We start from the raw sequence: 70385 nt of genomic DNA, 5'->3' as shown, positions 1-70385 counted from the left end.
TTTTTCTAAGAAGGACACCTTAACTGGAAAGGTGGTTCATGCCTCATAAGCCTCTCTGTGCCTATAATTGAATTAATAGCTCAGGAAACGTTACAGAGTGATTAGCATGCAAACTCAGGACACTTCAGAGATCCCATAACCACATGAGTCTGTCTTTCCTTTTGACCCCGAGTTCCCCAAGCCCCAAGGCAGGAGCAGGCAGGGCAGTCGTGCGCTTGGGTGGCACCAGGGAGGAGAGAACAGGAACAGCGCTTGGCACCCAGGGCTGGCAACAGCAATTTGTGCTCTGAGCTGGGGCTTAGTCCATGTGCAAGCCCAGCACTGATCCAGATACCAAACTGAGGGTGTCAGTTCATCCCCGCTGCCACACACATGGCACCTTCTCCCATCTTCTCCTCCCGATGAGCTGTTTCCAGCCCCTTCCACCTCAGCCCAGCTCGGACACCTGCACTCTGGCCCAGGGCTGACTGGGGCTGGTGACCCTCGGGGCAGCAGCAGGAACCGCTCTGACCCTGGTTGTGGGGCTGTCCCTGGGCTGAGCCCTCGGGCCCAGGGCTGCTGAACTGGGCCATGGTGGGGCCCAGGGGTGCCGAGGTCGACAGGTCCCCCCAGCCTGTCTGTGCTGGAGACACCTGCTCCTGCAGCAGCCCTGGACCTGAACCTGCTCCATCCTCATCCAGAAGGACACATTTGTCTGGCATTTTCTTAAAACTGAAGATCATTCAGGTAGAGGCAGAGCATGTTCAGAAGTTTGAGTAGTTTGGGGGCAGAGGCCAGTTGGGGGCCAGGGCCCTAAGGGGTGGGGGCTGTTTCTGCCCCGTGCCCTTGGCCTGGCGCTCACAGCTGGGAAGGGACTTTCCAAAATCCTGCTGGGAGGAGCCAGATGTGCCCACCCCCGGCACAGCCTCAGGGTCTGCTGCCAGCCTGCCTTCAGATCATCTCTCCATAGAATCATAGGATCGCTTTGGTTGGAAGAGACCATCAGGTTCATGGAGTCCAAACATAACCCAACTCTAGCACTAACCCATGTCCCTAATGACCTCCAGTCTAAACCTCCCCTGGCACAACTTGAGGCCATTTCCTCTTGTCCTCTCACTTGCTCCTTGGGAGAAGAGACCAACACCCTCCATGCTCCAACCTCCTTTCAGGCAGTTGTAGACAGCGATCAGGTCTCCCCTCAGCCTCCTGTTCTCCAGGCTGAACCCACCACTTCCCTCAGCCGCTCCTCATCACACTTGTGCTCCGGCCCATCAGCAGCTTTGTCGCCTCCTCTGCACTCTCTCTAGTGCCTCAATGTCCTTCTTCTGATGAGGGGCCAAAACTGAACACAGGATTCAAGCTGCGGCCTCACCAGCGCCGAGCACAGTGGCAACAATAAAGTGTGGCTGATGTTCTCTCTTGACCACACTCCCTTCCCCACTAAGGAAAGGGAAAAGGAGGAAAAGAGAGAGAGACTTACAAGTTGGATAGATTTAAAAAACAATATGAGACAAAAATTAAAACTTTCCTCATAATACTAATAATGAGACAAATAAGGCACAATATACAAAACCAATATTGTATTGCCCAGAGTAGCCAAAATGCTGCCACAGGGGCTGGTGTCACAGCAGAGGCTGCAGGGAAGACATCAGGAAGTCCTGGACTGGACTCGGCAGTGCACAGGAACTGCATTCAGGGATGCAAGGACTGGAACCAGGATCAGGGTTGCAGGCAGGAGAACGGGCAGGCTCCTCTTGAGATGCCGGCCATGGACCAAGAGCCTGAGACCCTTGTGATCTCCCAGCATTAAACTGTGCATGACGTGGATGGCATGGAACAACTCGGTTTTCAATTGGCGTCACTCGTTCTGTCCAACCCGCCTTACAAGTACAACCCCCTCGCTTATGGGACATAAGAGATTCACCAGCGATGTTGGCTGCTATAGCAATAAGATCTAGTCCTAGGCCTTTTCTGCATAGCAGCCCTACTGTTAGCTCAGTAAAACTGTCAATATTGGCCGTTGTCGGCTCTGGAGCAGACCGTGTTTGAAAAACATGCAGCCAACTGCAGAAATATGCAGTTACTTAGAAGAGCTTAAGCTGAAAGGAAAATTCACTAAAAGAGAATTAGTCTTGTTTTAACGAAAAGCAGGACAGCCCTCATCACAGTCTGCACCTTCCTCAGAGAGGCAGCAGAGGTGAGGGGCCGATGTCCTGTCTCGGGTGACCAGTGAGAACAGGACAGGTGGAAATGGAATGAGGCTGCATCAGGGGATGTTTAGACTGGACATTAGGAGAAAGTTCTTCACTGGAGGGTGGTCGGTCACTGGAACAGGCTCCCCAGGGAAGTGGTCACGGTTCCCAGCTTGTCAGAGGTCAAGGAGTGTCTGGACGATGCTCTTTGTCTTGTGGTTTAGTGTTATGTGATCATGCGAGCAGCAGGGAGCTGGACTCGTTGATCCTTATGGGGATCTTCTAACTTGAGATATTCTTTGATTCTGTGATGTTCAAGCTCAAGAATAGTCCATCCCAGACCCATTTATGTGTGTGTGTTTGTCTCTTTCTGAGCTAACTGGGGAGATGAGGAGATGTCTGGGAGGGATCTAAACCTTATGTGTGTCATACGGATGAATATTTTCCTCTAACACAGTCAAGAGTACAGAGAGACATGGCGGGGTTGGGGAGGTGAGGAGCAGGTTCTCCATACAGTGATGGACCTCAGGCAGACTGCTGCTCCTTCCTGTCCACACCTCATCAAGGGACACTGCATCAGTATCAATGGGAGAATTCTCCTGTCACTTCTTCTAAGTGCTCTTTCTGTACCTTCCTCCTTCACTCCACCCTTGAAACTTATCTAATTAAGCGTACAAGTGTTGAAGACCATTTGTACATGATGGAAGCAACAGGGCTCTATCAGTCTTGTGTGATAACTGCCAGTCCCAGGCAGATACCTCAGGTACCCTGGGGCCTCTGGAGGTTTGCACTGGGGGCTTATGGTCAGACCATGGAGCCCTGCCTGAAAACATGAGAACTACTCTCAGTTCTTTTTAAAAAACAAACAAACAATACAAACCCACAATTCACTCATCAGCTGAAATGATTCAATGTTTTAAATAAAATGTCCATGAATTTCTGTCCTGCCAAAATATGGATTTTTACAATATGTATGAATTGCAGGAGAAGAAATATTGTAGTTACCCTGTGCTTGTATTTCCAGAACTCTGCCTATGAGAGTGTGTATTTAATCCCCCTGAACATCCAGGTGTTTCTAGCTGTCCTTATTCAACCCACCATGTCTGCAGTCATCTCTTCAGAAGCCTGTCTGGACATTTGCACTTTCCATTGCTCCCCAGAGGTTCTTCCTCCTCTCACTCTTTGCTCATTCAGAGCCTGTCACCTTTCTCTGCTTTGAGCTTCAGGCAGGTAAAGCTGAATTGTCTTTCAGCTGTCACTGTCATACTCCCTGTAGGCAACTCTTCAATTGTGGTGATGGACCTCACTGGAAGTGGCTTAAACTAATGACAGAGTATATTTTATTGTTCATTATGTTCTGTTGTGTTTTCTTTCTCATTATCTTTTTTGCTTTTGCCAATTAAAAAAGCCTCTTTGTGCCTATTTAAATCCAGGTCTCTAAGGAAAGCATGAAGTAATTCGTGCAGAGAAGCTGTAACAATGAGGTGCAAACTTGAGTGGAGAATCTGATGTAAAGAAAAGTGATGTAACTGCCAGGGGGCCAATGAGCAAAACAGGGAGGCTGGAGAAGTGAGGAGTAAGGGTGTCGATCCCGTGTCTGGCCTCAAGGGACTGCTTTTCCCACCTGTCCAACTTCCTCAGGAGACACTCTGCACCAGTATCCATGGGAGAATTCTTCTCTCACTTCTCCCTAGTGCTCATTCAAAATGTCCTCTTTACCTACCTCCCTGAAACCTCTCTAATGAGCTCTATAATTCTTCAATACTTGAAGAAAATGATGGAAGAGACACAGCTTGTGAGGGCTTGAAGAATTTTAGTGAGCCCATGGAGTATATGAGGCTGAGTCCATGAAGCTCAGTTACTAAGAAGAGACTCAACAAAGCTCTCAAGGAGCCAAAGGCAAAAGCAAACCCCAACGTTCCTTGAAGCATTAATGGGCCCCACTGGAGGCTGTAAGGACAGGTAGGCCAAGGCCCTGTGCAGGTGGCTCTGATGCTGAGAAACCCCTTGGTTTGCTTTCTGAAGCAGAAAGGAGAAGCCATGACCTCCAGGCAATGGGGAGGGGGATCCTGTCCCTCACACACGGCTCAGGGCTCTTCCTGGGACCGTGGGATGTGGGTGTGCAAGGCCGAGGGAAGGACAACACTGGTACAACAACCTCCAGCTTCCCCATGGGGCTGCAAGGAGGCAACGAGGCCCCAGTGCCATGGGGATAACATGTCTTCTCCTAGGCCTCAGTGGCAGAGACAATTGCCATGGCCAAAGGGACAGACACCTGAGTTCTCTTGGTGCCTTCCAGCCTTGCCAGCGCCCTTTGCCATCTCCACCACAGTCTGTTTTGCACAGTCCTACCCCTGCCCCACTTTCCCTGCAGGCTGCAGACACCCATCTCCCTTCCCCACCTGCTCTCACCCCACCATTTCTGTCCCTTCACTGATGTGTCTGCACCCTCACTGGCTGTTCTTTGGAACACAAACCATGGGCTGATCCAGCTCCCTCTGGGTGACCTCTTGCACCACGGCACTGCCCTTCCAGTGACATTTCTTCCTCCTGCTATCCAGTCTCTACCTTCCAAGTTGCACTTTGTGACTTTTTTCTCTCTCCTGCTCCTTCCCATTACCAAGGAAAGCTCAATCATTCCAGAACTTACCCTTCAAGCAGGGAGTCCTGCCTGTTAGGCTTCTTGTGGTCTTTCAGCTGCCCAGAGAGAAGGAACCTCACCATGAGCTCCTAAATCCAAGACTGATGCTGGCGTTTCAGCTTCTCTGATAGACACAACCATGTTCCTGCTGCTGTCCCATCATGTACTCAGGTGGGATGGACATGACAACCTTTCTCCAAGGCCTCTTCCTGGGTAGAGCCTGTGGGCACTTTGGAAGAGGTACCTTCCCAGGTGACACTAGTAAATGGCTGCACAGAGGACTTTGACTCACTGATGATATTTGGGTTTGATGGTTTAGCCAACTACCCACCCAGCATCCACTTCTTCAGCCCAGTCAGCACCACTCTGGCCAGAAGGAGACCATGTCTGACGTCTTGCAAACTCCCTGTACACAACATGCCTTTCTTTCCCCTGTGCATCTGGGTTCAGCAATCCCTTCCTTGTCCTTCACATTCCTAGAAATGGCTGCAGGAGGACGTGCCCCATCCCTTTCCCAGGGATGGAGGTAGGCTGGCCAGCCTGTAATTCTCCCAGTTCTTGTTACTGCCCTTCACGAAGATGGGTTTGAGGTTTGCCTCTTCCAAGGATCCCAGAACTTCTGATTTTACTGTTCTCATGAGAGCACAATCCCGCATCATGGTCAAGGGTGACGTAGCAGACAGCAGCACTTGCAATTTGCCTGTCCAAGGCAGCTGAGATGAGTCACACTGGGCCAGTGGGGTTTGTTCCTGGAGTCACACGCACAAATGTCAGGGTTCTGTCAGGTGTCCACATCTGAGCTGGCCTCATGGACTCCTTATGCACCCAGGGATGCTCATAGACAGAGTCTGTCCCTTTCACACACGGAGGCAGGAGTCACAGTGTCTCTCTGGCCTCCTGTTGCCACTCCCAAGGGACAGAAGACACCTCAGCCCTGTGGTGTGTCCCCTGCTCTGCACTCATCTGAGATGTCCCACATCATGAGGAATGGACATGGGGACCTCAGTTCAAGGAAGCACATCCCGGTGCTGCATTCAGGTGGTTTCCCATGGGCTGTTATTCCCAACATGAGGTGACCTTGAGACACTGTCTGTCTCACAAGCCTTCAAGGAATGCCATGGAATAGCTGATGGCATTTCTGCTCACGTACATGATGTGCATGCTCTCATCTCCTCTGTACAATGCAAACATGGACTGCTTACCTGCTCATTCAGGAACAAATTCTCCAAGCTAATGTGACAGTCCGGGGCTGGAAATGATGGTTGTGAGGGGCCAGCCCATGACGATGCCCTGGGGCAGCTACCGTGGGGTGTCCCATGCACAGGGGCAGAGCCCAGACCCTGCTCTGCTGGTCCTGCAGGTCTCTGGCAGGAGGCCTGGCTGTAGAGGACTCTGCTGAATGCCCCAAACCTGCAGGCCTACAGTTTTTAGCTTTTTCAATCTGTCAGTCACTGTAATGGGAATGTTCTTGAGAAAAAATTTGGAAGAAGACATAAACCTTCAGGCCCTGCCCTGAGAAGATCAACTTGTCATCTGGAAAGGCTGCTCTGAGGCCAGCTCTGTCACACAAGTGCCCATTGCCTGTCCCTGCCTGCGCTCACAGGACTCACACACAGCAGGACGGTGACCAGGCTGCCAGAGCACTCAGGCCTCCCACCAACACAAGGGATGAGAAGGAGAGTGTGGGAGTGGAACGAGAACAGCTCTGGAAGGCCAAGCGCTGGTGCTCCCTGGCAGTGCTGCCAGGCTGGACTCTTTTCCCCTCCACCCATGCACAGGAACTGTCCCTGCAGCTCAAAAAAGGTCTTGGAGGAAGAATCTCAGTGAAATAAATACATGCAGAGCCCTTCATTTCGTTTAAATACACTGAGAGCATGGCTGCATATCTACACAGCCAGTGGGTTGAAAAGGAAAAGCAGAGAATAAATTAGAAAGGGGATGACAAAAATACCATGACTGATTAAGAAATAAACACCACCAACACACAGACACACAAGTCTGAGCCTGTAATGAGTTACATTAAAATTGTTATCTGTTAAAGAGAAGATGACGGGTAGTTTATTATTTTGAAAAGCATCCCACCATTAGTTTCCACAGGGAATCCTTGAGCTCCTGGTTCCTCATGCTGTAGATGAGGGGGTTCACTGCTGGAGGCACCAAAGAGTACAGAACAGACACCACCAGATCCAGGGATGGGGAGGAGATGGAGGGGGGCTTCAGGTGGGCAAATATGGCAGTGCTGACAAACAGGGAGACCACAGCCAGGTGAGGGAGGCACGTGGAAAAGGCTTTGTGCCGTCCCTGCTGAGAGGGGATCCTCAGCACGGCCCTGAAGATCTGCACATAGGACAGCACAATGAAAATGAAACACACAGAAATCAAACAGGCACTAAAGATAATAAGCCCAAGTTCCCAGAGGTAGGTGTCTGAGCAGGAGAGCTTGAGGATCTGGGGGATTTCACAGAAGAACTGGTCGAGGGCATTGCCCTTGCAGAGGGGTACTGAAAATGTATTGGCCGTGTTCAGCAAAGAATAGAGAAACCCACTGGCCCAGGCAGCTGCTGCCATGTGGACACAAGCTCTGCTGCCCAGGAGGGTCCCGTAGTGCAGGGGTTTGCAGATGGCAACGTAGCGGTCATAGGACATGACCATGAGAATAAAATATTCTGCTGTAGCACAGAAAAGAAAAAAAAAAGAGCTGGGCAGCACATGCTGTATATGAAATGGCCCTGTTGTCCCAGAGGGAATTGGCCATGGATTTGGGGACAGTGGTGGAGATAGAGCCGAGGTCAAGGAGGGAGAGGTTGAGCAGGAAGAAGTACATGGGGGTGTGCAGGTGCTGGTCACAGGCTATGGTGGTGATGATGAGGCTGTTGCCCAGGAGGGCAGCCAGGTAGATGCCCAGGAAGAGCCAGAAGTGCAAGAGCTGCAGCTCCCATCTGTCTGTGAATTCCAGGAGGAGGAACTGGGTGATGGAGCTGCTGTTGGACATTTGCTGGCTCTGGGCATGGACACTGTCAGAGGAGGTAATGAAAGCAACACGTTAGGGGAGACTTCTCTGAGCAAAATCAAAGCCATTTCTCACACACCCTCCCCTGCTCCACACCCCTTGTCCTTTTCCAGACCTTCCTTCAGCTCCGTGGCTGAGCCCTGGGTGGTGCTGGCTGGAGGTGCCGTGAGGAGCAGGGCCTGTGCCCGCTGGCTGCCCAGGAGTCAGCCCTGCTCTGCAGCAGGGGTCATGGCAACGGGGGCAGGGGCCAGTCCTGGGGTTCAAAGTTGTCATCTGAAACTGCTGCTGGTGAAGAAGTGCCTGTCAGTATCTGCACTATCACCGAGAATGAAACAGGACAGTAAAATGAATTTTGAAATGTTTGGGTTTTTACAGCTTCACTGAGTCACAGAGTGTTAGAGATTGGAACAGACGTCGAAAGATCATCTAGTCCAATCCTGAAATTCCCCTGGAGAGTGTTCTTGGGTGTCAGAAACCTTCAGAATTTCTGCTGCACTCAGGGAGAACAGAGCGAGTCCTGCAAGGCAGGAGAATGCCTGTGGGTCAGTGCAGAGTGAGGGCAGCTGCTCTGTCCCTCTGTCTTGCTCCCAACTGCCCTGGGCTGGCACCTTTCTGAGATGGAGGCTGATCACACTGCCATGTTACCCTGAAAAGCCACCAGGCACTGCTGAGAGCAGAAGGATGCACCTCAGGCCACAACATGACTAACCCTTTCCCAAGGTCTCAGTACCCCACATTTACTCCAGAACACACATGGCTCATTCCCCAGCCCCACAGACTGCATTGCCCACACCCCACAGGGCAGAGGAAAGCTGGGACACGTGTTCCCATGGACACAGCTGCAGGAAAGGACCCACAAGATCAGGCTGTGACTGCAGCTGAAACTCCCATCCCCAGAGAGCCTGACAGCAAGAACCGGATCACAACAGCAGCGACCCAGAGCAGTGGAGCAAGAAGGAAAATGCAGTGAGGGTGGGTGTGAGAGAGGCCAGGGCAGGGGCAGCCGGGCACTCAGACAGCGTCACCCTTCCCCAGCTGTGCAGCCACCTCCCACACACCAGCATTGCCGGGCAGCTGCTCTCAGCCCCTGTGCTCTGCAGAGGGAACTGGAGCTCTGGCTGCACAGGAGCTGGTTCATGCCTTGGAGCCCCCGGCCCTGAGGGCAGAGGCTTTGCTGGGTGGGAGAGGAGGTGAGGGGGCTGCTCAGAGGAGGGATCGGCACTGCGGGGGATCACAGGGAGTTTTCTGTGTTTTGCCTCCTATAACAATTCCGGGTTTAGTTTCCTCTCATTTCTGATCATTTCCCTGCTGCCTGGAGATTCTCCCCCTGGGAGGTGTTGCCATGTGTCATGTCTTTTCCCTGTCAGTGCTCACATACTCCATCCCACCCTCTGTGCCCTCACCCTGGCTCTACAGATCCCCTGCCTGTTGCAGGGCACTGCCTGGGGGCATCTTCCTGTTTGCAGCCTGGAAAACAAGACAAATCAGACTAAAGCTGAGGGGTCCAGCAAAGGTGATGCAGGTGCTGCCCACAGCCAGAGGAGTGGTGAAGGGATGTTGTGAGCCTCCTGGGAGATGTACTCATCACTCAAAGTTGCAGTTCAGGAGTCTCAGTGACTTTTTTAAGCATGAGGGCTCATTTTCATTTTATCCTTTTCTGCACCTCCGAACCCTTGGGATAGGAAACTGAAAAGACAGGCCCAGAAAAGCTTCTTATCTTTCTGGTAATCCTTGCATTGATCTTCTCCTTGAGGCATCTACTTGGAAAAAGTCCTGGGGGTGATCTAGAGCTGTGAGCAGCCCTGAATCACACAACTCCCTCTCCACAGCACAAGCTCCCTTCCTGCCCTCATAGGGGTCACTCCTTCCTCCCACAGCACCGTGGGGATCTCCCTGGGCAGGCTGAGCACTGACCCTGGCAGGTGGCAGAGTCCCTGCCCCAGCACAGCCCTGGGGTGCAGGGACCTTGCTCTGCAGGACAGCCCTGGGCAGCCCTGGGTGCTCACCCAGCTTCACAGCTGTTCAACATTGCTTGAACAAGAGGCCTCTCCTTACAGATCCCACAAATTGTGCCTGTGCTAACTTTAGGAGATGCTTCCAGGACATACAGCTGCATTGCCCTGCACCCAGAGACTTACCATGGCAAGGGCTGCAAAGATTTCTCCTCCAGTGAGCTCTCAGTCATCCTCCCAGTCCTGACCACATTTAATCTCTCTCTGCCTTGCCCGTCTCCCTGAGATCCCCAGGCAGAGCCCTCAGCCCTGCTGCGCTTTGCAGAGGAGCTGCTCCTGGGCAGAGCTGTCTCTCTGCAGCGCTGCCGCTTGCCATGAGCTCCCTCTGTCCCAGGAGCCCGGCCCAGCTCAGCAGCACAGGAGCAGCCCAAGGCACTTTAATGACCCCTCTGGTGGGTTTGGCGCTGAGTCCATGAACCTCAGACCTGAGAGGAAATTTAAGAAACCTCTCAAGAAGTCCAAGTCAGATTCAAACTCCAAAGTTTCCTGTAATGTCGATGCGTCCCACTGAGGAACACTACTGAGGAATGATCCGCAGGGTCTGGTTAGAGAAGGAAACTGGAGGCAGAGATGACAGGTCAGGAAAAGCAAGGTGAAGGTCTCTCTGATGATCAGGAAACCTGGATGTGTTTCATTATCAAAGCGCCAAGCCCTGCCCCCCACCCCCTGGGAAGGCAAATCCTGTCCCTCCCACATTGCCCAGGGCCCTTCCTGGGACAGTGTGATGTGGGGCTGTGCAAGGCCAAGGGCAGGACTATGGTCCAACACCTCCCAGGTTCCTGGCTGGGGACAAGGAGGCCATGAGGCCCCTGTGCTGTAAGGACAAGGTGTCTCCTCACAGGCATCAGAGGTGGAGAAAACAGCCATAGCTAAGGGGAGAAGGAGCTCATGTCTGTTGGGGGTTTCAGCCTCTTTACATCCCTTGATCGTCTCCACGACAGCCTGTGCTATGCTGTGGCATCACCTGCACCTCTTTTCCTGCAGGCTGGAGACATCCCCCCTGCTGCCCCACCTTGCTCTTGTCTGAGCATCTTCCTTCCTTTGCTGATCTCTCTCTGTCCTCCCCAGCTGTTCCTTGAAGCACAAAGCCTTGGGCTGATGCAGACTCCCTCTGGGTGACCTGCTCCACCACAGCACTGCCCTTCCAGTCACATTCTTTTCTCTGCATGTCCAGCCGGAACCTCCCCAGTTGCACTTTGTGCCATTATTTCTTTCTCAAGCTCTTTCCCACTATGAAGAAAACCTCCACCATGTCTGAAACCACCCTTCAAGCATTCTCAGGCTCCTCCTACACTGCTGCAGCCTCCCCAGCACTGCTGGGCCAAAGCAGCCCAGGTCCCTCAGCATCCCACACCATGTGCACAAGGTCCTGAACCCTGCCTTGGCAGAGCCCTACACTCTCCAGTTCCTCCCTAGCTCTCCAAACTGGGAAGCTGCACACTGGCACACACCCGTGTGTGGGGTCACACCAGTGCTGAACCGAATGGGATGAGAACTCCAGGTGTCTGGGTCCCCACGCTCCTCCTCATGCAGCCCCGGGTGCAGCTGCCTTGTTCATGGTGAGCGTGCAGCACGGGCTTGTGTGGCGGCCCTTGTAGTGCCCAGGCCCTTCTCCTCAGGGTCACTGCTCAGCGTGTCAGGTCCTGCTCTGTCCTGATGGATGGGGTTATTCTCCTGCCCCCATAAGACTCCTGCAGAGCTTTCTGATGGTGGAATCACAAGGTTTCTCAAGGTCTGGACCCTCCTTGGACTGAAGCTCCATTTGTGGTCAGCTCTTGATGTTTACCTGCAGATGGCTTATCCTGGTGAGGGTGTCTCTCCAAAGATAACAGCATGAGGAGTTTCAGGGCACTACAAACAGCCCCTCCTGGAGAAGCTGTGGGATCTTGGGGGTCTGGTGCTCATAATGCCAGAGGTCTGGAGTCCGAGGGGAAGTTGCCCTTTATGTGAGGGAGCAGCAGGAATGTGTGGAGTTCTGCCTGGGGACAGAGAATATCAGCTGAACAGCTGAGGAGTCAGCATGAGAGGGCAGAGCAACATGGGCAATGTTTTGGTGGGTGGACATCAGCTACAGACTCACTGATGAGGAAGAGGAATTAGATGAGGCCTCCTTCAGACAGATGAAAGTAGCCTCATGTTTGCAGGGCCATTTCCTCACAGCAGACCTAAGATATCCCAATATTTGCAAGGTACCAGCCATCCAGGATGGGTTTGGATTTCATAGACAACAGAGGATTCAGTGAGGTGAGGTGCCTTGTGGGACTTCCCACCTACAAACCAGAAAGAGTTGGTCAGGGATGTAGCAGTCAGGGATGAGAAAGTAGAGCTGAGGCTCCTGGAAGATGGTAACAAGGCAAAGAGCAGGATTTCAGGAGAGCAGGCTTTGGCCTGCTGAGGGACCTACTTGGGTCCTATGGGATATGACCTTGGTGTCTGTAGCGTTTTTTCTCTCACATTTCCTCCCTCCTCTCTCCCACCTGCTGTTGTACTGTGTTTTATACCATTTCTCAAATACAATATCACAGAGGTGCTGCCAACATCACCGAGTGGCTCAGATTGGGCAAGTGTGGGTCCATCTTGGTGCCAGCCGAAATCAGCTCTGTCTGACGTCGGTCAAACTCTTGTTGTCTTCTCAGAGAGGTGACAACTGTAGCACAGCCACACTCAGCCCGGTTCCAAGACTTGGCCATGCAAATCCAATACAGGGTGACAACATGTTGGATTTTACAAACTCCTTGACCATGAAGAAGAAATGGGAAAGATCTTCTATCAGCAACCAGAGGAAGTCTCCAGTCAATGAGCAGGTTCCTATGGGGAACTGTAATTGCCCTGGCATTCACTGGCCAGGCAAAGCGGCAGGTGCCAACAGTCCAGAGGATCTTGGGCCAAGTTCTTAACACGGCTGCCTGGTGGGTCAACAAGGGTGATGCTCACCTGGATCTGGAACTGGCAAACAAGGCAGAGCTGGTCGAGGATGTGAACATCAGTGTCCACCTTGGCTGGTGTGAGCAGGAAACAGTGGGGTCCCAGGCACCAGAGGGGAGGGAGGAAGGCCAGCAGCAGAGCACAGGCTGGTGGGCTCCAGAGGAGAAGACTTTGACATGACTGGGGGGGCTGATAGAGGTGGTGCCAGGGAAGCAGCTCTGAAGGCTGAAGGAGCTCAGGAAATCTGACAGGCCTTACAGGACAGCCTGCTCTAAGAACGCGAATGATCTCTCTGAGTACCCATGAGAAGTAGCATTTATCTTGTGAGGCTGCTCATCTGAACTGACGGAGCTCCAGGGGAAAAAGGCAACACACAGGAGGTGGGAGCGTGTCGAGCTGTAAAGGAGGAATTTAGAAACGTTTTCCATTGATGTGGCGATGATGCCACAGCTGCCCTGGACTTGAAACCTGCAGGGGAGGCTGAGGGCAGCCAGATGAGCTGACACTGCTTCCCTACAGTAAAATAACCGACCAGGGTAACATGGACCTGCTGCTGGACTTTGTAAGAGTAGAAGCAGACAGGACTGAGGTACTTCACGGCTTCTTTGCCTCCATCTTCACCAGCAAGGTCTCCTGGGGCTTTGTTCCTGAAGGCAGGAGTCTGGAGAACACCCAGGAGTGGATGGGGCTCAAGTCAGGGGTTACTTGAGCAAACTCAGACACCATGACAGAAAAGGAAATGGGTCATTTCACGAGCTCCCAGAACACAAGTATCGCTGTGCTGTGGCACCTGACATTCCCAAAAACACCCACCTCTTGGTCCAGAGGAGTGTGACTCCTCTTGAGCTGTCCTGGCCTGTCTCCTCATTCATGTGGTGATTTAAGCACCCACTATTCTGACATCTTCAATCTTCATCAGGAGACGCTCCAGATCAATGTGAACAGGAGACTGCTGAGAGCACCTGTTCTGGAAAGGGAGGGAAGGGTGAGCAGGGAAGGAAACAGAAGAAATACTGGTTTATGGCTATTTATTATGGAAATGCTCTCTGTTTGGCTGTTCCTGAAATCTCTCTAATCACCCGCACCAGACTTGAAGCCTTTTGGAAAATGATGCCCAGAGGCTGCCATGAAAGGGCATTTTAGATATTAGTGAGCCCTCTGGTGCTGTGATCCTGAACTGCAGCTACTGAAAGAATGAACAAAGCTCTAATGAAGTGAAAGGCAGAAGCAAACCCCAAGTTTCTGAGGGTGTTTGGGACCCCACGAAGGGCCATCACTGACACAGCTGTGAAGGAAACAACCACTCGAGGTCCCTGTCCCTGGAGGCTGGTGAAGCAAAGACTTGGAGACACTGGTTACAGGTGGTGAGGGCAATGTGGAGGTGGCTCTGGTGCCATGTCAGCCCTTGATGCTTGTTTATACCCAGAATGGCTGAGCCCTGACCCCTGGGACCTTGCAAATTTTTCTCAAATGTTTTTCAAGGCTTTGCCTGTAGACAGTGTTTTGTGTTGTGTGTTTTGGGGGTGGGTTTTATGTGAAGTGCTGTTGCTTTAACTGCAAGGCTCTGGTTTTCTGTGGAGTTGGAAATGCCTGTGACTTCCTCACAACTCATCCAGCTTCTTTCATAGACCTGGCAATGGTCACCAGTCACCTCAATGTCCCAGTCCCAAACTTGCTTGAACCCTCTATTTGTATCTGTACCCCATCACTCCAGGATGTTCAAACATCCACCAGGTTCATGGATGGTTCCTGAGGACCATCCAAGTGTGGGCAGTGTAAGAGAGGAGCAGAGCAAGGTCAGCTCATGGGCCATGGCTGAGGACAGCCACCCCCAGCAGCAGCCATTCCCCATCTCCCAGGCACAGCCATGGCCACAAGATGGAAATGTCACTACCATACACGATTAGCCCAAGAGAGGCCTTTCTTCCTTCCATATTCCCAGGAAAATCTTCCTCCTATTCCTCCTCCACCTGAAGACATCAAGTATTTTGCATTTCTGGGCTCAGACCTGGCTGTAAGGGTTCACTAAAGCCATCAGCCATCTCATTGTTTCTCCCTGACATGCCCTGACCCTCTCCCACACCTACACATGGCCAGTCACAGCTGCTCAGGGTCTCCTGCTCCTCAGAAGAGGCCTTGAGCTTCTTGGTTCTTCCTGGTGCTTATTATAAACTTCCTCGCTCTCTCCAGAGCCCATGCTGAGCTTTCTTGTCCATGACAACCCCTTTATGACCATGTGTTAGTAAGTGGTTGTCTTTTTATGATCATTTGTGCAGAAAGGGTAATCCCAGGAAATCACCAACTACATAAAAACTGATGATGAGTGAAATGCCATGAAGACCTGATGAGTTACCCCCGTGTCTGCTTCTCCTGGAAGGAGTCTGTCCCGAGAAGGGGATCCAGCTTCTGCCAGTCTCTGGACAGGCACATGAGCAGTGTCCATGCACCTGGGGAGGAACAGGGTGACTTTTGCCAGACCACCCGTCATCTGATCCACCTAGATACGTACTTGTGGATGGGGTATCAAGCCTTATAGTGTAAATACCTATTTGATGGGCACTGCCAGTGGGGCTACCACACATGCAGACTGAAATGTTGCAGATATTTATATTTGGGCAGGTTAATCTTTTCCTATTTTTTTTTTTACTGACACTTTTAGAGAAATTACATGATCACTTGAAGGATTATTGATGCGTTTTAACATGATTATCCACAGAAGGCCCACCAGCTTTGCATCTCAAGAAATGGGATGCCAGAGGTCAAGGGAAGGATGGTTTGGGCTCTGTCCTGGGATGTGGGAAACTGGAACGTGCTCACATCTCCCCAACACCCTGCCCTCCTCAATGAGGGGTATGAGAAATTCTGCTGAGGTCTGAACTCACAGTTATGACAAGTATCTTATGTCTAACTGCAGCCAATGGTGTCCTGCCAGCTCAGCAGTTGGGCTTCCAACCCTGGAGGAATTTCAAAGACATATAGATGTGGTGCTAAGGGATATGGTTTAGTGTTGGACTTGGCAATGTTAGAAGATGCAGTTGGACTCGATGATCTTATGTGTCTTTTCCAAACTAAATGATTTTATGATTCTGTAATTCTCTGATTCTATGATTGCAGCTGAAACCACTTCAATTCCCATCACTTCCAGCTTCCCTCAAGGGCGGCTGTTGTGTGGCACAACTGTCCTGGCTCTCCAGGCAGGTTGGGCACTGGTTTGGTGCCTGCATTGGGAGTTTTCCCCTTCCTGGAGTACAAGAGCTTCAATGAGAGAAGGTTATAGAGATTTGGGTGGCAGAGGTCTGAAGTCGTCCTTTCAAAATCTGAGCAGGCTGAGCTTTGGAGCCAACAGAGAACAGAGAAGCTCTCAAGGATGTTTTTGAATAATGGCACTATCACTAATAACAGTCACAGATAACTCCTTATTCTCAGTGATGTTCATGAGCTGAAGCTCTTTAATTTCATTCCCATTCTTGCTTCTCAAAACAGCTCGTACACCTCAGTAGTTCACATTTTGCATGAAGTTCTTAGTAATTTTCTCTCACTCCTGCCTTTCCTAATTTTTCTCCTTTTTTTCTGTTGTGAGGTGGAGGTGGCATAGGGGAGTTGTTTCTTTTTTTGGCAAAGAAAGCCAAAGAACAGATCCCAGATCAGTGCAAAGGCACAAAGGAAGCCAGAATGTTTATGTGGTGTCCACTGACACTCACCATCACCTGCATTTCCAGTCTCTGAAGTCCCAAAAGTGCAACAGAAACTGGAGTTCTGAGCTGCCTTTATCTGCCCTGCATGACACATGTCAAATGAAACTACCCCAGTCAAATGGCTGGTTTTGATTCTCTTTACAGCCCGAAGCACCACAGGGGTCAGGAGACAAGCCAGGATACCCAATGAGGACTCACATGCTCTGCACTTAAAGTTCAGGTGTTCCCAGGAATCTCAGCAGACAAGAGGTGCCGATTCCTGGGTGCAAGGAGCTGGTCAAGAGCGTCGTCTCCATTTCTGTAACGATGGCTTTGCTGCCTCGTTGATGTGCAGACTCTGTACATGGATGATGACACCTGTTGAGCAACCTGCTCTGAAAGGATCAACAAGGTGGGCATGAGGACATAGCAAAAAAGAAGATGCTGGGTTGGGGCAAATGAAAAGGGATGCACAAGATGTGGTCAGGACTGTTTGGGGGCACTTGTAAAGCAGCCCTGGACCTCATGTGAATTATTCCTGTAGTCAGAGAGATCCTGAGAGCTCTACCTCAACTGAATACATGAAGGGGACGAAAGGACAGCCTCATTCAGGCTGGATGAGACCTCGAGAGGTTTCTTGACCAACCTCCTGCGCAAAGCAGGGTCAGACCAGATTACTCAGGGCTTTATCCAAACACATCTTGGACACTTGCTGGGGTAAAGTGGATGTGCACTCCTGGGAAACAGCTTCCAGTGCTTGACTGTCCTCAGGATTGGGAAGTTTCTCCCTTTCTATAGCACCTTTCCAAGCCCAACCATCCAGATTGTTTTTTACCCATCTACTTGCACACTGACACAGACCATAATATCCTTCCTTGGACACAATAATATTGTGGGGGATGATGCTGAATGCCTTGCTGACTGCCAGGTAACAGACCACCACTGCTCTCCCCACGTCCTGCAACCCTGTCCTTTACTCAAAGAAAACAAAGAGGATGGACAGACAAAACCCGCCCTGGGTAAACCCCGTCACCTTCTCTTCCAGACACCCAGAAATGGGGTCCCAGTGGACATGTTCAGGGGCACAGCCCTTAGTTCCCCTGCTCACCCATTGGCCATTTTTGAAAAGTGCACACAATGTGTGAGAGCTGCCTGTGGTCAGGGAGTCCCCCCCGTCTCCATGAGCTTTCCAAGAGGGTGGAGAGTGACCTCACTGTGACATGGTCCTGCTGTCTCAGCTCCTGGGATGCTGCCCCTCCTGTCCCATAGACTGGAAAGGATTGTGTTAGTTCCAGTGACCCCTGACTTGATCCCCATCCACTGCTGGTTGTTCTGCGTCCAGTCACAGAGCCCTGGGAGACCTTGCTGGTGAAGACGGAGGACAAGGGACACAGAGACTGCCAATTCTTTCCCTGGTTAAATTAATCAATGGCCACACATTATCTTTGTTTCTCCTTTAACTGTTCCTGAAGTAGTAAGAGCTCATCATGAGGCCCTTGAATTGCCTTACAGGTCTAGCCTCCAGGCTGTTCTTGGAGGCTGCTGTCCTTCAAGACCAGATTAACTAACTTCTGCCACCCTGCCTTGGCAGTTTATTCCATCTGTGTCACAGCTCTGTCTGCAACACTGACAGCTCCAGCTCAGCCAGTCAGGTCCCTGGCTGAGGACATTGCCTCCCATCTGGGCTGAACCACCCCAGCTGTGGCACCAGCCCAGCTCTGACCTGCCCCAAGGAAACCTGGTACCAAGTGTCCAAGAGCCCATGTGTATGGGAATGTAGCGGAAGATTTGGCGAGGAGGTTAGTTAAATGTAAATACCCTCAAGTGACTTGCGCCTGTCTGTAGAAAAAGCACATACATCACGCTAATTGGTTTACTGACCTTGTGTGCTTGATGAGTAGAACGTCTGTGTTAGATAACATAGGCCTGTGAGAAACTCTAGGCACCTTATCACTATGTCTGAGATTTCTGCTTTGTTGTGAGAAAGAGCAGGAGGCAGCACCTGCCTGAAGCCTTGAAATACAGGGAAGCTCAGCAGGCCCAGTGATCTTCCAGCAGGGCTGAACTTAACAGGGCCTGCGTCCCCGCTTGCGTCAGCTCTGCCTGGGACAAGAAAACATGATTCTCATATCAATTTATTTTTTAATACAAAGAACACAATGCTGGAAAGAAGAGTCTCTGCATAGGAGAGAGAATCAACATCACTGATTAGTTCAGGTTGTTTCAAAGGATGTGCCCCTGGAGCCCCAGGGACTACTGGAGGGAGCCCAGAGGGGCCAGAGAAAGGGACATCATGGCTGCTCCTGTGCTGCTGAGCTGGGCTGGGCTCCTGGGACAGAGGGAGCTCATGGCAAGCGGCAGCGCTGCAGAGAGACAGCTCTGCCCAGGAGCAGCTCCTCTGCAAAGCGCAGCAGGGCTGAGGGCTCTGCCTGCAGCACCGAGGGGACAAGAGCCAGGCACAGAGAGGGGAAACACAGACTGGAGTGGGAGGACAGATGAGAACTCACTTGGAGAAAAATCTTCTCAGATATTAAGCCTGTGGCTGCAGGGCATGCATCTGCAAATCTTGGTAGGATCTCAGAAAGCTGTCACATTGCCGAGCCTGCAAGAGATGTAAGTACAACTCTCAGATATTCTCTGATCAGAGGAGGAAGATGTGCTGCAGAGCAGGGATTGCCTTCTGCACTGTCAGAATGAGAAGACATGAATGCTGTGTTCTCCCAAGGCTGGCTGTGGGGTGTAAATGCAAATGTGCAGGCAGGGGTGGCCAGGGCTGTCCTGCAGAGCAGGGTCCCTGCACCCCAGGGCTGTGCCGGGACAGGGACTCTGCCGCCTGCCAGGGTCAGCGCTCAGCCTGCCCGGGGAGATCCCAACAACGCTGAGGGGAGAAGCCGTGGGTGGAAGGAGTGACCCCTGGCACGGCAGGGTCCTTCTGCTGCTGGGTTCTCTGTGGGTCAGGTCTACTCACAGCTCCAGCTCACTGCAGACTGCTTCCAATTGGAGGTTTCAAGGAGAAGATCTATACAGGTATTCCTATAAAGAGAAGGAGCTTTCCTGAGTCTCTGCTTTTCATTTCCTCTTCCAAGACTAGGGGGAGGGAGAGGGGTGTAGGAAAGGATAAATGCAAAAGGAGCTCTCCAGTTTTAACAAGTCACTGAGACTCCTGAACTGCAACTCTGAGTGATCAGTACGTCTACCAGAAGCCTCGGAACATCCCTTCAGCCACTCCTCTGCCCATGGACAGCAGCAGCACCACATCTGTTGAACGCATCAGCCTTAGGCTGACCTGTCCTTTTTTCCAACCTGCAAACCTCTGCTCTCAGCAGTGCCTGGGGGCTTTTCAGGGTAACATGGCAGTGTGATCAGCCTCCATCTCAGAAAGGTGCCAGCCCAGGGCAGCTGGGAGCAAGACAGAGGGACAGAGCAGCTGCCCTCACTCTGCACTGACCCACAGGCATTCTCCTGCCTTGCAGGACTCGCTCTGTTCTCTCTGAGTGCAGCAGAAATGCTGAGGGTTTCTGACACCCAAGAACACTCTCCAGGGGAATTGCAGGCGTGAACTACATGATCTTTCGACGTCCCTTCCAGTCCTCTAATATTCTGTGATTCTGTGAAGCTATAAAACACCCAAACATTTAAAATTTCATTTTACCATCCTGTTTCATTCTCGGTGATAGAGCACATGCTGAAAGGCCCTTCTTCACCAGCAGCAGTTTCAGATGACAACTTTGAACCCCAGGTCTGTCCCCTGCCCCCCGTTCCATGACCCCTGCTGCAGAGCAGGGCTGACTCCTGGGCAGCCAGCGGGCACAGGCCCTGCTCCTCACGGCACCTCCAGCCAGCACCACCCAGGGCTCAGCCACGGAGCTGAAGGAAGGTCTGGAAAAGGACAAGGGGGTGTGGAGCAGGGGAGGGTGTGTGAGAAATGGCTTTGATTTTGCTCAGAGAAGTCTCCCCTAACGTGTCACTGTCATTCCGTCCTCTGACAGTGTCCATGCCCAGAGCCAGCAAATGTCCAACAGCAGCTCCATCACCCAGTTCCTCCTCCTGGCGTTCCCAGACACACGGGAGCTGCAGCTCTTGCACTTCTGGCTCTTCCTGGGCATCTACCTGGCTGCCCTCCTGGGCAACGGCCTCATCATCACCACCATAGCCTGTGACCAGCACCTGCACACCCCCATGTACTTCTTCCTGCTCAACCTCGCCCTCCTCGACCTGGGCTCCATCTCCACCACTGTCCCCAAGTTCTTGGCCAATTCCCTCTGGGACACCAGCTCCATTTCATATACAGGATGTGCTGCCCAGCTCTTTTTTTTTCTTTTCTGTGCTACAGCAGAATATTGTCTTCTCACGGTCATGTCCTACGACCGCTACGTTGCCATTTGCAAACCCCTGCACTACGGGACCCTCCTGGGCAGCAGAGCTTGTGTCCACATGGCAGCAGCTGCCTGGGCCACTGGGTTTCTCAATTCTTTGCTGCACACGGTCAGTACATTTTCACTGCCACTCTGCAAGGGCAATGCCCTGGACCAGTTCTTCTGTGAAATCCCCCAGATCCTCAAGCTCTCCTGCTCTCACTCCAACCTCAGGGAAGTTGGGCTTCTTGTCTTTAGTGCCTGTTTAATTTCTGTGTGTTTCATTTTCATCGTGCTGTCCTATGTGCAGATCTTCAGGGCCGTGCTGAGGATCCTGTCTGAGCAGGGACGGCACAAAGCCTTTTCTACCTGCCTCCCTCACCTGGCCGTGGTCTCCCTGTTTGTCAGCACTGGTGCATTTGCCCACCTGAAGCCCCCCTCCATCTCCTCCCTTTCACTGGATCTGGTGGTGTCTGTTCTGTACTCTTTGGTGCCTCCAGCAGTGAACCCCCTCATCTACAGCATGAGGAACCAGGAGCTCAAGGATGCCCTGAGGAAACAGATGACTGGATTTCTTCTGAAGCTGTAAAGTGTCTCTGTCTTCTTCTACATAAGAGTTATAGTCTAACTCATTGCAGGTTCATCCTGTCCGCAGTACTTTTTTTCTCTAGTTGTATTTATTGTGATAATGTTGTAATTCCCTTTGCAATTCACTGCCTGCTTTTCCTTTCTCACTGAGTGGCTGTGTCAATGCGGAATGGTGCTCTCTGTGTATAAGCAAAATAAAGAGCCCTTCAGCAAATACTTTTCTGCTGTCATCCTAACTCCAAGGCCTTTTTGGAGCTACGGGGATAGTTCCTTTGTGCATGGCTGGACGGGAAAAGAGTCCAGCCTGGCAGCACTGCCAGGGAGCACCAGCGCTTGGCCTTCCAGAGCTGTTCTCGTTCCACTCCCACACTCTCCTTCTCATCCCTTGTGTTGGTGCAAGGCCTGAGTGCTCTGGCAGCCTGGTCACCGTCCTGCTGTGTGTGAGTCCTGTGAGCGCAGGCAGGGACAGGCAATGGGCACTTGTGGGACAGAGCTGGCCTCAGAACAGCCTTTCCAGATGGCAAGGTGATCTCCTCAGGGCAGGGCCTGAAGGTTTATGTCTTCTTATAAAGTTTCTCTCAAGGACATTTCCATTACAGTGACTGACAGATTGAAAAAGCTAAAAACTGTAGGCCTGCAGGCTTGGGGCATTCAGCAGTGTCCTCTCACAGCCAGGCCTCCTGCCAGAGACTGTTGCTCCTCACCTCTCCAAATTTCTGTTTCGATCATTGGCCCCCTGGCAGTTGCATCACTTTTCTTTACATCAGATTCTCCACTCAAGTTTGCACCTCATTGTTACAGCTTCTCTGCACGAATTACTTCATGCTTTCCTTAGAGATCTGGATGTAAATAGGCACAAAGAGGCTTTTTAATTGGCAGAAAGCGAAAAAGATAATGAGAAAGAAAACACAACGGAACATAATGAACAATAAACTATACTCTATCGTTAGTTTAAGCCACTTCCAGTGAGGTCCATCACCACAACTGAAGAGTTGCCTACAGGGAGTATGAGAGCGACGGCTGAAAGACAATTCAGCTTTACCTGCCTGAAGCTCAAAGCAGGGAGAGAGGTGAGAGGGATATGAATGAGCAAAGAGTGAGAGGAGGAAGAACCTCTGGAGAACAGTGGAAAGTGCAAATGTCCAGACAGGCTTCTGAAGAGATGACTGCAGACATGGTGGGTTGAATAAGGACAGGTAGAAACACCTGGATGTTCAGGGGGATTAAATACACACTCTCATAGGCAGAGTTCTGGAAATACAAGCACAGGGTAACTACAATATGTCTTCTCCTGCAATTCATACATATTGTAAAAATCCATATTTTGGCAGGACAGAAATTCATGGACATTTTATTTAAAACATTGAATCATTTCAGCTGATGAGTGAGTTGTGGTTTTGTATTGTTTGTTTGTTTGTTTTTTGAAGAACTGAGAGCAGTTCTCATGTTTTCAGGCAGAGCTCCATGGTCTGACCATAAGCCCCCAGTGCAAACCTCCAGAGGCCCCAGGGTACCTGAGGTATCTGCCTGGGACTGGCAGTTATCACACAAGACTGATAGAGCCCTGTCGCTTCCATCATGTACAAATGGTCTTCAAGACTTTTATGCTTAATCAGATAAGTTTCAAGGGTGTAGTGAAGGAGGAAGGTACAGAAAGAGCACTTAGAAGAAGTGACAGGAGAATTCTCCCATTGATACTGATGCAGAGTGTCCCCTGAGGAGGTGTGGACAGGAAGGAGCAGCAGTCTGCCTGAGGTCCATCACTGTATGGAGAACCTGCTCCTCACCTCCCCAACCCCGCCATGTCTCTCTGTACACTTGACTGTGTTAGTGGAAAATATTCATCCATGTGACACATGTAAGGTTTAGATCCCTCCCAGACATCTCCTCATCTCCCCAGTTAGCCCAGAAAGAGACAAACACACACACAAACGGGTCTGGGATGAAATATTCCTGAGCTTGAAGACCACAGAATCATAGAATATCTCGAGTTAGAAGATCCCCATAAGGATCAATGAGTCCAGCTCCCCGCTGCTCGCACAACAATGTGACACTAAACCACAAGACAAAGAGCATCGTCCAGACACTCCTTGACCTCTGACAGGCTGGGAGCCGTGACCATTTCCCTGGGGAGCCTGTTCCAGTGACCGACCACCCTCCAGTGAAGAACTTTCTCCTAATGTCCAGTCTGAACTTCCCCTGACGCAGCCTCATTCCATTTCCACCTGTCCTGTTCTCACTGGTCACCCGAGACAGGACATTGGCCCCTCACCTCTGCTGCCTCTCTGAGGAAGGTGCAGACTGTGATGAGGGCTGTCCTGCTTTTGGTTAAAACAAGACTAATTGTCTTTTAGTGAATTTTCCTTTCAGCTTAAGCTCTTCTAAGTAACTGCATATTTCTGCAGTTGGCTGCATGTTTTTCAAACACTGTCTGCTCCAGAGCTGACAACGGCCAATATTGACAGTTTTACTGAGCTAACAGTAGGGCTGGTATGCAGAAAAGGCCTAGGACTATATTTTATTGCTATAGCAGCCAACATCGCTGGTGAATCTCTTATGTCCCATAAGTGAGGGGGTTGTACTTGCAGGGAGGGGTGGACAGAACAAGTGACGCCAATTGAAAACCGAGTTGTTCCATGCCATCCACGTCATGCACAGTTTAATGCTGGGAGATCACAAGGGTCTCAGGCTCTTGGTGCATGGCCGGCATCTCAAGAGGAGCCTGCCCGTTGTCCTGCCTGCAACCCTGATCCTGGTTCCAGTCCTTGCATCCCTGAATCCAGTTCCTGTCTACTGCGGAGTCCAGTCCAGGACTTCCTGATGCCTTCCCTGCAGCCTCTGCTGTGACACCAGCCCCTGTGGCAGCATTTTGGCTACTTTGGGCAATACAATATTGGTTTTGTATATTTTGCCTTATTTGTCTCATTATTAGTATTACGAGGAAAGTTTTAATTTTTGTCTTGTTTTGTTTTATAAATCTATCCAAATTGTAAGTCTTTCTCCCTTTTCCTCCTTTTCCCTTTCCTTAGTGGGGAAGGGAGTGTGGTCAAGAGAGAACATCAGCCACACTTTATTGTTGCCACTGTGCTCGGTGCTGGTGAGGCCGCAGCTTGAATCCTGTGTTCGGTTTTGGGCCCCTCATCAGAAGAAGGACATTGAGGCACTAGAGAGAGTGCAGAGGAGGCGACAAAGCTGCTGAGGGGCCAGAGCACAAGTGTGATGAGGAGCGGCTGAGGGAAGTGGTGGGTTCAGCCTGGAGAACAGGAGGCTGAGGGGAGACCTGATCGCTGTCCACAACTGCCTGAAAGGAGGTTGGAGCATGGAGGGTGTTGGTCTCTTCCTCCAAGGAGCAAGTGATAGGACAAGAGGAAATGGCCTCAAGTTGTGCCAGGGGAGGTTTAGACTGGAGGTCATTAGGGACATGGGTTAGTGCTAGAGTTGGGTTATGTTTGGACTCCATGAACCTGAGGCTCTCTTCCAACCAAAGCGATCCTATGATTCTATGGAGAGATGATCTGAAGGCAGGTTGGCAGCAGACCCTGAGGCTGTGCCGGGGGTGGGCACATCTGGCTCCTCCCAGCAGGATTTTGGAAAGTCCCTTCCCAGCTGTGAGCGCCAGGCCAAGGGCACGAGGCAGAAACAGCCCCCACCCCTGAGGGCCCTGGCCCCCAACTGGCCTCTGTCCCCAAACTACTCAAACTTCTGAACAGGCTCTGCCTCTACCTGAATGATCTTCAGTTTTAAGAAAATGCCAAACAAACGTGTACTTCTGGATGAGGATGGAGCAGGTTCAGGTCCAGGACCAGGGCTGCTGCAGGAGCAGGTGTCTCCAGCACAGACAGGCTGCGGGGGGACCTGTTGGCCTCAGCACCCCTGGGCCCCACCATGGCCCAGTTCAGCAGCCCTGGGCCCGAGGGCTCAGCCCAGGGACAGCCCCACAACCAGGGTCAGAGCGGTTCCTGCTGCTGCCCCGAGGGTCACCAGCCCCAGTCAGCCCTGGGCCAGAGTGCAGGTGTCTGAGCTGGGCTGAGGTGGAAGGGGCTGGAAAACAGCTCATCGGGAGGAGAAGATGGGAGAAGGTGCCGTGTGTGTGGCAGCGGGGATGAACTGACACCCTCAGTTTGGTATCTGGATCAGTGCTGGGCTTGCACATGGACTAAGCCCCAGCTCAGAGCACAAATTGCTGTTGCCAGCCCTGGGTGCCAAGCACTGTTCCTGCTCTCTCCTCCCTGGTGTGACTCGAGGAAACGACTGCCCTGCCTGCTCCTGCCTTGGGGTTGGGGAACTCGGGGTCAAAAGGAAAGACAGACTCGTGTGGTTATGGGATCTCTGAAGTGTCCTGAGTTTGCTTTGCTAATCACTCTGTAACGTTTCCTGAGCTATTAATTCGATTATAGGCACAGGGAGGCAAATGAGCCATGAACCAACTTTCCAGTTAAGGTTTCCTTCAATAAAAAACCACTTCCATTTTCACATTGGCAACACACTGAAAGATGGACGCTGAAGCAGCATCTGCCTCTTGTGAAAACAGGTAACAACAGATGGTTCCACTCAGGCGATCCTTAGTTGCTTCCTGCACAGGAAAACTGTCCATTAATTTAATCTTTGGTGTACAGGCAGGGCCTTGCTGATGTTCCTGTGGAGGCAGCAAGCATGTGGATGTCAGGCTTTCTGCAGATTTGTGACTGAGTTTTCCTGTTTTCCCTAATAAGGAAAATCTTGCTGTGGACTCCTGAAGTCTCCCATAAGCTGATGGGTTCAGAGAAGGATGGGGAGCTGCAGTTAGCTCAGGGAGGACCAGTCAGCATCACAGGCAAAGCAGACTGGAACTCGACTTGGTGAACATTAATGGAATTTATTGATAGATGAAACTGGCCCCTCGCCCCCGTCTTTGGGCAGATCACCGTGCACCCTGAACCGATACAGGCAGGTGTGGTCCGGGTGGCCCCAGTTGCTCAGCACTTGCAGCTGGATGTAATTCACGACCCCAGGGAGCTCGTTCTGAAACGACAAGAAGAGAGGAGTTGCCTTTTCCTCTCTGGTACGTGACCACTGACAGAAGTGCCGCAGCGACGGCCTCGTTCAACAGCTTCCTTCCAGCTGGCCCGTGAGGGCTTTGGACCTGTCGTGGTCAAGATGTTCTTATCCTGCTCTACCTCATTGGGCCATGAGAACTAGTAAAGGAAGAAGCAGCACCCAGATGCCTCAGCAAATACTCGCCTGCTTTGGGGCACAGGCTTCCACAGTCAGAAGAGCCAGTGGTGGTGTCAGGAAAATAGCTCATTGCCTTCTCTAGAAAGCCAAGGAAACAGAATGGCCTCCCTGTCACTGCTCACTGCCAGCACCAACAGAATCCTCAGGAAGCCCAGTATTTCTGGTCTTTAACTGGCAGAGCAGCAGTCGTGCATCCTACGGGATGTGGCCTCTTGTGTGCACTTGGGGTCCAGACAGTCAAGCTGATTCTAGTTTCAACTGTGGCACTTCTAAGTGCTGAAGTTTAAACCCAAAATGAAAGAGAAGAAGAGCGGCAGTCCAGCCATGTGCCACCAGGAAGTTAAATCAGAAGAAAGGCCAGCGTGGCACACGTTCAAGGACAGGGCTGCCTGTAGCCCTTTGGCAGGGAAGCCTCTCCCCATCCAGCCGCATTTCTCCTCCTCTCCTACAGTTCTCCTCCCTCTTTGTCCCCATACCTTCAGCTGGAAGGTCTGACTGGGATTCAGCGCTGCCAGGAAGGTGAACTGTCCCAGGAATGTTCCCTGCTCCTCGTGTTCTTCCTTGAAGCCCTACAGAAGGACAGGGGTGGAGAAAACAAGAGCGTCTGGTGCACCATGGCAAGACTGAGCTTCAGTCGATGAAGCACAGGCTTATTTCAGCTACGTAGTCCAAGGACCATGAGCACAACGAAAAGATGAGAAGCTGCAGGTGGGCAGCACGCCACACTTGCCTACTCATGAGTCCAAGCTGCCAGTCAGAAAAGGAGCAGACGCTCCCAGTGAGAGGGAGGTAGCCTGAGGATCACAAATGCCACTGGCATTGGAAGCCAAGAAGGTCTAGGACCATGCACTGTTCAGCTCCTTTTCCCTGTGGCTCCTGGAGTAGCATCTTGCCCCAGAAGCTTCCTTTCGAGTGGTCCATTGAATAAAAGAGCACAACGATGGGAAGGGAGCGACTCCAATGAGCCTGTTTCTTCTGAGAGCCAGGAGGAACCTTCAGGCCACTCCACTCTCAGAACCATCTTCAGCCCCTGCTTAGAAATGCTGTGCAAGCCCCTGCCCCCCACTCCAGAGAAATCACTTACGTAGACAGCAAAGTCCTTTGGAGCTCCGGAGATACTTTCTCCATGGAACGCTGTCCCCGACACATGGTCCATGCTGACTGCTCTGGGAATCACTGGCTCAGACAGCTTGATGAAGACCTGTCCTTGACTTCCTGGGAAGGGCCAGCAGCTTCCAGGATGATTTTCTGGCTGAACAAAGAAGAAGAAACTACATTGACATGGAGAAGGTTGCCCTGGCCCTCTCCCAGAGCTCTGCAGGCACCTCTGCCATTCTCCTTCTGTGCCGTGCTGACAGTTTGCACAGCGACTGGGCAGACACAGACTGCAGGAGCAGCCTGGCCTGGTAGAAGCTCCCACCGAGAACCTGGGGCTCTCTGGGACAGGAAATACTCAGCAAGGAGACACAGGAGGAGAGCAGGTCCATGCGAGAAGGAGGCAGGAGAAGAAGCTTCGAGGAGCAAAGACGGGGGGAAAGGCAACTCTAGAGCAGCGTGTGTGGTTCATTCTCTGACCTCTGTTTTACTGCTTCTTGGTGCTCCTACCTCAAGAACAAGCTCAGGGGACCTCATGTAATCCATCACCGGCATGGAGTACAGGAAGACTTTGGCTTTGTTATTCCGGAGAGATGGAGAAGTCCTCGAATGAATGACAGCAGCCCCTGGAAATTAAAACATGAGCAGAATCATCAGGCAGTGTTGGGAGCAATATTGCACTGTTGACTTGAAAAAGCTTCTCAGTTGTCATCCATGTCCTACAGTGGGTTCCTCTCTTTCTAACTGGAATGACCCCTCTAGAACACACAGCAGGGAGTCATGGGCCGTGGAAAAAGACAAGAACGTGAATCAGGCTTTCTGTGCTTCCCATGGGGTCTGGCCCATTACAGGCTCTGTCAGTGGGGGCACTTGTAGGGCACAAGGTGACCCTTGACTTCTTGCCCCTTCTCTCCTACCCCTGGGCACGTTCCAATGGCCATCCTGTCAATCTGGACAGGAAGCGCTTTGGAACTGGTTTGTTTGTACAGTGTCACGGTACCTGCTGATTTTAGGGCGTAATCAGGCATCGGGACCTGCATTTCCTCCAGCTTCTCCAGGGCTTCACTGATGATCTCCTGAACCGCCTGGGAAGGAACACAAAGGAGAGCGCCTGTTGGAAGGAAAAGGAACAGGGCAAGCAGCTCCCCTGCAAGGCCAGTCAAGGTGCATGGGGACAAGGCCCATATCAGATGGAAGGAACAGCCAAATTGCCTGGAAGCCTCCCAGGTTTGCTCTGCTGTGCTTGACGGGATCAGAAAGGGGGGGCTGCTCACTCCAGTGCTCTGAATGCTGGAGCTGCGGGAAGGGGCTTTTCCCATGGAGAGGCCCCAGGCCAGGCAGCATGGACAGACAAGGAAGCGTGGCCATGACAGCACTTGTTCCAGCAGCACCAGCCTGTTGGCTGTGACAGGGAATGGAGTAGGATACGTGCCGGAGGGAGGATAAAACCCCTGAGGAGATCCTTCTGCCTTGTGCCCTTACCCGTCCGGTAAAGCCTGGGAGCCTTCCCTGCTTCATGCCTTCATGGAGAGCCCGCTCAGCCACATCCTTTGCGCTCCAGCGCAGACTATAAAGCTGTTCCTGGAGCTTTCCGAGCTGGTCTGGCAGGGATTGGGTTTCACTCAGGTGTCCTAATTCCGCTGCAGTGCTCCAGAATAATAAGGTGCCAAGTCGTCCCACATGGAAAACACCTGTCAGACGCACACCAGAGCTTAGAACTTGGTCTAAGGCTGGGTTGTGCCTCAGGCTGCCCTCTCCCCTTTCTGTGTCTATCCCCAGTGCCATTGTTGTCTCTCCTCTTATTGTCTTTGACAGTGGCCATCATGGCATATGGGCTCCACAAGAGATGGACGTTCCCTGCCCTGGACTGTGCTCCTTGTCCTGCAGAAGATTTTCATCCCCCTGGGGCAGGAGAGCTCAGCCACGGCCTCTCCCTCGGCTGAAGAGAACTGGCTTAGCCCTCCTGGGGATGGCAAGTCACCCCTTCCTCACCGCCACACCCGTCCCACTGGAGCAGGGACTGGCACAGCTCTGTCGGGGACTTTCTGCTCTCAGCTGAGCTCCTCTGGTCACAGCGGGGAAAGCGGACCAGGGCAGGATGTAGCCCCAAGTACATCCTAAAGCACCATCCTCAGGTTGGAGCTCTGCAGAGACTCACCGAGAGAGAACAGGCCGAGAAGCAGCACCAGGAGTGTTGCCTTCAGTGCCTTCATCTTCCTGCAGAGCAACAAGGAGGAAAAGGCTGGTGAAGCTGGCGGTTCCCGTGCAGATCATCAGCAGACTGGAGAGCAGCAGCAGGGACTGCAGCCCTTGAGCCTGGCGTTCCTGGCGTGTGCGTTGGCTTGGTCCTGCAGCAGCTCGAGTCACTGCTGGGGTTGTCACCAGCTGAACCAGTGAGGGATTTGTCACGGCAGCAATTGTTTCGTTAGGGACAAAGGGCTCAAGATTGACTCTGGACTAAGAGCAGGAGTTGCAACAAGAGCTGTGGCCACACTTCCCGTCTGTGGGCTGGACAGGTATTCTTTGGAAATGGAAGGCACATGACGAACGCTGTTTCTCCTGCCCACCACCTGATGGGCACTTGTGCTGATCCTGTTCTCCACCCTCTCAAGAGAAGGTTCAGCCTGTGCCCCTACGGCAGGCTGTATCGGGGCCACTGCTTGGGACTCCCTCCATGCAATCCAAAATAGACCTGTCCCTCATTCTGCAGAGATCAAAGGCTTTCTGGTCCTTGCCCCTGTGGTCATGAAGAGGCTGAAAGGCGGCTGCTGCCTTCCACCAGCTCCAGAGCGAGCTCTCAGGCTGCCCTCGTATTCCTCTCCTGTCCACCCTCCACCCACACCAGCTGGTGAGGTTGAAAACACACCTGGGAAAGGGGAGGAGGATTTTTCAAACATACCCGTTCAGACTTTGAACCTTTTCCGTCTGTCTCGTGGTACCTGCTGAGGTGCAGGTAACAAGCATCTTACTCACTCACGAGTGAGCCAAAAACTCTGCGATCTCTGTTCCTTCAAGATCGAGAGTGACAAAGGCGCAGGGAGACCCCTGCTTTTATACCCTGCTGTGCTGACCTCAGCGCTGATGCTGCTTTGTGACATCAGCGGCAGTGGGTGATGTCACAGTGGAAGAGGCTGCACCACGTTGGGAGGCAAAGTCCAACCTGACAGGAGCGGGTTTTGCAGTCCTCTCTGCAAGGGCAGAAATCCTGCACCATAGAAAGATTGGAAAGGTACATGAACATGTTACTCTCAGAAAACAGACTCTGTCAACCACTCTTCCTCTTGCTTACTGAAGTTCAGATGGTGTGAGAAAAAAAAACCAAAACACAAAAAAACAAGATTCTTGTTCTTATTTTATGGAGCCCATTATATCAGCCACTCAACATTAAGTCCAACTCCAGTCTGAACCTCAGAATAAGAAATGTCATCTTAAAATTTCCAGGAAATGGAAGGGCTTTGAAGTGGCGTGACCAGAAAACATTCATGAAAGCAGCGCCATGCAAGTCCACAGCCCTGATCACAGACCACCTGCCCTGTTACCTAAGGCAATGATGTTCTCAGCTGATTTGCAGCCACTGACATCTGGAAAACAGCACAAGGTCTCTTGTTCTTTTGCGCTGAGCACGTAGGTTGACACTGGAGCTGGTAAGAAAAATATCCACAGTCATTCTGGTTTCATTGGAGGACACCAGGACAAGTTCAGTTCACATTCACAAGGAATCACAGCAGGTCCCACCCGTCCCTGCAGACCCCGACACGGCTCCTGTGCAGGGTCCCGAGGAGCAGTGAGCGCAGAACAAGAAACCTTCCTTCAAAAGAAGGTCCCCAGCCGGCTCTTTCCCCAAGCTGCACAGAGCAGCAGCTGAGAACAACCTCTGCCACAACTACACCCGGCTCTGCCGTCTGCAGGAGGAGACCAGCTCCTAAATGATCCCCAGCCCTACAGACACAGATCTTCCCCAGGGCAGTGCTCAGTAAATACCAGAGCACAGCGACACCTGGTCATTCAGTTGAAGCTGCTGGGGAGAAGGACAGAGGACTAGAAAGAGACAAATCAGACAAGAGAGAAGATAGAGGAGCCCAGAGAGAAAGAAACACACAGGGAAAAGGCTGGAGAGATGGAGAGATCAAGAGAAATAGGGACGAGGAGCCACAATGAGACAGGGAGGAAGAAAGAGGAGGGTGGAGGAGCAGGACAGAGGGACAAGGGGATGGGAAGGAGAAGAAGGAAAGTTGGGTAGAGAAAGACAGGGACAGGGAGGGGGATGTACAGCTGGAGAAAAGGAAGGAGAGAGAGCAGAACAAAGCGACTGAGAAAGAAAGCAAAGGTCAGATGGGGACGAAGTGACTGACAAAGGGAGAAAACCCACAGTGAGCTGGAGGAAGAGGAAAGGAGGGCTGAGAAGCAGCAAAGAGGAAGAGACAAAAAATAAAAGGCAGAGCCAGCTGGACAGGGGTCGATTGCCAGAAGCAATGGGACAGGCAGCGGGGCAAGAATAAAGAGAGAAAAGATGGGGACAGGCAGCAGGACAGAGGGACAGTGAGAGGATAAAAGGGGCAGGGAACAGGATATACATGGAGAAACAATCAGCAGGAACAGGGAGAAAGACAGAAGAGAAAAAAAGAGATGAAGAGGGACATGGGACAGGGAGACAAACAGAGAAGGAAAGGGAGCAGGACAAGGATGTTCAGAGAAACAGAAAGACAGGGAGCAGGACAGGGCAACACAGACAGAGAAAAAAGGGTCAGGGAGGCAGCACAAAGGGAAAGACAAAAAGAAGAGACAGGCAGCAGGGCACGGATAGAGGTAAAAAGGCCTGGGCTGGGCAGCAGGGCAGAGATGGAGACCAAAAAGCAGCTTTGGGCTGCAGGACAGAGATGGAGTGAGAAATGAAAGTGACAGGGAGCAGGAGAGAGTGACAGAGAGAGTGGAAAAACTACAGAGGGAGCAGGACAGCAAAACAGAGTGGGGGACAGACAGGGAGAAGGGCAGAGAAACAGAGAGGGAATGAGAGGGGCAGGGAGCAGGACAGAGAGCTGGAGCAGGAAGGGAAAATGAGATGGGCAGCAGAACAAAGGGAAGGAGAGACAAAGACAGGGGCAGGGAGCAGGACAAAGGGGTGGAAGAAGAAAAAAGTAGTAATGGTTCAGGACTGAGATGAAAAAACAAATGAAAAATATACCGGGACTGGGATGGAGTGACAGAGAAAGGGCAAAGGAACAGGGGGCGGGACAGCACTGAAGGAATAAACAACTGTGGTGGGCAGTGGGACAGAGAGATGGAGAGAGGAAAAACAGAGCAAGAAAGAGAGGAAAGAAGGGGCAGCAGCTGGACAGGGGGATATGGTGAGAAAAGATGGGACCGGGAACAGAACAGAAAGGAAAGAAAAAAAAGGACAAAAAGACAGCAAGAGGGGAAAATGCACAATCAAGCAATCAGGTCAAGAAGCCGACACCGGGGGGGCAGCAGCTGGGGAGAAACCGGGGACACCAGAGACCCTGATGAAGACTCTCGAGTACCAAGGATGGACTTCAGCAAAGTTATGGCGGGGTTATGGAAATAATTTATGTTTGATGCATTAACTAAGCAGGAGAAACACATGAATATGCAATAGGTGTATGTAAGAAACACCAAGAAGTGCGAATCACACACACGCTCAATCAGAGCAGCAATCTTCCGAGTGTCCGGCGCTGTAACAAAAGTGCTGCTTTTACCACTTTCCAAACCGTGTTAAAGAACCTTTTTGCCGACTTTTCGGTACCATTTCCCCCCGCCCAGGAGAACAAGGCCAGAGCAGCCCACGCACACCTGAGCCAGATGCAGCAACAACATCCCCAGGGCCCCAGTTGCAGGAAAAAGGGCCCCAGGGCTGGGCCGGGGGCTGCTCAGCCTTGGGGCAGCTCCACGGGCGCCACGGCAAAGCTCAGCCTGGCCGCCCGCAGAGCCGCCGCCTCCTCAGCCTGGGCTGCGCCGCCATTGGGCGGGAGGGCTGTCAGTCTCCTCCCCTGAGGTGATCCTGGATCTGAGTGGCTGCCTTAGGGGTCACTCCCCCCACAGTGCCCGCCCTGCCCTGAGATAATGTTTCCTGTGATTGGCCGGCTGGGATTTCTCGTTTGCCCCCCTACCAAGTGATGGGTCAGACAACTTGTCAATCATCCGGGTGCTGCACTCCCACCAACTGTGATTGGTGCAGCCAGCACGGCCCGCCCCTGAACGCTGCCCAGCTCGGTCAGCTCTCGCCACCTTTCCTGCAGGCCTCAAAGCTGGATTGGCTGGGTACATATCAATCACATGCCTTGCCCCGCCTCCTCAAATGCCATTGGCTGTCCTGGGTCCCCTGACTCCCCATAGACTTCCGGTCGGTTGTTGCCAGGCAACGAGCTCCACCCAAACATGAAACTGTGGGCCCTGATCAGAGGCCGTGGGTGATAAAAGACACGTTGGGACCCCGAACATGAGGATTTGGGCCCCAAGAAGGAGGCTCTGGGCACTCAAAAGGACGGGCAGATGCTGCAGGTGGCACTTTGGGCCCTGAACACGAGGGGACCCTCTTGGTTCCCACCCGAGCTGGGTTTGGTGCCCGTGACCCCACGGAACAGACACCTGTGCTGTCCGGAGTGGCCACGGAACAGACGGAGCCCAAAGCCACGGACTCCATGAGCTCAACGGGGAGTTGTGACATTTCATGGACGTTTCACAGGGCGGCCCATGGGCTGAGGGCAACTGTGTGTGTGTGACATCAAAGGGTGGGCAGGGGAGCGGTGGTTGGTGAGGACGTGTTGGATCATGTGGGACCTGGGCCTGACGCCCATGGGGTGGAACAAGGGGTGGAGAAAGGACCGTCGTGTTGAACCCCAGCCGGTAACTGAGCCCACGCAGCCGCTCGCTCCCTCCCCGCAGCGGGATGGGGGAGAGAAGTGAAGGGAAACAGTAGAGAACACTCGTGGGTTGAGATAAAAACAGTTTAAAATTGGAATGAACAAAAAAATAGATGAAAAATTTAAAAATGAAATTAAAAAATTGAAATGAAAATATGTAGTAGTAAAAATTATACCTATGATAATGAAAAAGAAAATACCAAATAGAAACCTAAAAAAGCCATAGAATCATTTCTTGAGGTGGAAGGACCCACAGGATCAATCAGTCCAACTCCTGTCCCTGCACAGGACACCCCACAGTTCACACCGTGTGTCTGAGGACGTTGTCCAGTCTCTTCTTGAACACTGTCAGGTTGGGGCCGTGACACCTCCCTGGGGAGCCTGTTCCAGTGTCCAGCACCCTCTGGGTACAGAACCTTTTCCTCATGTCCAACTGACCCTCCCCTGGCACATTTTCCTGCCATTCCCTCGGGTTCTGTCATTGGTCACTAAGGAGAAGAGTTCGGTTCCTGCCCCTCCAGCTCCTCTTGTGAGGAAGATGTAGACCGCCAAGAGATCTCAGTCTCCTCCAGGCTGAACAAACCCAGTGACTTCAGCTGCTCCTCATATGCCATCCCCTCCAAACCCTTCCCCAGCTTCGTAGCCTCTTCTGGACACTCTCCAGTAGCTTTATCTCCTGTTTATCCTGTGTCCCCAGCCCTGCACACAGTGAATGCTCCAGGTGAGGCCACCCCAGCGCAGAGCAGAGCGGGACAATCCCCTCCCTGCCCGGCTGGCCGTGCTGTGCTGGATGCACCAGGACACGGGTCCCTCTTGGCTCCAGGGACACTGGTGGCTCATGTTCAACTTGCCGTTGACCAGAACCCCCAGATCCCTCACCGCAGAGCTGCTCTCCAGCATCTCATCCTCTAGTCTGTCTGTACAGCCAGGGTTGCTGTGTCCCGGGTGCAAAATGGTACCCCCGGAATATTTGACAGCATTTGTGCTTACTTGGGTTCATCTCACCTCATCTACATATATTCACGCTCACATCTCATCTGTACAATGCAAACATGGACTTCTGACCTATTCATTCAGTGTCTTTCTATGGAGGGAGAAAGAACCTCTCTGAGCTGGGGTGAGAGGCCAGTGCTGGAGATGGATTTTGTGAGGGATTGGTCCATGATGATTGGGGCAGATTGCATTGGGGGTCCAGTGCACAGGGGCACAGCCCAGACCCTGCTCTGCTGGTCCTGCAGGTCTCTGGCAGGAGGCCTGGCTGTGAGAGGACACTGCTGTGTGCCCAGCCCTGCAGGCCTACTCCCTACAACAGCTGGACTGTTGCTTTAACTGCAAGGCTCTGGTTTTCTGTGGAGTTGGAAATGCCTGTGAGTTCCTTGCAACTCTTCCAGCTTCTTTCATACACCTGGCAATGGTCACCAGTCACCTCAATGTCCCAGTCCCAAACTTGCTTGAAACCTCTATTTGGATCTGTACCCCATCACTCCAGGATGTTCAAGCATCCACCAGGTTCATGGATGGTTCCTGAGGACCATCCAAGTGTGGGCAGTGTAAGAGAGGAGCAGAGCAAGGGCAGCTCATGGGCCATGGCTGAGCACAGCCACCCCCAGCAGCAGCCATTCCCCATCTCCCAGGCACAGCCATGCCCACAAGATGGAAATGTCACTACCATACACGATTAGCCCAAGAGAGGCCTTTCTTCCTTCCATATTCCCATGAAAATCTTCCTCCTATTCCTCCTCCACATGCACACGTCAACTGCTTTCCATTTCTGGATCAGACATGGCTGTAAGGGTTCACTAAAGCCATCAGCCATCTCATTGTTACTCCCTGACATGCCCTGACCCTCTCCCACACCTACACATGGCCAGTCACAGCCGCTCAGGGTCTCCTGCTCCTCAGAAGAGGCCTTGAGCTTCTTGGTTCTTCCTGGTGCTTATTATAAACTTCCTCGCCCTCTCCAGAGCCCATGCTGAGCTTTCTTGTCCATAACAGCCCCTTTATGACCATGTGTTAGTAAGTGGTTGTCTTTTTATGATCATTTGTGCAGAAAGGCTAATCCCAGGAAATCACGAACTACAGAAAAACGGATGCGGAGTGAAATGCCATGAAGACCTGATGAGTTACTCCTGTGTCTGTGTCTCTCCTTGAAGGAGTCTGTCCCGAGAAGGGGATCCAGCTTCTGCCCGTCTCTGGACAGGCAAATGAGCAGTGTCCATGCACCTGGGGAGGAACAGGGTGACTTTTGCCAGACCACCCGTCATCTGATCCACCTAGATACGTACTTGTGGATGGGGTATCAAGCCTTATAGTGTAAATACCTATTTGATGGGCACTGCCAGTGGGGCTACCACACATGCAGACTGAAATGTTGCAGATATTTATATTTGGGCAGGTTAACCTTTTCCTTTTTTTTTTTTTTTTTTTTTTTTACTGACACTCTTAGAGAAATTATATGGTCACTTGAAGGATTGTTGATGCGTCTTAACATGATTATCCACAGAATGCCCACCAGCTTTGCATCTCAAGAAATGGGATGCCAGAGGTCAAGGGAAGGATGGTTTGGGCTCTGTCCTGGGATGTGGAAAACTGGAACGTGCTCACATCTCCCCAACACCCTGCCTTCCTCAATGAGGGGTATGAGAAATTCTGCTGAGGTCTGAACTCACAGTTATGACAAGTATGTGTCTAACTGCAGCCAATGGTGTCCTGCCAGCCCAGCAGTTGGGCTTCCAACCCTGGAGGAATTTCAAAGACATATAGATGTGGTGCTAAGGGATATGGTTTAGTGTTCGACTTGGCAATGTTAGAAGATGCAGTTGGACTCGATGATCTTATGTGTCTTTTCCAAACTAAATGATTTTATGATTCTATAACTCTATGATTCTACGATTGCAGCTGAAACCACTTCAATTCCCATCACCTCCAGCTTCCCTCGAGGGCGGCTGTTGTGTGGCACAACTGTCCTGGTGCTCCAGGCAGGTTGGGCACTGGTTTGGTGCCTGCATTGGGAGTTTCCCCTTCCTGGAGTACAAGAGCTTCAATGAGAGAAGGTTATAGAGATTTGGGTGGCAGAGGTCTGAAGTCGTCCTTTCAAAATCTGAGCAGGCTGAGCTTTGGAGCCAACAGAGAACAGAGAAGCTCTCAAGGATGTTTTTGAATAATGGCACTATCACTAATAACAGTCACAGATAACTCCTTATTCTCAGTGATATTCATGAGCTGAAGCTCTTTAATTTCATTCCCATTCTTGCTTCTCAAAACACCTTGTACACCTCAGTAGTTCACCTTTTGCATGAAGTTCTTAGTAATTTTCTCTCACTCCTACCTTTCCTAATTTTTCTCCTTTTTTTCTATTGTGAGGTGGAGGTGGCATAGGGGAGTTGTTTCTTTTTTTGGCAAAGAAAGGAAAAGAACAGATCCCAGATCAGTGCAAAGGCACAAAGGAAGCCAGAATGTTTATGTGGTGTCCACTGACACTCACCATCACCTGCATTTCCAGTCTCTGAAGTCCCGAAAGTGCAACAGAAACTGGAGTTCTGAGCTCCCTTTATCTGCCCTGCGTGACACATGTCAAATGAAACTACCCCAGTCAAATGGCTGGTTTTGATTCTCTTTACAGCCCGAAGCACCACATGGGTCAGGAGACAAGCCAGGATACCCAATGAGGACTCACATGCTCTGCACTTAAAGTTCAGGTGTTCCCAGGAATCTCAGCAGACAAGAGGTGCCGATTCCTGGGTGGAAGGAGCTGGTCAAGAGCCTCGTCTCCATTTCTGTAACGATGGCTTTGCTGCTTCGTTGATGTGCAGACTCTGTACATGGATGATGACACCTGTTGAGCAACCTGCTCTGAAAGGATCAACAAGGTGAGCATGAGGACATAGGAAAAAAGAAGATGCTGGGTTGGGGCAAATGAAAAGGGATGCACAAGATGTGGTCAGGACTGTTTGGGGGTACTTGTAAAGCAGCCCTAGACCTCATATGAATTATTCCTCTAGTCAGAGAGATCCTGAGAGCTCTCCCTAAATTGAACACATGAAGGGGAAGGAAGGACAGCCTCATTCAGGCTGGATGAGACCTCGAGAGGTTTCTTGACCAACCTCCTGCTCAAAGCAGGGTCAGACCAGAGTACTCAGGGCTTTATCCAAACACATCTTGGACACTTTCTAGTGTAGAGTGGATGTGCACTCCTGGGAAACAGCTTCCAGTGCTTGACTATCCTCATGATTGGGAAGTTTCTCCCTTTCTATAGCACCTTTCCAAGCCCAAACATCCAGAATGTTTTTACCCATCTACTTGCACACTGACACAGACCATAATATCCTACCTTGGACACAAGAATATTGTGGGGGATGATGCTGAATGCCTTGCTGACTGCCAGGTAACAGACCACCACTGCTCTCCCCACGTACTGCAACCCTGTCCTTTCCTCACAGGAAGCAAAGAGGATGGACAGACACAACCTGCCCTGGGTAAACCCCGTCACCTTCTCTTCCAGACACCCAGAAATGGGGTCCCAGTGGACATGTTCTGGGGCACAGCCCTTAGTTCCCCTGCTCACCCATTGGCCATTTTTGAAAAGTGCACACAATGTGTGAGAGCTGCCAGTGGTCAGGGAGTCCCCCCAGTCTCCGTGAGCTTTCCAAGGTGGTGGAGAGTGGCCTCACTGTGACATGGTCCTGCTGTCTCAGCTCCTGGGATGCTGCCCCTCCTGTCTTGTAGACTGGAAAGGATTGTGGTAGTTCCAGTGACCCCTGACTTGATCCCCATCCACTGCTGGTTGTTCTGCGTCCAGTCACAGAGCCCTGGGAGACCTTGCTGGTTAAGACGGAGGACAAGGGACACAGAGACTGCCAATTCTTTCCCTGGTTAAATTAATCAATGGCCACACATTATCTTTGTTTCTCTTTTAACTGTTCCTGAAGTAGTAACAGCTCATCATGAGGCTCTTGAATTGCCTTACAGGTCTAGCCTCCAGGCTGTTCTTGGAGGCTGCTGTCCTTCAAGACCAGATTAACTAACTTCTGCCACCCTGCCTTGGCAGTTTATTCCATCCGTGTCATAGCCCTGTCTGCAACACTGACAGCTCCAGCTCAGCCAGTCAGGTCCCTGGCTGAGGACATTGCCTCCCATCTGGGCTGAACCACCCCAGCTGTGGCACCAGCCCAGCTCTGACCTGCCCCAAGGAAACCTGGTACCAAGTGTCCAAGACCCCACGTGTATGGGAATGTAGCAGAAGATTTGGCGAGGAGGTTAGTTAAATGTAAATACGCTCAAGTGACTTGCACCTGTCTGTAGGAAAAGCACATACATCACGCTAATTGGTTTACTGACCTTGTGTGCTTGATGAGTAGAACGTCTGTGTTAGATAACATAGGCCTGTGAGAAACTCTAGGCACCTTATCACTATGTCTGAGATTTCTGCTTTGTTGTGAGAAAGAGCAGGAGGCGGCACCTGCCTGAAGCCTTGAAATACAGGGAAGCTCAGCAGGCCCAGTGATCTTCCAGCAGGGATGAACTTAACAGGGCCTGCGTCCCCGCTTGCGTCAGCTCTGCCTGGGACAAGAAAACATGATTCTCATATCAATTTATTTTTTAATACAAAGAACACAATGCTGGAAAGAAGAGTCTCTGCATAGGAGAGAGAATCAACATCACTGATTAGTTCAGGTTGTTTCAAAGGATGTGCCCCTGGAGCCCCAGAGACTACGGGAGGGAGCCCAGAGGGGCCAGAGAAAGGGACATCATGGCTGCTCCTGTGCTGCTGAGCTGGGCTGGGCTCCTGGGACAGAGGGAGCTCATGGCAAGCGGCAGCGCTGCAGAGAGACAGCTCTGCCCAGGAGCAGCTCCTCTGCAAAGCGCAGCAGGGCTGAGGGCTCTGCCTGCAGCACCGAGGGGACAGGAGACAGGCACAGAGAGGGGAAACACAGTCTGGAGTGGGAGGACAGATGAGAGCTCACTTGGAGAAAAATCTTCTCAGATATTAAGCCTGTGGCTGCAGGGCATGCATCTGCAAATCTTGGTAGGATCTCAGAAAGCTGTCACATTGCAGAGCCTGCAAGAGATGTAAGTACAACTCTCAGAGATTGTCTGATCAGAGGAGGAGGATGTGCTGCAGAGCAGGGATTGCCTTCTGCACTGTCAGAGTGACAAGACATGAATGCTGCGTTCTCCCAAGGATGGCTGTGGGGTGTAAATGCAAATGTGCAGGCAGGGGTGCCCAGGGCTGTCCTGCAGAGCAGGGTCCCTGCACCCCAGGGCTGTGCCGGGGCAGGGACTCTGCCGCCTGCCAGGGTCAGCGCTCAGCCTGCCCGGGGAGATCCCAACAACACTGAGGGGAGAAGCTGTGGGGGGAAGGAGCGACCCCTGGCAGGGCAGGGTCCTTCTGCTGCTTGGTTACAGATATTACTCTTAAGATAAGAAGCTTTCCTGAGTCTGTCCTTTCAGTTTCCTATTCCAAGGTTAGTGGAAAGGCAGGTGTAGGAGAGGATAAATGCAAAATGAGCTCTCAAGTTTTAACAAGTCACTGAGACTCCTGAACTGCAACTCTGAGTGATCAGCACATCTGCCAGAAGCCTCGGAACATCCCTTCAGCCACTCCTCTGCCCATGGACAGCAGCAGCATCACATCTGCTGAACCCATCAGCCTTAGGCTGACCTGTCCTTTTTTCCAACCTGCAAACCTCTGCTCTCAGCAGTGCCTGGTGGATTTTCATGGAAACACGGCAGTGTGATCAGCCTCCATCTCAGAAAGGTGCCAGCCCAGGGCAGCTGGAGCAAGACAGAGGGACAGAGCAGCTGCCCTCACTCTGCACTGACCCACAGGCATCCTCTTGCCTTGCAGGACTCGCACTGTTCTCCCTGAGTGCAGTAGAAATGCTGAGGGTTTCTGACACCCAAGAACACTCTCCAGGGGAATTTCAGGATTGGACTAGATGATCTTTCAAGGTCCGTTCCACTGCCTAACATTCTGTGATTCTGTGAAGCTATAAAAAACCCAAACATTTCAAATTTCATTTTACCGTCCTGTTTCATTGTTGGGGACAGTGCAGATGCTGACAGGCCCTTCTTCAGCATAGGCAGTTTTAGATGACAAGTTTGAACCCCAGGACTGGTCCCTGCCCCCCGTTCCATGATCCCCTGCTGCAGAGCAGGGCTGACTCCTGGGCAGCCAGCGGGCACAGGCCCTGCTCCTCACGGCACCTCCAGCCAGCACCACCCAGGGCTCAGCCACGGAGCTGAAGGAAGGTCTGGAAAAGGACAAGGGGTGTGGAGCAGGGGAGGGTGTGTGAGAAATGGCTTTGATTTTGCTCAGAGAAGTCTCCCCTAACGTGTTACTTTCATTACCTCCTCTGACAGTGTCCATGCCCAGAGGCAGCAAATGTCCAACAGCAGCTCCATCACCCAGTTCCTCCTCCTGGCATTCACAGACACACGGGAGCTGCAGCTCTTGCACTTCTGGCTCTTCCTGGGCATCTACCTGGCTGCCCTCCTGGGCAACGGCCTCATCATCACCACCATAGCCTGTGACCAGCACCTGCACACCCCCATGTACTTCTTCCTGCTCAACCTCGCCCTCCTCGACCTGGGCTCCATCTCCACCATTCTCCCCAAATCTATGGCAAACTCCCTCTGGGACACCAGGGCCATCTCCTACGCAGGATGTGCTGCACAGATCTTTTTCTCTATCTTCTTATTCACAGCAGAGTATTCTATGCTTACCATCATGTCCTACGACCGCTACGTTGCCATCTGCAAACCCCTGCACTACGGGACCCTCCTGGGCAGCAGAGCTTGTGTCCACATGGCAGCAGCTGCCTGGGCCACTGGGTTTCTCACTGCTCTGCTGCACGCAGTCAGTACATTTTCACTGCCGCTCTGCAAGGGCAATGCCCTGGGCCAGTTCTTCTGTGAAATCCCCCAGATCCTCAAGCTCTCCTGCTCAGATGCCTACATCAGGGAAGTTTGGCTTCTTGTAGTTAGTGTCTGTTTAACTTTTGGCTGTTTTGTTTTCATTGTGGTGTCCTATGTGCAGATCTTCAGGGCCGTGCTGAGGATCCCCTCTGAGCAGGGACGGCACAAAGCCTTTTCCACGTGCCTCCCTCACCTGGCCGTGGTCTCCCTGTTTGTCAGCACCGCCATGGTTGTCTACCTGAAGCCCCCCTCCATCTCCTCCCCATCTCTGGATCTGGTGGTGTCTGTCCTGTACACAGTGGTGCCTCCAGCAGTGAACCCCCTCATCTACAGCATGAGGAACCAGGAGCTCAAGGGTGCCCTGTGGAAACTCATATCTTATTGTTTTCTGAAGCAATAAACTGCCCATCTGCTTCTACATAAGAGTTTTAATGTAGCTAATTGCAGGCCCAGCCTGTCACCTGGATTTTCTGTTATTGGTTGGGGTTTTTTTTGTGATAATGTTGTCATGCCCTTTCTAATTCTCTCTCTGCTTTTCTTTTATAGCCACTGCCTGTGTAAATGAGGAGCCGTGCTAGTCTTGTCTCCTAAACAAAATAAACATTCCTGTAGTAACTTGTTTTTCACTATATCCTTCCTCTAAGGCCTTTTTGGAGGTTCAGAAAAAATTCCTGTGTGCATGGGAGGAGAGGAAAAGAGTCCAGCCTGGCAGCCCTGCCAGGGAGCACCAGCGCTTGGCCTTCCAGAGCTGTTCTCGTTCCACTCCCACACTCTCCTTCTCATCGCTTGTGTTGGTGCAAGGCCTGAGTGCTCTGGCAGCCTGGTCACCGTCCTGCTGTGTGTGAGTCCTGTGAGCGCAGGCAGGGACAGGCAATGGGCACTGCTGTGACAGAGCTGGCCTCAGAACAGCCTTTCCAGATGGCAAGGTGATCTCCTCAGGGCAGGGCCTGAAGGTTTATGTCTTCCTACAAAGTTTCTCTCAAGAACATTCCCATTACACTGACTGAGAGATTGAAAAAGCGAAAAACTGTAGGCCTGCAGGTTTGGGGCATTCAGCAGTGTCCTCTCACAGCCAGGCCTCCTGCCAGAGACCTGCAGGACCAGCAGAGCAGGGTCTGGTCTCTGCCCCTGTGCACTGGACACCCTGAGGAAGCTGCCCCAGGGTAATTGTCATGGACTGGTCCTCACAGCCACTATTTCCAGCCCTGGACTGTCACACCAGCTTGGAGAAATTGTTCCTGAATGAGCAGATCAGCAGTCCATGTTTGCATTGTACAGAGGAGATGTGAGCATGCACCTCATGTACGTGAGCAGTATTATGGAACCAGTGTTATTCAATATATTCATCAACGACTTGGATGAGGGAATTGAGTGTACTATCAGCAAGTTTGCTGATGACACCAAGCTGGGAGGAGTGGCTGACACGCCAGAAGGCTGTGCTGCCATCCAGCGAGATCTGGACAGGTTGGAGAGTTGGGCAGGGAAAAATTTAATGAAATATAACAAGGGAAAATGTAGAGTCTTACATCTGGCCAGGAACAACCCCAGGTTCCAGTATAGGCTGGGGAATGACCTATTAGAGAGCAGTATAGGGGAAAGGGACCTGGGGGTCCTGGGGACAGCAGGGTGACCATGAGCCAGCACTGTGCCCTTGTGGCCAAGAAGGCCAATGGCATCCTGGGGTGTATTAGAAGGGGGGTGGTTAGTAGGTCGAGAGAGGTTCTCCTTCCCCTCTACTCTGCCCTGGTGAGACCTCATCTGGAATATTGTGTCCAGTTCTGGGCCCCTCAGTTCAAGAAGGACAGGGAACTGCTGGAGAGAGTCCAGCGCAGCCACGAAGATGATTAAGGGAGTGGACCGTCTCCCTTTTGAGGAAAGGCTGAGGGAGCTGGGTCTCTTTATCTTGGAGAAGAGGAGACTGAGGGGTGACCTCATCAATGTTTATAAATGTATAAAGGGTGGGTGTCACAAGGATGGAGCCAGGCTCTTCTCAGTGACAACCAACAGTAAGACAAGGGGTAATGGGTTCAAGCTGGAACACAAGAGGTTCCACTTAAATTTGAGAAGAAACTTCTTCTCAATGAGGGTAACAGAACACTGGAACAGGCTGCCCAGGGAGGTTGTGGAGTCTCCCTCTCTGGACACATTCAAAACCCGCCTGGACACACTCCTGTGTAACCTCATCTGGGTGTTCCTGCTCCAGCGAGAGGATTGGACTAGATGATCTTTTGAGGTCCCTTCCAATCCCTGACATCCTGTGATTCTGTGATTTCTGTGTTTCACTCGAGGAACAAACCCCACTGGCCCAGTGTGACTCATCTCAGCTGCCTTGGACAGGCACATTGCAAGTGCTGCTGTCTGCTACGTCACCCTTGACTATGATGCGGGATTGTGCTCTCATGAGAACAGTAAAATCAGAAGTTCTGGGGTCCTTGGAAGAGGCAAACCTCAAACCCATCTTCGTGAAGGGCAGTAACAAGAACTGGGAGAATAACAGGCTGGCCAGCCTACCTCCATCCCTGGGAAGGGGATGGGACACGTCCTCCTGCAGCCATTTCTAGGAATGTGAAGGACAAGGAAGGGATTGCTGAACCCAGATGCACAAGGGAAAGAAAGGCATGTTGTGTACAGGGAGTTTACAAGGCCTCAGACATGGTCTCCTGGCCAGAGTGGTGCTGACTGGGCTGAAGAAATGGATGCTGGGTAGGAGGTTGGCTGCATGATCAAGCCCAAAATTCATCAGTGGTACAAAGTCCTCTGTGCAGCCAGTTACTAGTGTCACCTGGGAAGGTACTTCTGCCAAAGTGCCCACAGGCCCTACCCAGGCAGAGGCCTTGGAGAAGGGTCGTCATTTCCATCCCACCTGAGTACATGACGGGACAGCCGCAGGAACATGGTTGCGTCTGTCAGAAAAGCTGAAACGCCAGCAGCAGTCCTGGGATTTAGGAGCTCATGGTGAGGTTCCTTCTCTCTGGGCAGCTGAAAGACCACAAGAAGCCTAACAGGTTGGATTCTCTGCTTGAAGGGTAAGTTAGAGAATGGTTGAGCTTTTCTTGGCAATGGGAAAGAGCAGGAGAGAGAAAAGAGTCACAAAGTGCAACTTGGAAGGTGGAGACTGGATATCAGGAGCTGAGGGACCCGGGGGTGTTTAGCCTGGAGAAAAGGAGGCTGAGGGGAGACCTTCTCACTCTCTACAGCTGTCCGAAAGGAGGTTGTTGCATGGAGGGTGTTGGTCTTCTCCTGAGTAGCAAGTGATAGGATGAGAGGAAACAACCTCAGCCTGTGCCAGAAAAGGTTCAGAATTGATGTTAGGAAACATTTTGTCATGGAAAAGCTTGTGAAGCAGTGGAACAGGCTGCCCCGGGAAGCGGTTGAGTCACCATTCCTGGAGGTGTCTAAAAGATGTATAGATGAGGTTCTTAGGGACATGGTTTAGTGCTAGAGTTAGGTTATGGTTGGACTCGATGATCTTAATGGTCTCTTCCAACTCAAATGATTCTATGATTCTATGCTTGAAGTGTGATTTCCCAGATGGTGGAGCTTTCCTTGGAGGTAGGAATCATAGAATCATAGAGAGTGTTGGAAGGGAGCTTGAAAGGTCATCTAGTCCTATCCCCCTCCCATGAGCAGGGACATATTCAACCAGCTCAGGTTGCTCAGAGTCCATCCAGCCTGGCCTGGGATGTCTCCAGGGATGGGGCATCCACCACCTCTCTGGGCAATCAGTGCTGTTATTTCATCTTCCTCATTGTAAAAAATTTCTTCCTCATGTCTGGCCTTTATCTCTCCTGTTCTAGTTCAAAAACCATGACCCCTTGTTCTGTCACAACATGCCCTGCTAAAAAGTCTGTCCCATCATTCTTATTGTCCTCTTTTAAGTACAGAAAGGCAGCAATAAGGGCTGTTCCATCTCTCTGATCATCTTGGTGACCCTGCTCTGCCCCTCTCCAACAGGTCCGTGTCTTTCCTGTACTGAGGGCTCCAGAGCTGGACGCAGGACTCGGGGTGGGGTCTCACCAGCGTGGAGCAGAGGGCCAGAATCCCCTCCCTTGACCTGCTGGTCATGCTCCTTCGGATGCAGCCCAAGATATGATTGGCCTTCTGGGCTGCAAGCGCACATTGCCGGCTCCTGTCCAGCCTTTCACTCACCAGTATCCCCAAGTCCTTCTCGTCAGGGCTGCTCTCAATCCCTTCATCCCCAGCCTGTACGGATACCGGGGGTTGCCCCAACCCAGGTGCAGGACCTTGCGTTTGGTCTTGTTGAACCTCGGGAGATTCACATGCGTCCACTTCTCAAGCTTATCCAGGTCTCTCTGGATGGCCTTCTGTCCCTCAGGTGTATCAGCAACACCACTTAGTTTTCTGACATCTGCAAACTTGCTGAGGGTGCACTTGATTCCACTATGTCATTGATGAAGATATTAAACAGTACTGATCCCAGTACGGACCCCTGAGGGACGCCACTTGTCACCAGTGTCCATCCAGACATTGTGCCGCTCTCTGGATGCAACCATTGAGACAGTTCCTCACCTACCAAACAGTCCAGCCATCAAATCCATATCTCTCCAATGTAGAGAGAAGCATGTTGTGAGGGACCGTGTCAAAGGCTTTATAGAAGTCCAGCTAGGTGACATCCATAGCCCTTTCTTGTCCACTGATGTAGTTACTCCATCGGAGAAGGCCACTGGGTTAGTCAGGCAGGACCTGCCCTTGGTGACGCCGTGCTGGCTGTCTCAAATCACCTCCCTGTCCTCCTTGTACCTTAGCACAGCTTCTAGGAGGATCTGTTCCATGACCTTCCCAGGCACAGGTCAGAGGCTGACAGGTCAGTAGTTTTCATGGTCCTCCTTTCCACAGCAGAGGAGAGAAAAGCTGCCACACAGAGCAGCTTGGAACGTGGAGACTGGACATGAGGAGGAAGAAATGTCACTCAAAGGGTAGTGCTGTTGTACGAGAAATCATCCAGAAGGAGCATGAGATCAGTCCACCTCCTTGTGTTTCGAGGAACAGAGCGTGAGAGTGGAGACACATCAGTCAATGTATGGAAATACCAGAGTGAGAGCAAGGGGAGGAAGCGACATGGGTGTCTAGAGCCTGCAGGGAAACAGAAGCAGCTGTGGGACAGTGGAGGACAACCTGTGGTGGAGATGGCAAAGGGCACTGTCAAAGCTGGATGTCGCCAAGAGAACCCAAGTCTTTGTCCCCTTGGCTATGGCAATCATCTCTGCCACCAAGGCCTATGAGGAGCCATGTTGTCCTCAGGCACTGAGGCACCTCGTGGCCTCCTGGCACACCCCAGTAAGGCTGGGAACTGTCACACCACTGTCCTTCACTCAGCATCACACAGCCCACATCCCCCTGCCCCAGGAAGAGCCCTGAGCAATGGGTGAGGGACAGGATCTGCCTTCCCAGGGGCTGGGGGTCAGGCCTTGGCCTCTCTGCTTCATCAGACAAAACCAGGGTTTTCTCAGCACCTCAGCTGCCTGCACATTTCCCTTTGTTTATCTGCCATCATGGCCTCCAATTCTCTGCTCTAAGGAGTCCCTGGGGAGGCTTTGCTGTTACTTGCCCTCAATGGAACTCATTAATACTTCAAGGTACTTAGTACTTTTTTCTTCTGACTTTGACTTCTGGAAAGGTTTGTGCAATCTCCTCTCAGCACCTGAGGTTCAAGGATTCAGCACCAACTGCACCATGGGGCTCATTACACTAAAGAAAGCTCTAAGAAACCATGTCTCTTCTTGTAATTTCCTTCTAGTCTTGTACAGTTAATTAGAGAGGTTTCCTACTGTAGTTACGATGAGTGATTTCAAAAACCTCCTAATAAAAATGACTTTTTTGTTGTTGTTGTTGTTAAAGGGTATAGTTTATTGTTTTTCAATGTGGAGAAGAGGCGATTGCAGCATTATCTGATATTGATCCAACGTCTCTCCCAAGGAGGTCTGGACTGGTTGGAGAAGCTGTCCCTTGAGGTCTGACACCGTGTGGACAACCTTGCTCCTCACCTCCCCAACCCCATCGTTTCTCTCATAGGCCACCTGGGACTTGTATCCCTTTTCCTTACACCAGACTTCTCCACTGCCATCTGCAGCTGGATGTTCCAGCTCCTTCGCACCAGCTCCCACCCGCTCTCCTTAGAGACCTGGCTGCACACAGGCAAAGAGGGACTTTTCTTTTCTTTTGAACAAACACAATAAAACTGATAAGATTCATGATTAAAAGAAAACACACTTCTCAACTGTATGCCAAGGACAAACTGCCACCAATGACGTTCACTCTCTCCAAGGCATAAGCATGCAAGAAATGTTTTAGACAGAAAGGAAATTATAAAATAAAGGCAACAAAAGAGTTGGCTAAAGACAGAATTAGGTAAATTACTGAAAGACAAGGAAGCTTTTAACTCCTTGAAGCTGAAAGCAGCAACTGAATTGTTGACAAGTGTCTGAGTGATCAATGAGTAGGAGGAAGGGAAATCCAGAGAGCAATTGTAATTGCTTGTGTGCAGATCAGTTGCTGGAAATGGTACTTCAGATATGGTCAGTTTAGTTAGTGCAGGAGGAAATACCTGAAGAATGAAGGAGATCAGATGCACAGCCTAACAGAGAGAGTGCTGAGAAGGCAAATCTTGTGGAAGATCAGAAGTTCTCCACTTGCTCTTAATGCACAGCCTGAAAAGTCTCCTTTTGATCTCATGGGAAAACATTGATATTTAAAGTATTCCAAACAAAGAAAGGAGAATTACAACACCAACAATATTTGATGCTTAAAGTTGCAAGAAGACATTTCCTTCACTCTACATCTTTCATTTGGTTTCTTTTTCCCTTCATTTTTTTAAAAATGTTCTCTAGATTTCTATCCTACAAAAGCCTAGAGCATTAAGAAAGATAATCCTTGTGTCTTGCACAGAGTCAAAGGTGCCAAAAAATCCACTGCCTGTCAATGCCTCTTTTTACTCTTGGCACAGAGTGAGTCATGCTCGAAGCTGTTGGCCACTCTTTTCTGATGGACGAAAGAAGGATCAGAAGGTTAATTGAAAGGTTCTCTTTTCAGATGGCCATGTTGACAGTGATCTCAACAGATCTGTGTTATCTGTCTTTCTTTGTGATCATAAGGAAAAAAATATATTAATGTGTTGGTAAACATATAGTAAAATACATAATTGTGTCCAGCTACACAGCAAAATATATTTCCTACCAGCACTCTCAAAGGAAGTATCTTTCTTCTGAGAAATTGCTGCCTCCCAGGCCTCTGTGACTTGAGACAGGAATCTGGAGGAGAACAACCAGCAGTGGATGGGGATCAAGTCAGGGGTCACTGGAACTAACACAATCCTTTCCAGTCTACGGGACAGGAGGGGCAGCATCCCAGGAGCTGAGACAGCAGGACCATATCACAGTGAGGCCACTCTCCACTTTCTTGGAAAGCTCATGGAGACTGGGGGGACTCCCTGACCACTGGCAGGTCTCACACATTGTGTGCACTTTTCAAAAATGGCCAATGGGTGAGAAGGAGAACTAAGGGCTGTGCCCCTGAACATGTCCACTGGGACCCCATTTCTGGGTGTCTGGAAGAGAAGGTGACGGGGTTTACCCAGGGCAGGTTGTGTCTGTCCATCCTCTTTGCTTCCTGTGAGGAAAGGACAGGGTTGCAGGATGTGGGGAGAGTAGTGGTGGTCTGTTACCTGGCAGTCAGCAAGGCATTCAGCATCATGCCCCACAATATTATTGTGTCCGAGGTAGGCTATTATGGTTTGTGTCAGTGTGCAAGCAGATGGGTAAAAACAATCTGGATGGTTGGGCTTGGAAAGGTGCTATAGAAGGGGAGAAACTTCCCAATCCTGAGGACAGTCAAGCACTGGAAGCTGTTTCCCAGGAGTGCACACCCACTCTACCCCAGAAAGTGTCCAAGATGTGTTTGGATAAAGCCCTGAGTAATCTCGTGTGACCCTGCTTTGAGCAGGAGGTTGGTCAAGACACCTCGTGAGGTCCCATCCAGCCTGAATGAGGCTGTCCTTTCATCCCCTTCATGTTTTCAATTTAGGGAGAGCTTTCAGGTTCTCCCTGACCACAGGAACAATTCACATGAGGTGCAGGGCTACTTTATAAGTGCCCCCGAACAGCTCTGACCACAACATTTGCATCCCTTTGCATTTGCCCAAACCCAATGTCTTCTTTTTTGCTGTCCTAATACCCTTCCAGAAAGAACTGCCCACCTTGTTAATTACATTACAGAAATGGAGACGGTGCTCCTTGAACCCAGATATCAGCATGCCATGTCTGCTGAGATTCCAGTGAACACCTGAACTGTAAGTGCAGAGCATGTGAGTCCTCATTGGGTATCCCGACTTGTCTCCTGACCCATGTGGTGCTTCGGGCTGTGAAGCAAATCAAAAGCAATTAGTTGACTTGGGCTTGTTCATTCTTTCAGTAGCTGCAGTTCAGGATTATGGCAGCAGAGGGCTCAATAACATCTAAAATTCTCTGACAATCCAAGCCTCTCTACATCATTTTCCAAAAGGCTTCAAGTCTGGTGTGGGTGATGAGAGAGATTTCAGGAACAGCCAAACAGAGACCATTTCCATAATAAACAGCAATAAACCAGTATTTCTTCTGTTTCCTTCCCTGCTTGTCCTTCCCTCCCTTTCCAGAACAGGTGGTCTCAGCAGTCTCCTGTTCATATTGATCTGGAGCGTCTCCTGATGAAGATTGAAGATGTCAGAAAAGTGGGTGCCTAAATCACCACATGAATGAGGAGACAGGCAAGGACAGCTCAAGAGGAGTCACACTCCTCTGGACCAAGAAGTGGGTGTTCCTGGGAATGTCAGGTGCCACAGCACAGCGATACTTGTGTTCAGGGAGCTGGTGAAATGACCCATTTCCTTTTCTGTCATGGTGTCTGAGTTTCTCAGGTAACCCCTGACTTGAGCCCCATCCACTCCTGGCTGTTCTCCAGACTCCTGCCTTCAGGAACAAAGCCCCAGGAGACCTTGCTGGTGAAGATGGAGGCAAAGAAGCTGTGAAGTACCTCAGTCCTGTCTGCTTCTACTCTTACAAAGTCCAGCAGCAGGTCCATGTTACCCTGGTTGATTATTTTACTGTAAGGAAGCAGTGTCAGCTCATCTGGCTGCACTCATCCTCCCCTACAGGTTTCAAGTCCAGGGCAGCTGTGGCATCATCGCCACATCAATGGAAAATGTTTCTAAATTCCTGCTTTACAGCTTGACACGCTCCCACATTCTGTGTGTTGCCTTTTTCCCCTGGAGCTCCGTCATTTCAGACGAGCAGCCTCACAAGATAAATGCTACTTCTTTTAGGTGCTCAGAGAGATCATTCCCGTTCTTAGAGCAGGCTGTCCTGTAAGGCCTGTCAGATTTCCTGAGCTCCTTCAGCCTTCAGAGCTGCTTCCCTGGCACCACCTCTATCAGCGCCCCCAGTCATGTCAAAGTCTTCTCCTCTGGAGCCCACCAGCCTGTGCTCTGCTGCTGGCCTTCCTCCCTCCCCTCTGGTGCCTGGGACCCCACTGTTTCTAGTCACACCAGCCAAGGTGGACACTGATGTTCACATCCTCGACCAGCTCTGCCTTGTTTGCCAATTCCAGATCCAGGTGAGCATCACCCTTGTTGACCCACCAGGCAGCCATGTTAAGAACTTGGCCCAAGATCCTCTGGACTGTTGGCACCTGCCGCTTTGCCTGGCCAGTGAATGCCAGGGCAATTACAGTTCCCCATAGGAACCTGCTCATTGACTGGAGACTTCCTCCGGTTGCTGATAGAACATCTTTTCCCTTTCTTCTTCATGGTCAAGGAGTTTGTAAAATCCAACACGTTGTCACCCTGTCTTGGGTTTACATGGCCAAGTCTTGGAACTGGGCTGAGTGTGGCTGTGCTACAGTTGTCACCTCTCTGAGAAGACAACAGGGGTTTGACCAACGTCAGACAGAGCCGATTTCAGCTGGCTCCAAGATGGACCCACTCCTTGACAAATCTGAGCCACTCAGTGATGCTGACAGCACCTCTGTGATATTGTATTTGAGAAAGGGCAAAAAACACTGCACAACAGCAGGTGGGAGAGAGGAGAGAGGAAACATGAGAGAAAAAACACTGCAGACACCAAGGTCATATCCCGTAGGACCCAAGTAAGTCCCTCAGCAGGCCAAAGCCTGCTCTCCTGAAATCCTGCTCTTTGCCTTGCTATCATCTTCCAGGAGCCTCAGCTCTCCTTTCTCATCCCTGACTGCTACATCCCTGACCAACTCTTTCTGGATAACTCTTATCAAGGATAAGAGGGCCATCAGGGACAGTCAACATGGCTTTACCAAGGGCAAGTCGTGTTTGACCAACCTCTTACCCTTTTATCAAGACGTAACAAGGTGGATTGACGATGGCAGAGCAGTAGATGTGGTCTACCTTGACTTCAGCAAAGCATTTGACACCGTCTCCCACAGCATCCTCACGGCAAAACTGAGGAAGTGTGGACTGGATGATCAGGTAGTGAGGTGGACTGCAAACTGGCTGAAGGAGAGAAGCCAGAGAGTCGTGATCAATGTGGCAGAGTCTGGTTGGAGGCCAGTATCTACTGGAGTGCCTCAAGGGTCAGTTCTGGGACCAATACTATTCAATATATTCATCAATGACTTGGATGAGGGAATTGAGTGTACTATCAGCAAGTTTGCTGATGACACCAAGCTGGGAGGAGTGGCTGACACGGCAGAGGGCTGTGTTGCCATCCAGTGAGATCTGGATAGGCTAGAGAGTTGGGCGGGGAAAAATTTAATGAAATATAACAAGGGAAAATGTAGAGTCTTGCATCTGGGCAGGAACAACCCCAGGTTCCAGTACAGGTTGGGGAATGACCTATTAGAGAGCAGTGTAGGGGAAAGGGACCTGGGGGTCCTGGTGGACAGCAGGATGACCATGAGCCAGCACTGTGCCCTTGTGGCCAAGAAGGCCAATGGCATCCTGGGGTGTATTAGAAGGGGGGTGGTTAGTAGGTCGAGAGAGATTCTCCTTCCCCTCTACTCTGCCCTGGTGAGACCTCATCTGGAATATTGTGTGCAGTTCTGGGCCCCTCAGTTCAAGAAGGACAGGGAACTGCTGGAGAGAGTCCAGCGCAGGGCCACAAAGATGATTAAGGGAGTGGAGCGTCTCCCTTATGAGGAAAGGCTGAGGGAGCTGGGTCTCTTTAGCTTGGAGAAGAGGAGACTGAGGGGTGACCTCATCAATGTTTATAAATATATAAAGGGTGGGTGTCACGAGGATGGAGCCAGGCTCTTCTCAGTGACGACCAACAGTAAGACAAGGGGTAATGGGTTCAAGCTGGAACACAAGAGGTTCCACTTAAATTTGAGAAGAAACTTCTTCTCAGTGAGGGTGACGGAACACTGGAACAGGCTGCCCAGGGAGGCTGTGGGTTCTCCTTCTCTGGAGACATTCAAAACCCGCCTGGACGCCTTCCTGTGTAACCTCACCTAGGTGTTCCTGCTCTGGCAGGGGGATTGGACTAGATGATCTTTCGAGGTCCCTTCAATCCCTAACATTCTGTGATTCTGTGATTTCTGGTTTGTAGGTGGGAAGTCCCACAGGGCACCTCACATCACTGACTCCTCAGTCACCCGTGTCAGGAAGATGTTGTCAATGAGTTCCAAACCCCTTCTGCATGGCTGGTACCTTGCAGATATTGAGATATCTTAGGTCTGCTGTGAGGAAACGGCCCTGCAAACATGAGGCTTCTTTCATGTGTCTGAAGGAGGCCTCATCTAATTCCTCTTCCTCATCAGTGAGTCTGTAGCTGATGTCCACCCACTACAACTTTACTCATGTTGTTCTGCCCTCTCATGCTCACTCCTCAGCTCTCAGCTGATATTCTCTGTCCCTAGGCAGAACTCCACACATTCCTGCTGCTCCCTCACATAAAGGGCAACTTCCCCTTGGAGTCCAGACCTCTGGCATTATGAGCACCAGACCTCCAAGACCCCCCAGTTTCTCCAGGAGGGGCTGTTTGTAGTGCCCTGAAACTCCTCATGCTGTTATCTTTGGAGAGACACCCTCATCAGGATAAGCCATCTGCATGTAAACATCAAGAGATGACCACAAATGGAGCTTCACTCCAAGGAGGGTCCAGACCTTGAGAAAATCTGGGATTCCGCCATCACAAAGCTCTGAAAAAGCTTTATGGGGGCAGGAGAATAAGCCCATCCATCAGGACAGACCAGGACCTGACACGCTGAGCAGGGACCCTGAGGAGAAGGGCCTGGGCACTACAAGGGCCGCCACACAAGCCCGTGCTGCACGCTCACCATGAACAAGGCAGCTGCACACGGGGCTGCATTAGGAGGAGCGTGGGGACCCAGACACCTGGAGTTCTCATCCCATTCGGTTCAGCACTGGTGTGACCCCACGCACACGGGTGTGTGCCAGTGTGCGGCTTCCCAGTTTGGAGAGCTAGGGAGGAACTGGAGAGTGTAGGGCTCTGCCAAGGCAGGGTTCAGGACCTTGTGCACATGGTGTGGGATGCTGAGGGACCTGGGCTGCTTTGGCCCAGCAGCGCTGGGGAGGCTGCAGCAGTGTAGGAATAGCCTGAGAGTGCTTGAAGGGTGGTTTCAGAGATGGTGGAGGTTTTCTTCATAGTGGGAAAGAGCTTGAGAAAGAAATAATGCCACAAAGTTTAGCTTTGGTGGTTCCAGCTGGACATGCAGAGAAAGGTATGTGACTGGAAGGGCAGTGCTGTGGTGGAGCAGGTCACCCAGAGGCAGTCTGCATCAGCCCAAGGCTTTGTGCTTCAAGGAACAGCTGGGGAGGATGGAGAGATACCAGCAAAGGAAGGAAGATGCTCAGACAAGAGCAAGGTGGGGCAGCAGGGGGGATGTCTCCAGCCTGCAGGGAAAGAGGTGCAGGTGATGCCACAGCATAGCACAGGCTGTCGTGGAGATGATCAAGGGATGTAAAGAGGCTGAAAGCCCCCACCAGACATGAGCTCCTTCTCCCCTTAGCTTTGGCTGTTGTCTCCACCACTGATGCCTGTGAGGAGACACCTTGTCCTTACAGCACAGGGGCCTCATGGCCTCCTTGTCCCCAGCCAGGAACCTGGGAGGTGTTGGACCATAATCCTGCCCTTGGCCTTGCCCCACATCGCAGAGTCCCAGGAAGAGCCCTGGGCAACGTGGGAGGGACAGGATGTGATGTTGCAGGGGATGCGGGTCAGGGCTTGGCCCTTTGGTTAATGAAACACATCCAGGTTTCCTGATCATCAGAGAGACCTTCACCTTGTTTTTCCTGACCTGTCGTCTCCGCCTCCAGTTTCCTTCTCTAACCAGACGCTGGGGTCAGTTCCTCAGTAGTGTTCCTCAGTGGAACCCATTAACATTATAAGAAACTTTGGAGTTTGAATGAGACTTTGACTTCTTGAGAGGTTTCTTCAACTTCCTCTCTGTGTCTGAGGTTCATGGACTCAGCGCCAAAGCCACCAGAGGGGTCATTAAAGCGCCTTGGACTGCTCCTGTGCTGCTGAGCTGGGCTGGGCTCCTGGGACAGAGGGAGCTCATGGCAAGCGGCAGCGCTGCAGAGAGACAGCTCTGCCCAGGAGCAGCTCCTCTGCAAAGCACAGCAGGGCTGAGGGCTCTGCCTGGGGATCTCAGGGAGACGGGCAAGGCAGAGAGAGATTAAAGGTGGTCAGGACTGGGAGGATGACTGAGAGCTCACTGGAGGAGAAATCTTTGCAGCCCTTGCCATGGTAAGTCTCTGGGTGCAGGGCAATGCAGCTGTAGCTCCTGGAGACCTCTCCTAAAGTTAGCATAGGCCCAATTTGTGGGATCTGTAAGGAGGGGCCTCTTGTTCAAGCAATGTTGAACAGCTGTTAAGTCAGGTGAGAACCCAGGGGTGCCCAGGGCTGTCCTGCACAGCAGGGTCCCTTCACCCCAGGGCTGTGCCGGGGCAGGGACTCTGCCGCCTGCCAGGGTCAGTGCTCAGCCTGCCCAGGGAGATCCCCATGGTGCTGTGGGAGGAAGGAGTGACCCCTATGAGGGCAGGAAGGGAGCTTGTGCTGTGGAGAGGGAGTTGTGTGATTCAGGGCTGCTCACAGCTCCAGATCACCCCCAGGACTTTTTCCAAGTAGATGCCTCAAGGAGAAGATCAATGCAAGGATTACCAGACACATAAGAAGCTTTTCTGGGCCTGTCTTTTCAGTTTCCTATCCCAAGGTTTGAGAGGAGCAGAAAAGGATAAAATGAAAATGAGCCCTCATTCTTAAAGAAGTCAGTGAGAGTCCTGAATGGCAACTTTGAGCAATGAGTACATCTGCCAGAAGGCTCATAACATCCCTTCCCCACTCCTCTGGCTGTGGACAGCACCTGCATCACCTTTGCTGGACTCCTCAGCTTTAGTCTGATTTGTCTTGTTTTCCAAGCTGCAAACAGGAAGATGCCCCCAGGCAGTGCCCTTTGAACAGGCAGGGGATCTGCAGAGCCAGGGTGAGGGCACAGAGGGTGGGATGGAGTATGTGAGCACTGACAGGGAAAAGACATGACACATGGCAAGACCTCCCAGGGGGAGAATCTCCAGGCAGCAGGGAAATGATCAGAAATTAGAGGAAACTAAACCCGGAATTGTTATAGGAGGCAAAACACGGAAAACTCCCTGTGATCCCCCACAGTGCAGATCCCTCCTGTGAGCAGCCCCCTCACCTCCTCTCCCACCCAGCAAAGCCTCTGCCCTCAGGGCCGGGGGCTCCAAGGCATGAAGCAGCTCCTGTGCAGCCAGAGCTCCAGTTCCCTCTGCAGAGCACAGGGGCTGAGAGCAGCTGCCCGGCAATGCTGGTGTGTGGGAGGTGGCTGCACAGCTGGGGAAGGGTGACGCTGTCTGAGTGCCCGGCTGCCTCTGCCCTGGCCTCTCTCACACCCACCCTCACCGCATTTTCCTTCTTGCTCCACTGCTCTGGGTCACTGCTGTTGTGACCTGGTTCTTGCTGTCAGGCTCTCTGGGGATGGGCGTTTCAGCTGCAGTCACAGCCTGATCTTGTGGGTCCTTTCCTGCAGCTGTGTCCATGGGAACATGTGTCCCAGCTTTCCTCTGCCCTGTGGGGTGTGGGCAATGCAGTCTGTGGGGCTGGGGAAGGAGCCATGTGTGTTCTGGAGTAAATGTGGGGTACTAAGACCTTGGGAAAGGGTTAGTCATGTTGTGGCCTGAGGTGCATCCTTCTGCTCTCAGCAGTGCCTGGTGGCTTTTCAGGGTAACATGGGAGTGTGATCAGCCTTCATCTCAGCAAGGTGCCAGCCCAGGGCAGCTGAAGCAAGACAGAGGGACAGAGCAGCTGCCCTCACTCTGCACTGACACACAGGCATTCTCTTGCCTTGCAGGACTCGCTCTGTTCTCCCTGAGCGCAGCAGAAATGCTGAGGGTTTATGACACCCAAGAACACTCTCCAGGGGAATTTCAGGATTGGACTAGATGATCTTTCAACGTCTGTTCCAATGTCTAACACTCTGTAACTCAGTGAAGCTGTAAAAACCCAAACATTTCAAAATTCATTTTACCGTCCTGTTTCATTCTCGGTGATAGAGCACATGCTGAAAGGCCCTTCTTCACCAGCAGCAGTTTCAGATGACAACTTTGAACCCCAGGACTGGCCCCTGCCCCCGTTGCCATGACCCCCTGCTGCAGAGCAGGGCTGACTCCTGGGCAGCCAGCGGGCACAGGCCCTGCTCCTCACGGCACCTCCAGCCAGCACCACCCAGGGCTCAGCCACGGAGCTGAAGGAAGGTCTGGAAAAGGACAAGGGGGTGTGGAGCAGGGGAGGGTGTGTGAGAAATGGCTTTGATTTTGCTCAGAGAAGTCTCCCCTAACGTGTTACTTTCATTCCCTCCTCTGACAGTGTCCATGCCCAGAGCCAGCAAATGTCCAACAGCAGCTCCATCACCCAGTTCCTCCTCCTGGCGTTCTCAGACACACGGGAGCTGCAGCTTTTGCACTTCTGGCTCTTCCTGGGCATCTACCTGGCTGCCCTCCTGGGCAACGGCCTCATCATCACCACCATAGCCTGTGACCAGCACCTGCACACCCCCATGTACTTCTTCCTGCTCAACCTCGCCCTCCTCGACCTGGGCTCCACCTCCACCACTGTCCCCAAGTCCATGGCCAACTCTCTGTGGGACACCAGGGCCATCTCCTACACAGGATGTGTTGCAAAGCTATTCTTGTTTGTCTTTTCCATTTCAACAGAGTATTTTCTTCTCACAATCATGTCCTACGACCGCTACGTTGCCATCTGCAAACCCCTGCACTATGGGACCCTCCTGGGCAGCAGAGCTTGTGTCCACATGGCAGCAGCTGCCTGGGCCACTGGGTTTCTCAGTGCTCTGCTGCACACGGCCAATACATTTTCACTGCCACTGTGCAAGGGCAATGCCCTGGACCAGTTCTTCTGTGAAATCCCCCAGATCCTCAAGCTCTCCTGCTCAGATGCCTACATCAGGGAAGCTGGGCTTCTTGCACTTGGTATATTAGTAGTATTTGTGTGTTTTGTTTTCATTGTGCTGTCCTATGTGCAGGTCTTCAGGGCCGTGCTGAGGATCCCCTCTGAGCAGGGACGGCACAAAGCCTTTTCCACGTGCCTCCCTCACCTGGCCGTGGTCTCCCTGTTTGTCAGCACTGGTGCATTTGCCTACCTGAAGCCCCCCTCCATCTCTTCCCCATCCCTGGATCTGGTGGTGTCTGTTCTGTACTCTTTGGTGCCTCCAGCAGTGAACCCCCTCATCTACAGCATGAGGAACCAGGAGCTCAAGGGTGCTCTGAGGAAACTGATGACTGGATTATTTTCTGAAGCAGTAAACTGCCCATCATCTTCTGCATAACAGTTACAGTGTAAATTGTTGCAAGCCCAGCCCGTTTTCTGTATTTTATGTTGCCGCTTGTGGTTTTTCACTTGATAATATTGTTATCCCCTTTCCAATTCACTGTCTTCTTTGTTTACTGAGGGGCTGTGTAAATGAGCAGCTTTGCTGTATCTGTGTTTAAACAAATTAAAAGGCCTCACAGACTCTAGTTTTTACTGAGATCCTTTCACCAAGTTGTGTTGGGAGCTGCAGGGACAGTTCCTGTGCATGGGTGGAGGGGAAAAGAGTCCAGCCTGGCAGCCCTGCCAGGGAGCACCAGCACTTGGCCTTCCAGAGCTGTTCTCGTTCCACTCCCACACTCTCCTTCTCATCCCTTGTGTTGGTGCAAGGCCTGAGTGCTCTGGCAGCCTGGTCACCGTCCTGCTGTGTGTGAGTCCTGTGAGCGCAGGCAGGGACAGGCAATGGGCACTGCTGTGACAGAGCTGGCCTCAGAACAGCCTTTCCACGAGAAAGGTGAAAGGCTTAGGTCTTCATTCAAACTTTTTCTCAAGAACCTTCTGAGAAACTTGCCTGGAAATTAAAACACCAGGGCACAGCTAAACCGTGCGTGTGTGCAGGGCTGGGCACACAGCAGTGTCCTCTCACAGCCAGGCCTCCTGCCAGAGACCTGCAGGACCAGCAGAGCAGGGTCTGGGCTGTGCCATGTGCACTGGACCCCCAATGCAATCTGCCCCAATCATCAAGGACCAATCCCTCACAACCTCCATCTCCAGCACTGGCCTCTCACCCCAGCTCAGAGAGGTTCTTTCTCCCTCCATGGAAAGACACTGAATGAGTGTGTCAGAAGTCCATGTTTGCATTGTACAAATGAGATGTGAGAATGAATGTCATGTACATGAGGCGAGATGAGCCCAAGTAAGCACAAATGCTGTGAGATATTCTGGGGGTACCATTTTGCACCTGGGACACGGCAACCCTGGCTCTAAAGACAGACTGGGGGACGAGATGCTGGAGAGCAGCTCTGCGGTGAGGGATCTGGGGGTTCTGGTCAATGGCAAGTTGAACATGAGCCACCAGTGTCCCTGGAGCCAAGAGGGACCCGTGTCCTGGTGCATCCAGCACAGCACGGCCAGCGGGGCAGGGAGGGGATTGTCCCGCTCTGCTCTGCGCTGGGGCGGCCTCACCTGGAGCATTCACTGTGTGCAGGGCTGGGGACACAGGATAAACAGGAGATAAAGCTGCTGGAGAGTGTCCAGAAGAGGCTACGAAGTCAGGGAAGGGTTTGGAGGGGACGGCATATGAGGAGCAGCTGAAGTCACTGGGTTTGTTCAGCCTGGAGGAGACTGAGATCTCTTGGCGGTCTACATCTTCCTCACAAGAGGAGCTGGAGGGGCAGGAACCGAACTCTTCTCCTTAGTGACCAGTGACAGAACCCGAGGGAATGTCAGGAGGATGTGCCAGGGGAGGGTCAGTTGGACATGAGGAAAAGGTTCTTCACCCAGAGGTGCTGGACACTGGAACAGGCTCCCCAGGGAGGTGTCACGGCCCCAACCTGACAGTGTTCAAGAAGAGACTGGACAACGTCCTCAGACACACGGTGTGAACTGTGGGGTGTCCTGGGCAGGGACAGGAGTTGGAACCGGTGATCCTTGTGTGTCTCTTCCAACTCAGGACAATTTATGATTCTATGATGCCTTCTCTTTGGTATTTTCTTTTTCATTATCATAGGTATAATTTTTATTACTGCATATTTTAATTTCAATTTTTTAAATGTCATTTTTAAATCTTTGGTCTATTTTTTTAAATTCCAATTATTAAACTGTTTTTAACTCAACCCACAAGTGTTCTCACTGTTACCCTTCCGGTTCTCTCCACCGTCCCGCTGCGGGGAGGGAGCGAGCGGCTGCGTGGGCTCAGTTACCGGCTGGGGTTCAACACGACGGTCCTTTCTCCAGCCCTTGTTCCACCCCGTGGGCGTCAGGCTCAGGTCCCACACGATCCAATACGTCCTCACCAACCACCGCTCCCCTGCCCACCCTTTGATGTCACACACACACAGTTGCCCTCAGCCCACGGGCCGCCCTGTGAAACGTCCATAAAATGTCACAACTCCCCGTTGAGCTCATGGAGTCCGTGGCTTTGGGCTCCGTCTGTTCCGTGGCCACTCCGGACAGCACAGGTGTCTGTTCCGTGGGGTCACGGGCACCAAACCCAGCTCGGGTGGGAACCAAGAGGGTCCCCTCGTGTTCAGGGCCCAAGGCGCCACCTGCAGCATCTGCCCGTCCTTTTGAGTGCCCAGAGCCTCCTTCTTGGGGCCCAAATCCTCATGTTCGGGGTCCCAACGTGTCTTTTATCACCCACGGCCTCTGATCAGGGCCCACAGTTTCATGTTTAGGTGGAGCTCGTTGCCTGGCAACAACCGACCGGAAGTCTATGGGGAGTCAGGGGACCCAGGACAGCCAATGGCATTTGAGGAGGCGGGGCAAGTCATGTGATTGATAGGTAACCAGCCAATCCAGCTTTGAGGCCTGCAGGAAAGGTGGTGAGAGCTGACCGAGCTGGGTAGCGTTCAGGGGCGGGCCGTGCTGGCTGCACCAATCACAGCTGGCGGGAGTGCAGCACATGGATGATTGACAAGTGGTCTGACCCATCACTTGGTAGTGGGGGAAACGAGAAATCCCAGCCGGCCAATCACAGGAAACATTACCTCAGGCAGGGCGGGCACTGTGGGGGGAGTGACCTCTAAGGCAGCCAATCAGATCCAGGATCACCTCAGGGGAGGAGACTGACAGCCCTCCCGCCCAATGGCGGCGCAGCCCAGGCTGAGGACGCGGCGGCTCTGCGGGCGGCCAGGCTGAGCTTTGCCGTGGCGCCCGTGGAGCTGCCCCAAGGCTGAGCAGCCCCCGGCCCAGCCCTGGGGCCCTTTTTCCTGCAACTGGGGCCCTGGGGATGTTGTTGCTGCATCTGGCTCAGGTGTGCGTGGGCTGCTCTGGCCTTGTTCTCCTGGGCGGGGGGAAATGGTACCGAAAAGTCGGCAAAAAGGTTCTTTAACACGGTTTGGAAAGTGGTAAAAGCAGCACTTTTGTTACAGCGCCGGACACTCGCAAGATTGCTGCTCTGATCGAGCGTGTGTGTGATTCGCACTTCTTGGTATTTCTTACATACACCTATTGCATATTCATTTGTTTCTCCTGCTTAGTTAATGCATCAAACATAAATTATTTCCATAACCCCGCCATAACTTTGCTGAAGTCCATCCTTGGTACTCGAGAGTCTTCATCAGGGTCTCTGGTGTCCCCGGTTTCTCCCCAGCTGCTGCCCCCCCGGTGTCGGCTTCTTGACCTGATTGCTTGATTGTGCATTTTCCCCTCTTGCTGTCTTTTTGTCCTTTTTTTTCTTTCCTTTCTGTTCTGTTCCCGGTCCCATCTTTTCTCACCGTATCCCCCTGTCCAGCTGCTGCCCCTTCTTTCCTCTCTCTCTTGCTCTGTTTTTCCTCTCTCCATCTCTCTGTCCCACTGCCCACCACAGTTGTTTATTCCTTCAGTGCTGTCCCGCCCCCTGTTCCTTTGCCCTTTCTCTGTCACTCCATCCCAGTCCCGGTGTATTTTTCATTTGTTTTTTCATCTCAGTCCTGAACCATTACTACTTTTTCTCCTTCCACCCCTTTGTCCTGCTCCCTGCCCCTGTCTTTGTCTCTCCTTCCCTTTGTTCTGCTGCCCATCTCATTTTCCCTTCCTGCTCCAGCTCTCTGTCCTGCTCCCTGCCCCTCTCATTCCCTCTCTGTTTCTCTGCCCTTCTCCCTGTCTGTCCCCCGCTCTGTTTTGCTGTCCTGCTCCCTCTGTAGTTTTTCCACTCTCTCTGTCACTCTCTCCTGCTCCCTGTCACTTTCATTTCTCACTCCATCTCTGTCCTGCAGCCCAAAGCTGCTTTTTGGTCTCCATCTCTGCCCTGCTGCCCAGCCCAGGCCTTTTTACCTCTATCTGTGCCCTGCTGCCTGTCTCTTCTTTTTGTCTTTCCCTTCGTGCTGCGTCCCTGGCCCTTTTTTATCTGTCTGTGTTGCCCTGTCCTGCTCCCTGTCCTTGTGTTTCTCTGAACATCCTTGTCCTGCTCCCTTTCCTTCTTACTTTCTCTTCCTCTCCCATGTCCCTCTTCATCTCTTTTTTTCTCTTCTGTCTTTCTCCCTGTTCCTGCTGATTGTTTCTCCATGTATATCCTGTTCCCTGCCCCTTTTATCCTCTCACTGTCCCTCTGTCCTGCTGCCTGTCCCCATCTTTTCTGTCTCTATTCTTGCCCCGCTGCCTGTCCCATTGCTTCTGGCAATCGACCCCTGTCCAGCTGGCTCTGCCTTTTATTTTTTGTCTCTTCCTCTTTGCTGCTTCTCAGCCCTCCTTTCCTCTTCCTCCAGCTCACTGTGGGTTTTCTCCCTTTGTCAGTCTCTTCATCCCCATCTGACCTTCCCTTTCTTTCTCAGTCCCTTTGTTCTGCTCTCTCTCCTTCCTTTTCTCCATCTGTACATCCCCCTCCCTGTCCCTGTCTTTCTCTACCCAACTTTCCTTCTTCTCCTTCCCATCCCCTTGTCCCTCTGTCCTGCTCCTCCACCCTCCTTTTCTTCCTCCCTCTCTTGTCACGGCTCCTCGTCCCTATTTGTCCTGATCTCTCCATGTCTCCAGCCTTTTCCCGGTGTGTTTCTTTCTCTCTGGGCTCCTCTATCTTCTCTCTTGTCTGATTTGTCTCTTTCTAGTCCTCTGTCCTTCTCCCCAGCAGCTCCAACTGAATGACCAGGTGTCGCTGTGCTCTGGTATTTGCTGACCACTGCCCTGGGGAAGATCTGTGTCTGTAGGGCTGGGGATCATTTAGGAGCTGGTCTCCTCCTGCAGACGGCAGAGCCGGGTGTAGTTGTGGCAGAGGTTGTTCTCAGCTGCTGCTCTGTGCAGCTTGGGGAAAGAGCCGGCTGGGGACCTTCTTTTGAAGGAAGGTTTCTTGTTCTGCGCTCACTGCTCCTCGGGACCCTGCACAGGAGCCGTGTCGGGGTCTGCAGGGATGGGTGGGACCTGCTGTGATTCCTTGTGAATGTGAACTGAACTTGTCCTGATGTCCTGGAATTAAACCAGACTGACTGTGGATGTTTTTCTTACCAGATCCAGTGTCAACCTACGTGCTCGGCGCTAAGCTGTTTTCCAGATGTCAGTGGCTGCAAATCAGCTGAGAACATCATTGCCTTAGGTAACGGGGCAGGTGGTCTGTGATCAGGGCTGTGGACTTGCATGGTGCTGCTTTCGTGAATGTTTTCTGGTCTTGCCACTTCAAAGCCCTTCCATTTCCTGGAAATTTTAAGATGGCATTTCTTATTCTGAGGTTCAGACTGGAGTTGGACTTAATGTTGAGTGGCTGATATAATGGGCTCCATAAAATAAGAACAAGAATCTTGCTTTTTTGTGGTGTTTTTTTTTCTCACACCATCTGAACTTCAGTAAGCAAGAGGAAGAGTGGTTGACAGAGTCTGTTTTCTGAGAGTAACATGTTCCTGTACCTTTCCAATCTTTCTATGGCAAAGGATTTCTGCCCTTGCAGAGAGGACTGCAAAACCCGCTGCTGTCAGGTTGGACTTTGTCTCCCAACGTGGTGCAGCCTCTTCCATTGTGACATCACCCACTGCCGCTGATGTCACAAAGCAGCATCAGCGCTGAGGTCGGCACAGCAGGGTATAAAAGCAGGGGTCTCCCTGCGCCTTTGTCACTCTCGATCTTGAGGGAACTGAGATCGCAGAGCTTTTGGTTCACTCGTGAGCGAGTCAGATGCTTGTTGCCTGCACCTCAGCAGGTACCAAGAGACAGACGGAAAAGGCTGAAGATCTGAACGGGTATGTTAAAAAATCTTCCTCCCCTTTGCCCAGGTGTGTTTTCAACCTCATCAGCTGGGGTGGGTGGAGGGTGGACAGGAGAGGAACACGAGGGCAGCCTGAGAGCTCGGTCTGGAGCTGGTGGAAGGCAGCAGCCGCCTTTCAGCCTCTTCATGACCACAGGGGCAAGGCCCAGAAAGCCTTTGATCTCTGCAGAATGAGGGACAGGTCTATTTTGGATCGCATGGAGGGAGTCCCAAGCAGTGGCCCCGATACAGCCTGCCGTAGGGGCACAGGCTGAACCTTCTCTTGAGAGGGTGGAAAAGAGGATCAGCACAAGTGCCCATCGGGTGGTGGGCAGGAGAAACAGCGTTCATCATGTGCCTTCCATTTCCAAAGAATACCTGTCCAGCCCAACAGACGGGAAGTGTGGCCACAGCTCTTGTTGCAACTCCTGCTCTTAGTCCAGAGTCAATCTTGAGCCCTTTGTCCCTAACAAAACAATTGCTGCCGTGACAAATCCCCCACTAGTGCAGCTGGTGACAACCCCAGCAGTGACTCGAGCTGCTGCAGGACCAAGCCAACGCACACGCCAGGAACGCCAGGCTCAAGGGCTGCAGCCCCTGCTGCTGCTCTCCAGTCTGCTGCTGATCTGCACGGGAACCACCAGCTTCACCAGCCTTTTCTTCCTTGTTGCTCTGCAGGAAGATGAAGGCAGCGGAGGCAACAATCCTGGTGCTGCTTCTGGGCCTGTTCTCTCTCGGTGAGTCTCTGCAGAGCTCTGACCTGAGGACGGTGCTTTAGGATGAACTCAGGGCTCCATCCTGCCCTGGTCCGCTTCCCCCGCTGGGACCAGAGGAGCTCAGCTGAGAGCAGAAAGCCCCCGACAGAGCTGTGCCAGTCCCTGCTCCAGTGGGACGGGTGTGGGGGTGATGGCCACTGTCAAAGACAATAAGAGGAGAGACAACAATGGCACTGGGGAGAGACACAGAAAGGGGAGAGGGCAGCCCCAGGCACAACCCAGCCTTAGACCAAGTTCTAAGCTCTGGTGCGCGTCTGACAGGTGTTTTCCACGTGGGACGACTTGGCGCCTTAACACTCTGGAGCACTGCAGCGGAATTAGGAGACCTGAGTGAAATCCAATCCCTGCCAGACCAGCTCCGTAAGGTCCAGGAACAGCTTTACAATCTGCGCTGGAGCGCAAAGGATGTGGCTGAGCGGGCTCTTCATGAAGGCGTGAAGCAGGGAAGGCTCCCAGGCTTTACCGGATGGGTAAGGGCACAAGGCAGAAGGATCTCCTCAGGGGTTTTATCCTCCCTCCGGCACGTATCCTACTCCATTCCCTATCACAGCCAACAGGCTGGTGCTGCTGGAACAAGTGCTGTCATGGCCACGCTTCCTTGTCTGTCTGTGCTGCCTGGCCTGGGGCCTCTCCACGGGAAAAGCCCCTTCCCGCAGCTCCAGCATTCAGAGCACTGGAGTGAGCAGCCCCCCTTTCTGATCCCGTCAAGCACAGCAGAGCGAACCTGGGAGGCTTCCAGGCAATTTGGGTGTTCCTTCCATCTCATATGGGCCTTGTCCCCGTGCACCTTGGCTGGCCTTGCAGGGGAGCTGCTTGCCCCCTTCGTTTTCCTTCCAACAGGCGCTCTCCTTTGTGTTCCTTCCCAGGCGGTTCAGGAGATCATCAGTGAAGCCCTGGAGAAGCTGGAAGAAATGCAGGTCCCGATGCCTGATTACGCCCTAAAATCAGCAGGTACCATGACACTGTACAAAGAAACCAGTTCCAAAGCGCGTCCTGTCCAGATTGACAAGATGGGCATTGGAACGTGCCCAGGGGTAGGAGAGAAGGGGCAAGAAGTCAAGGGTCACCTTGTGCCCTAACAAGTGCCCCCACTGACAGAGCCTGTAATGGGCCAGACTCCATGGGAAGCACAGAAAGCCTAGTTCATGTTCTTGTCTTTTTCCACGGCCCCAGGACTCCCTGCTGTGTGTTCTAGAGGGGTCATTCCTGTAAGAAAGAGGGGAACCCACTGTAGGACATGGATGACAACTGAGAAGCTTTTTCAAGTCAACAGTGCAATATTGCTCCCAACACTGCCTGATGATTCTGCTCATGTTTTAATTTCCAGGGGCTGCTGTCATTCATTCAAGGACTTCTCCATCCCTCCGGAATGACAAAGCCAAAGTCTTCCTGTACTCCATGCCGGTGATGGATTATATGAGGTCCCCTGAGCTTATTCTTGAGGTAGGAGCACCAAGAAGCAGTAAAACAGAGGTCAGAGAATGACCCACACACGCTGCTCTAGAGTTGTCTTTCCCCCTGTCTTTGCACCTCGAAGCTTCTTCTCCTGCCTCCTTCTTGCATGGACCTGCTCTCCTCCTGTGTCTCCCTGCTGAGTATTTCCTGTCCCAGAGTGCCCCAGGTTCTCGGTGGGAGCTTCTACCAGGCCAGGCTTCTCCTGCAGTCTGTGTCTGCCCAGTCGCTGTGCAAACTGTCAGCACGGCACAGAAGGAGAAGGGCAGAGGTGCCTGCAGAGCTCTGGGAGAGGGCCAGGGCAACCTTCTCCATGTCAATGTAGTTTCTTCTTCTTTGTTCAGCCAGAAAATCATCCTGGAAGCTGCTGGCCCTTCCCAGGAAGTCAAGGACAGGTCTTCATCAAGCTGTCTGAGCCAGTGATTCCCAGAGCAGTCAGCATGGACCATGTCTCAGGGACAGCATTCCATGGAGAAAGTATCTCCGGAGCTCCAAAGGACTTTGCTGTCTACGTAAGTGATTTCTCTGGAGTGGGGAGCAGGGGGTTGCACAGCATTTCTAAGCAGGGGGTGAAGATGGGTTTGAGAGTGGAGTAGCCTGAAGGTTCCTCCTGGCTCTCATAAGAAACAGGCTCGTTGGAGTCGCTCCCTTCCCATCGTATTCCTCTTTTATTCAATGGACCACTCGAAAGGAAGCTTCTGGGGCAAGAGGCTACTCCAGGAGCCATAGGGAAAAGGAGCTGGACAGTGCATGGTCCTAGACCTTGGCTTCCAATGCCAGTGGCATTTGTGATCCTCAGGTTACCTCCCTCTCACTGGGAGCGTCTGCTCCTTTTCTGACCGGCAGCTTGGACTCATGAGTAGGCAAGTGTGCCGTGCTGCCCACCTGCAGCTTCTCGTCTTTTCCTTGTGCTCATGGTCCTTGGACTATGTAGCCGAAATAACGCTGTACTTCATCGACTGAAGTTCAGTCTTGCCATGGTGCACCAGACGCTCTTGTTTTCTCCACCCCTGTCCTTCTGTAGGGCTTCAAGGAAGAACACGACGAGCAAGGAACATTCCTGGGACAGTTCACCTTCCTGGCACCACTGAATCCCAGTCAGACCTTCCAGCTGAAGGTATGGGGACAAAGAGGGAGGAGAACTGTAGGAGAGGAGGAGAAATGCGGCTGGATGGGGAGAGGCTTCCCTGCCAAAGGGCTACAGGCAGCCCTGTCCTTGAACGTGTGCCACGCTGGCCTTTCTTCTGATTTAACTTCCTGGTGGCACATGGCTGGACTGCCAGTCTTCTTCTCTTTCATTTTGGGTTTAAACTTCAGCACTTAGAAGCGCCACAGTTGAAACTAGAATCAGCTTGACTGTCTGGACCCCAAGTGCACACAAGAGGCCACATCCCGTAGGATGCACGACTGCTGCTCTGCCAGTTAAAGACCAGAAATACTGGGCTTCCTGAGGATTCTGTTGGTGCTGGCAGTGAGCAGTGACAGGGAGGCCATTCTGTTTCCTTGGCTTTCTAGAGAAGGCAATGAGCTGTTTTCCTGACACCACCACTGGGTCTTCTGACTGTGGAAGCCTGTGCCCCAAAGCAAGCGAGAACTTTCCAGTATATTTGCTGAGGCATCTGAGTGCTGCTTCTTCCTTTACTAGTTCTCATGGCCCAATGAGCTAGAGCAGGACAAGAACATCTTGACCACGACAGGTCCAAAGCCCTCGCGGGGCAGCTGGAAGGAAGCTGTTGAACGAGGCCATCGCTGCGGCACTTCTGTCAGTGGTCACGTACCAGAGAGGAAAAGGCGACTCATTTCTTCTTGTCGTTTCAGAACGAGCTCCCTGGGGTCGTGAATTACATCCAGCTGCAAGTGCTGAGCAACTGGGGCCACCCGGACCACACCTGCCTGTATCGGTTCAGGGTGCATGGTGATCCACCCAAAGACAGGGGCGAGGTGCCAGTTTCATCTATCAATAAATTCCATTAATGTTCACCAAGTTGAGTACCAGTCTGCTTTGCCTGTGATGCTGACTGGTCCTCCCTGAGCTAACTGCAGCTCCCCATCCTTTTCTGAACCCATCAGCTTATGGGAGACTTCGGGAGTCCACAGCAAGATTTTCCTTATTAGGGAAAACAGGAAAACTCAGTCACAAATCTGCAGAAAGCCTGACATCCACATGCTTGCTGCCTCCACAGGAACATCAGCAAGGCCCTGCCTGTACACCAAAGATTAAATTAATGGACAGTTTTCCTGTGCAGGAAGCAACTAAGGATCAATGGAACCATCCGTTGTTCCCTGTTTTCACAAGAGGCAGATGCTGCTTCAGCGTCCATCTTTCAGTGTGTTTCCGATGAGAAAATGGAAGTGTGTTTTTTTCTAAGAAGGAAACCTTAACTGGAAAGTTGGTTCATGGCTCATTTGCCTCCCTGTGCCTAAAATCGAATTAATAGCTCAGGAACCGTTACAGAGTGATTAGCAAAGCAATCCCAGGACACTTCAGAGATCCCATAACCACACGAGTCTGTCTTTCCTTTTGACCCCGAGTTCCCCAACCCCAAGGCAGGAGCAGGCAGGGCAGTCGTGCGCTTGGGTGGCACGAGGGAGGAGAGAGCAGGAACAGCACTTGGCACCCAGGGCTGGCAACAGCAATTTGTGCTCTGAGCTGGGGCTTAGTCCATGTGCAAGCCCAGCACTGATCCAGATACCAAACTGAGGGTGTCTGTTCATCCCCGCTGCCATACACACGGCACCTTCTCCCATCGCCTCCTCCTGATGAGCTGTTTTCCAGCCCCTTCCACCTCAGCCCAGCTCAGACACCTGCACTCTGGCCCAGGGCTGACTGGGGCTGGTGACCCTCGGGGCAGCAGCAGGAACCGCTCTGACCCTGGTTGTGGGGCTGTCCCTGGGCTGAGCCCTCGGGCCCAGGGCTGCTGAACTGGGCCATGGTGGGGCCCAGGGGTGCCGAGGTCGGCAGGTCCCCCCAGCCTGTCTGTGCTGGAG

The 70385-nt window shown here is 52.0% G+C and overlaps 3 protein-coding genes across 3 annotated transcripts; all 3 read left to right on the top strand.

Annotated features, from left to right (window-relative positions):
• Nucleotides 1-20606: 20606 nt before the first annotated feature.
• LOC135999800 (olfactory receptor 14J1-like) lies at nucleotides 20607-21329 on the top strand (the record flags this gene model as incomplete). The annotated part of the gene is made up of 1 exon (XM_065653374.1): nucleotides 20607-21329. A coding segment is annotated over one exon (723 nt), but the record flags the coding sequence as incomplete, so codon positions are not given.
• Nucleotides 21330-41947: 20618 nt separating this feature from the next.
• On the top strand, nucleotides 41948-42880 carry LOC135999798 (olfactory receptor 14J1-like). Its single transcript, XM_065653372.1, has one exon. The coding sequence runs from the start codon at nucleotides 41948-41950 to the stop codon at nucleotides 42878-42880; it is 933 nt and encodes a 310-aa protein (XP_065509444.1).
• Nucleotides 42881-58365: 15485 nt separating this feature from the next.
• LOC135999799 (olfactory receptor 14J1-like) lies at nucleotides 58366-59271 on the top strand (the record flags this gene model as incomplete). Its single annotated transcript, XM_065653373.1, has 1 exon — nucleotides 58366-59271. A coding segment is annotated over exon 1 (906 nt), but the record flags the coding sequence as incomplete, so codon positions are not given.
• Between the last annotated feature and the right edge of the window lie 11114 nt (nucleotides 59272-70385).

The sequence above is a fragment of the Caloenas nicobarica genome, chromosome 30, assembly GCF_036013445.1.
Source record: "Caloenas nicobarica isolate bCalNic1 chromosome 30, bCalNic1.hap1, whole genome shotgun sequence".
Lineage (NCBI taxonomy): Eukaryota > Metazoa > Chordata > Aves > Columbiformes > Columbidae > Caloenas > Caloenas nicobarica.
The sequence above is the reverse complement of the archived record's forward strand: the minus strand, read 5'-3'. Positions and strand labels throughout refer to the sequence as shown.

Coding starts and splice junctions, on each gene's coding strand:
- LOC135999798 (XM_065653372.1), top strand. CDS start 41,948: ATGTCCAACAGCAGCTCCATCACCCAGTTCCTCCTCCTGGCATTCACA.